The sequence below is a fragment of the Arachis ipaensis genome, chromosome B4 (genome assembly GCF_059453495.1).
Source record: "Arachis ipaensis isolate K30076 ecotype BB chromosome B4, ASM5945349v1, whole genome shotgun sequence".
Lineage (NCBI taxonomy): Eukaryota > Viridiplantae > Streptophyta > Magnoliopsida > Fabales > Fabaceae > Arachis > Arachis ipaensis.
The window spans coordinates 43,954,948-44,027,036 of NC_142439.1; the positions used below are offsets into that span (position 1 = coordinate 43,954,948).

Consider the following 72,089-nt stretch of genomic DNA (forward strand, 5'->3'; position numbering starts at 1 on the left):
CACTGCATTCTTCAGTGAGGAGAACTCTTTCAGTTTCTCTCCAATTCTTCTTATGACTCAAGATCTCTTTCATGAACTTGGCATAAGAGGGAATTTGTTCAAGTGCCTCTGCAAATGGAATCTTTATTTCAAGAGTCCTGAGATAGTCTGCAAAGCGGGCAAATTGCTTATCCTGCTCCTCTTGGCAGAGTTTTTGAGGATAAGGCATCTTGGCTTTGTATTCCTCAACCTTGGTTATTGCAGGTTTATTTCCTAGAGAGGTGGTTGGAAAAGCCCTTTTAGTGGGGTTGTTATTAGCACTTGTGTGTGTCTGATCCCTCATTGGCATTTGAATGCTAGGGTTAGAAGCTTGATTGGCGTTGGACGCCAAATTCTTACCTGTTTCTGGCGTTTGAACGCCAGAACTAAGCTTCCATTGGGCGTTTGACGCCAGCTCCTTGCCTGTTTCTGGCATTTGAACACCAGAGTTGTTCCTCTCTGGGCTCTTACTATCCTTAGAGGGATTTTGGATAATATTTTGCTCATCCTCTGTCAGTTGTTCTTTTCTTGGCTTTCTGCTACTCTGAAGTGAGGTATTTAATGTTTTCCCACTTCTTAATTGAATTGCCTGGCACTCTTCTATTATCTGCTTTGATAACTGCTGTTTTGTCTGATTCAATTGTACTTCCATATTTTCATTAGCATTTTTAGTGTCTTATAGCATCTCCTTGAATTCTGCTAGCTGTTTTGTTAGAAAACAAAATTGTTGATTGAGTTCAGCAACTTGTTCTAGAGGACCAAGTTCAGTAGACATTGCTTTGGCTTCTTCTTTTATGGAGGACCCACTACTTATGTACAGATGCTAATTTCTTGCAACTATATCAATAAGCTCTTGCGCCTCTTCAATAATTTTTCTCATGTGTATAGATCCACCAGCTGAGTGGTCTAGAGATATCTGAGCTCTTTCTGTAAGCTCATAGTAGAAGATGTCTAATTGCACCCACTCTGAAAATATTTCAGAGGGACATTTCGTTAGCATCCCTCTGTACCTCTCCTAGGCATTATAAAGGATTCATCATCCTCTTGTTTAAAGCCTTGGATGTACAGCCTTAGCTGTGTCATCCTTTTTGGAGGGAAATATTGATTCAGGAATTTGTCTGATAACTGTTTCCATGTTCTTATGCTTGCTGTGGGTTGGTTGTTTAACCACCTTTTAGCTTGATCTTTTACAGCAAACGAAAATAGTAACAACCTGTATACATCCTGATCTACCTCCTTGTCACGTACTGTGTCAGCAATTTGCAAGAATTGTGCCAAAAACTCAGTGGGTTCTTCCTGTGGAAGACCGGAATACTGGCAGTTTTACTGCACCATGACAATGAGCTGAGGATTTAGCTCAAAACTGCCTGCTTTAATGGGAGGTATACAGATACTACTCCCATATACAGCAGTAGTGGGATTAGCATACGATCCCAGAGTCCTTATGGACTAGTCATTTCCACTTAGATCCATGATGGATAAAATGAGTTGATATGAATTGCAAAGAAAATATATTTTTGTTTTTTTTGTTTTTTTGTTTTTGTTTTTTTTGAAGTAGAACAAACCAAATTATTAAGATAAATAAAAATAATAAGATAAAATGAAATAAAATAATTAGAAATTAAAATGTAAATTTCGAAAACCAAGAGAAAAATAAATTTGAAAATAATTGCTTAATTGAGAAGATTTGAAAAACTTTGGATATGATTTTTAAAAAAGATTTTGAATTTTAAAAAGATTTTATTTTTAAAATAAAAATCTGAATTTTTAAAAGTAATTTTCAAAAATTCAATTTAAAATAAAGAGAAAACATATTTTTGATTTTAATGAGGAAAGAGAAAAACAATAAAATGACACAAGACTTAAAATTTTTTTAGATCTAATGCTCCTTGTTTTTCGAAAGTTTTGGAGGGAAAATACCAAGAAACACCAAACTTAAAAATTTTAAGATCAAAACACAAAGAAGCCTCAAGAACACTTTGAAGACTCACAAGAACATAAAAAGAACACCAAAGTTAAAACTTTTAGAAAACTAAAAATAAGTTTTTGAAAATAAAAAATAACAAGAGAACACCAAACTTAAAAGTTTGACATGAGATTTAATCAAAGAAAAATTATTTTTGAAAAAGTTTTAAAAGGAAGATTCCCAATTACCAAGAACATAAACACAACACTCTAGCCAATTGAGTTATAAGTTTAAAGTGTTTTTAAAAAAAAATATTTAATGTAAAAATTTTTTTTAAACTTTGGATACTAATAATTCGAAAATGCACAAGAAAAACAAGAAAAATTACAATACAAGAAAAACTAAAGATCAAACAAGGAAAATAAACAAGAACAACTTGAAGATTAAGAAAGAACAATGAAAACAAATTCGAAAATTTAAAAGAAAATAAAAACATGCAATTGACACCAAACTTAAAATATGAAACTAAACTCAAATAGAAAAACTCAATTATTAGTTTAGAAAAATTTTTGAAAAGTTTAAAAAGAGAAAATAAGGATTTAAAAAAATTTCAACCAAAAACAATAATAGAAGACGCAATTTTAGTGACTCTAAACTAAAAAGATAAATTTTTCCTAATCTATGCAACAAAAAATAAACCGTCAGTTGTCCAAACTCGAACAATCCCTGGCAACGGCGCCAAAAACTTGGTGCACAAAATTACAATCACACTTTTGTAACTCCGCACAACTAACCAGCAAGTGCACTGTGTCGTCCAAGTAATACCTTACGTGAGTAAGGGTCGATCCCACGGAGATTGTCGGCTTGAAGCAAGCTATGGTTATCTTGTAACTCTTAGTCAGGATATTAATAATTTTCAGATTTAATTGTAAAAAGTAAAAGAACATGAAATAAATACTTGTTATGCAGTAATGGAGAATAGGTTGAGGTTTTGGAGATGCTATGTCCTCTGAATCTCTGATTTCCTACTATCTTCTTCTTCACACACGCTAGGCTCCTTCCATGGCAAGCTGTATGTTGGTGGATCACCGTTGTCAATGGCTACCATCCGTCCTCTCAGTGAAAATGGTCCAAATGCGCTGTCACCGCACGATTAATCATCTGTTGGTTCTCACTCATGCTGGAATAGGATCCATTGATCCTTTTGCGTCTGTCACTATGCCCAGCACTCGTGAGTTTGAAGCTCGTCACAGTCATCCCTTCCCAGATCCTACTCAGAATACCACAGACAAGGTTTAGACTTTCTGGATCTCAGGAATGGCCACCAATATTTCTAGCTTATACCACAAAGACTCTGATCTGAATCAGGAGGCTAAGAGATAAGCACTCAATCTAAGGTAGAGCGGAGGTGGTTGTCAGGCACGCGTTCATAGGTTGAGAATGGTGATGAGTGTCACAGATCATCATATTCATTAAGTTGAAGTACGAGTGAATATCTTAGAATGGAAGCAAGCGTGATTGAATGGAAAACAATAGTAATTGCATTAATTCATCAAAACACAGTAGAGCTCCTCACCCCCAACCATGGGGTTTAGAGACTCATTCCGTAGAAGATACAATATAAAATGTGTAGAATGTCAAGAGGTACAAAATAAATCTCTAAAAGTTGTTTAAATACTAACTAGTAACCTAGGTTTACAGAAAATGAGTAAACAATGATAGATAGTGCAGAAATCTACTTCCGGGGCCCAATTGGTGTGTGCTGGGGCTGAGACTTGAGCTTTACACGTGCCTAGGCTGTTTCTAGAGTTAAACGCCGGGTTGTAACCTGTTTTGGGCGTTTAACTCCAACTTGTAACCTGTTTCTGGCGTTTAACGGCAGAATAGGGCAGAGCACTGGTGTTGAATGCCAGTTTGCGTCATCTAAACTCGGGAAAAGTATGGACTATTATATATTGCTGGAAAGCCCTGGATGTCTACTTTCCAACTCAATTGAGAGCGCGCCATTTGGACTCCTGTAGCTCCAGAAAATCCACTTTGAGTGCAGGGAGGTCAGAATCCAACAGCATCTGTAGTCCTTATTCAGCCTTTGAATCAGATTTTTGCTCAGGTCCCTCAATTTCAGCTAGAAAATACCTGAAATCATAGAAAAATACACAAACTCATAGTAAAGTCCAGAAATATGATTTTTATTTAAAAAGTAATAAAAATATACTAAAAACTAGTCAAATCATACGAAAAATTATATAAAAATAATGCCAAAAAGCGTATAAATTATCCGTTCATCATGAGACTAGGGATCAGAGGGCCACAATCCCGGTTGAGGGTGATGTTATCCCCACCAGAAATATCTCAAGCCACCGGCGGACATTGGGAACTTGGATATGGCAATTCCCGCAGGCATCTCCACTGCTTCATCCGCACCACCTAAATCATCCCACCAATGCCTTGAGGATCTTCACAAGAAGATGGATCGTTATGAACGGGAAAACCAATGCCGGTACGCTTATGTGAAAAAACTCCTAAGTGTTGTCACCCCACCTATGGAGGAGCCGGATATCTCTACATCTACCGCAACCTCAAGTGAAAACAGCGATGATGAGGGACATGATGGACATTTCGGAGCCGGTCTCCCATTGCGCATCACTCATAGCACGGAGGTCCGTGCTAAGTTTTAAGTGTGGAGAAGTCGGTCGACCGATCTCCATAGGTAACACCCGAATAAATTTTGAATCTCTTTTGTTAATTAGGATAGATTGCATGATTAGGTTTTTCACTTTTTGACACCCTTTGCATGATAGTTATCTCTGAATAAGTCCACATGGTTAGAGTAATGACTTCTTTCCTAAGAAACTAGAATTTTAGGGCAACCTTACCAATTATTGAAAATTTTTTATGCTAAGCTTGTTTGAAGAATGTAATTTGGAACATAGATTTTGAGCCAAGAACACAAGCATGTGAGTTTTGAGCCTAATTGCGTGGCTACATCTTCTAGCCACTTACCTTCCTTCTTGTGTGCGTTGTTCTCTCTCTATGATTGTGATCCTTAATTTGTTTGACTCTATATGTCCATTATTATATGTATGAATGTATGTACATGATTGAGGCTATCAATTCACTCAGCCACTTACCCAAATGACCTTACCTTATAACAACCTTTGCAACCAACTTTAAGCCTACGCTTAACCCACTTATTCTTAATTTTAGCACATTACAAACCAAAAGCGAAAAACCATGAATGTCCTTATTTGAATTCTTGAATAGCTAAGGGTAGAGTGTGTGTCATTCAAGTGTGGGGAAACAGGGGGGGCATTAGTTGAGGTAAGAGCATGTTGTTGTTTTTGTTAAAAATATTGGGAAGTGGATACATACTCATGTGTTGACCAAATGTGTAGACCATATACGTTGATGAGAAAAAGAAAAAAAAATGAAAAAAAAAAGAAAACAAAAGAAGAGACAAAAAAAAGCGAAGAAAAAGGAATAATGAAGAAAAAAAAGAAACAAACAAAGCAAGAAAAGAAAAGAAAAAAAAAGGGGGACAAAATTCCACAAAGTAAGACTTAAAGACAAATCAATGCATATGTATAATGATCAAAAGTAAATGCATGAGTATGTGAAAGAGTGAGGAATGGGTAGTTAGGTTAGTACATAATTGTATAGGATGTTATATAGGCTAGGTGGGGAGCTTAAGTTAATCAAAGGATTCAATTTTTAGCCCACTTAGCCAAATATATAACCCTACCTTAACCTTAACCCCATTACAACCTAAGAAAAGACCTCATGATATATGTATGAATGCATAGAAAAATTGTTGATTGTTAGAGGAAGAACAAATTTTGGAAGAGCATGAAGTAAAGGAGAATTGAGTGATCAACCCTATACACCGAGCAAATAGAGTGCAAACACTTCCGGTGAGGGGTTCGAAGCTCAATCCCTTGTTCCCAGCTCTCGCGAGCGTTCTTCATGCAAGTTGTGCACATTTCACTTTAATGATTAGAATTTCTAGAGTTCATGCATTGCCTATCATCTTGCCCTATGTGCTATATATATATATGTTCTAGGAGGATTGAATTGCTTTTGACCAAGTAGATAGTGGCATCCACCCTAGTTGCATTCATGTAAGTAGATTGCATCCCATGAATCTCATTCTCTTGTGATCCTTTGATCTTTTGCTTTCCTTTATCATGAGGACATGCTATAGTTTAAGTGTGGGAGGTTGATAAACCCCATTTTTTAGGGTTTATCTTGTATAGATTTTTAGGGTTTTATCAATGATCTCTCATACTTATTCATATAAAAATGCATGATTTTGTGTTCCCTTCCCAATTTTGCCTCATTGATGAAAACATACTTCTTTCGCATTGAATTAGATATCTTTTAATCCTCCTCAGTTATCATTCGATGCCGTGATCCGTGTATTAAATGATTTCAGATCTTATAGGGCTGGGATGGCTTGGAGGAGAGGATGGAAGCATGCATAAAATGGGGGGAGCATGGAGGAATTAGAGTTTTGGATCTTGGGCATGCACGCGCACCTACACCGTACGCATACGCGTGGATGTGCATCATCAGAGCCGGCGCGATGGAGCCGAAGCGAGAAGCTGGCGCGCTTATATGGTTGGGCTAGAAATCCTTGGACATGAGCGCGTATTGCGCACCTGCGCGTGGATCGCAAAAAGCCCCAGGGACGCGTACGCGTGCTGTGCGCGTACGCGCCGATGGCCGCACGTGATTTTTTAAGGAGAAAACGTGACCAGGGATTTTAGGCTGTTGTAGACCCTGTTTTGGGGTAGAATTCTGGCGGGAAGAGCATAAGAAGATCAAGGATTAGGGGGATTGGGATATTAGACATTTTTTCTAGATATTTCCATTAGTGAGATACATTTTTAGAGAGAGAAAGTCTACCTTCTCTCTAGCTTTTCTAGGGTTTTTGCCTCTCAAATTTCCAATTCCCTTGTACCAATTGGTGAGATCTATTGCTAATTCACTCTACATTACTTCCAATTATAGATCTAGATTCTACTCTTCTCAATTTAGTTCTTGTTGTGCAAGTTACTTGTGGATCTAGCTTTTTGGATGTTGTTACTTCTATTTCCATTGATACATTGAGGTAATTTGAGTTCTTAGCCTTCAATTATTGTTTGTTGTTAATTTCTTGTATTGGACACCTTTGATTTCAAGTTTTTTTCTTAGTTTTACAATGATTCTCATCAATGCTCTCCAAGTGTTTGAGAAAATGCCAACTTTAACCATGGAGTAGGTTTTTCTTACTTGGCTTGGAAGTTGAGATGTTGGATGCACTTGAGTTATTAATGTCTCTTGTTGATTGCCAATTGGAAATTGCTAGTTGATTTGCATGTCACTAATGCTAGACTTCCTTAAGGTTAGGCTAGGATTTGTGAATCCAAATTGATTACTTTCGCTTTACTTTCCTTAATACTAGAGGTTAACTAAGTGAAGCAATAACTAATTGTGATTACAATTGATAGAAATAATGATGATAGGTAGTCCAATTCTCACTTCTAGCCAAGGCCTTTATATAGTTTGATTTTCATCATACTACTAGCTTGCTCTTTTCTTATAGGAACCTCCAAACACCAATATACTTTCTAATCAACAATGTGCATTTTAGAGCATTCCTAGGGAGAACAACTTGGGAGTCATACTCTCGGTTATTGATTTTTGATTGTTTGGTGATGAATTGCGTGCCAGTTTAGACTATACTACGATTAGATTCATTGATGAATTCTACACCGACATAAAATCACTTACCAGTACTTTGGCAATGTTATGGATCGGCATATTAGTGCACGAAATTGTGATCACACTTTTCACAACTCCGGTACAACTAACCAGCAAGTGCACTGGGTTGTCCAAGTAATACCTTACGTGAGTAAGGGTCGATCCCACGGAGATTGTTGGCTTGAAGCAAGCTATGGTCATCCTGTAAATCATAGTCAGGCGGATTCAAATGGTTATGAGGTTGTGATAATTAAAAGATAAATAAAACATAAAATAAAATAAGATACTCATGCAATTCATTGGTGGGAATTTCAGATAAGCGTTTGGAGATGCTTTGTTGCTTCTGAACCTCTGCTTTCCTATTGTCTTCATCTAATCATGCGTGCTCCCTTCCATGGCAAGCTATATGATCCTCTCAGTGAAAATGGTCCAAGTACAATTTCTGCACGGCTAATCAACTGTTGGATTTCTCGTCTCAGATGAAAAATACCAGGTACAGCTACTGCATGGCTAATCATCTTTCGATTCTCACTTGTGTCGGAATAGGATCTCTCTATCCTTTTGCACAATGTCACTGTGCCCAACATTCGCGAGTTTAAAGCTCGTCATAGTCATCCCGTCCCAGATCCTACTCGGAATACCATAGACAAGGTTTAGACTTTCCGGATCTCAAGAATGCTGCCAATTGATTCTAGCCTCTACCACGAAGGTTCTAATCTCACGGACTCGGTCCGTGGATTAGAGACCCAAGAGAATATGCTCCGACTGTCGTCCAATGACTACGTTGAACATCATGTAGACCGCTTGTGGTTGTCAGGCACGCAGATCTTTGCTAAGCGTGTAACGAAGATAGTGGGTGATTGTCACGGATAACCCCTTGCATCAATTGTGAATTGAAAGAGAAACAATAGTACTTGCATTAATTCATGAAGAACAGCAGAGCTCCGCACCTTAATCTATGAGGTGTAGAAACTCCACCGTAGAAAATACATAAGAGAAAAAGGTCTAGGCATGGCCGAATGGCCAGCCTCCTAAATGTAACATAAAAGTCCAAAGATCCCTGAATACAATAGTAAAAAGTGCTATTTATACTAAACTAGTTACTAAGGATTACAGAGAATAAGTAACTAAGTGCAGATAGTGTAGAAATCCACTTTCGGGGCCCACTTGGTGTGTGCTTGGGATGAGCATTGAGCTTTACACGTGTATAGGCCTTTTCTAGAGTTAAACGCCAGCTTGGATGCCAGTTTGGGCGTTTAACTCCAGTTTTGGTGCCAGTTCTGGCGTTTTACACCAGAAAAGGGTCTCTGGCTGGCGTTTAAATGCCAGTTTGGGCCATCAAATCTCGGGCAAAGTATAGACTATTATACATTGCTGGAAAGCCCAAGATGTCTACTTTCCAACGCAATAGAGTTCGTGCCAATTGGGTTTCTGTAGCTTTATAAAATCCACTTCGAGTGCAGGAGGGTCAGAATCCAACAACATCTATAGTCCTTTCTCAGCCTCTGAATCAGACTTTTGCTCAGATCCCTCAATTTCAGCCAGAAAATACCTGAAATTATAGAAAAACACACAAACTCATAGTAAAGTACAGAAATATGATTTTTGCATAAAAACTAATAAAAATATAATAAAAGTAACTAAAACATATTAAAAACTATGTAAAAATAATGCCAAAAAGCGTATAAATTATCCGCTCATCACAACACCAAACTTAAATTGTTGCTTGTCACCAAGCAACAAAAAACAAAATAGGATAAAAAGAAGAGAAAATACAATAAATTTCAAAATATCAATGAAGCTTAGTTCCAATTAGATGAGCGGGACTAGTAGCTTTTTGCTTATGAACAGTTTTGACATCTCACTTTATCTTTTGAAGTTCAGAATGATTGGCATCCATAGGAACTTAGAATTCAAATAGTGTTATTGATTCTCCTAGTTTAGTATGTTGATTCTTGAACACAGCTACTTTATGAGTCTTGGCCGTGACCCTAAGCATTTTGTTTTCCAGTATTCCCACCGGATACATAAATGCCACGGACACATAACTGGGTGAAACTTTTCAGATTGTGACTCAGCTTTGCTAGAGTCCCCAGTTAGAGGTGCCCAAAGTTCTTAAGCACATTCTTTTTGCTTTGGATCATGACTTTAACCACTCAGTCTCAAGCTTTTCACTTGGACCTTCATGACACAAGCACATGGTTAGGGACAGCTTGATTTAGCCACTTAGTTCAGGATTTTATTCCTTTGGGCCCTCCTATCCATTAATGCTCAAAGCCTTGGGTCCTTTTTACCCTTGCCTTTTGGTTTAAAGAGCTATTGGCTTTTTCTGCTTGCTTTTTCTTTTTCTTTCTCTTTTTTTTTTCGTAAGCTTTTGCTTTTCACTGCTTTTTCTTGCTTCAAGAATCAATTTTATGATTTTTCAGATTATCAATAACATTTCTCTTTTTTCATTATTCTTTCAGGAGCCAACAATTTTAACATTCATAAACTTCACTATAAAAAAATATGCACTGTTCAAGCATTCATTCAGAAAACAAAAAGTATTACCACCACATCAAAATAATTAAACTATTTTCAAGATAGAATTCAAAATTCATGTACTTCTTTTTTGTTTTCAGAAATAATTTTTCATTTAAGAAAGGTGAAGGATTCATGGAACAATCATAGCTTTAAGACATAGACACTAAACACTAATGATCATGTAATAAAGACAAAAATATAGATAAAACATAAAGCATAAAAACCAAAAACAGAAAAGAAAATAAACAAGGAGATTAAAGAACGGATCCACCTTAGTGATGGTGGCTTCTTTTTCCTCTTGAAGAACCAATGGAGTTCTTGAGCTCTTCTATGTATCTTCCTTGCTTTTGTTGCTCCATGTTGGAACTCAATTCTCCTAAACAGGTGTTGAGTTGCTCACAATAGTTGTGTGGAGGGAAATGCATCCCTTGAGGCATCTCAGAGATTTCTTGATAAGGGACTTCCTCATGCTCTTGTTGAGGTCCATGAGTGGGCTCTCTTGTTTCCTCCATCCTCTTTCTAGTGATGGGCTTTTGAGATGAATCTCTTCATCTCCCATGACTCAGAGTTGGAAGCAACTGCCTTCTCTTTCCTCTTCCTAGAGGTTTCTCCGGTCTTAGGTACCATTAGTGGTTATGGAAAGCAAAAAGCTGAGCTTTTCCACACCAAACTTAAAAGCTTTGCTCGTCCTTAGTGTAGCAAAATCGTGATCGTTCATTCCTTGGTAACGGCGTCAAAAACTTAATACGCACGTTCATAATTTTAGTCCTTTGTCACAACTTCGCACAACTAACCAGCAAGTGCACTGGGTCGTCCAAGTAATAAACCTTACGTGAGTAAGGGTCGATCCCACGGATATTGTTGGCTTGAAGCAAGCTATGGTCACCTTGTAAATCTCAGTCAGGCGGATTCAAATGGTTATAGAGTTTTAATAATTAAAAGATAAATAAATTATAAATAGGATAGAGATACTTATGTAATTCATTGGTGAGAATTTCAGATAAGCGTATGGAGATGCTTAGTTCCTTCTGAATCTCTGCTTTCCTACTGCTTTCATCGAATCCTTTATACTCCTTTCTATGGCAACCTTTAAGTAGGGCATCACCGTTGTCAATGGCTACATCCCGTCCTCTCAGTGAAAAAACATAAGTGATAATAGTCTAAGCATGGCTGAATGGCCAGCCTCCAAGGTCTAGGGACTAAACGTCCAAAGATCGGATCCCTAACATGATAGTAAAAAGTTCTATTTATACTAAACTAGTTGCTAGGGTTACAGAAATGAGTAAATGATGCAGAAATCCACTTCTGGGCCCACTTGGTGTGTGCTTGGGTTGAGCCTTGAAGCTTTCACATGTAGAGGTCTTTCTTGGAGTTAAACACCAGTTTGTAACCTGTTTCTGGCGTTTAACTCTGCTTGGCAACCTGTTTCTGGCGTTTAACTCCAGAATAGAGCAGAAGGCTGGCGTTAAACGCTAGTTTGCATCGTCTAAACTCGGGCAAAGTATGGACTATTATATATTTCTTGAAAGCCCTGGATGTCTACTTTCCAACTCAATTAAGAGCATGCCATTTGGACTTCTGTAGCTCCAGAAAATCCACTTTGAGTGCAGGGAGGTCAGAATCCAACAGCATCTGCAGTCCTTCTTCAGCCTCTGAATCTGATTTTTGCTCAAGTCCCTCAATTTCAGCCAGAAAATACCTGAAATCACAGAAAAATACACAAACTCATAGTAAAGTCCAGAAATGTGATTTTTATTTAAAAACTAATAAATATATACTAAAAACTAACTAAATCATACTAAAAACAATGTAAAAATAATGCCAAAAAGCGTATAAATTTTCCGCTCATCAGTCCTCGAGCAAAATAAGATAGAAGGGAGTAGAAGAAGAATGATGCAATTAATTTTGAAAACTTATTACTGTATACAAGAAAAATTAAACAGAGTTGAAGAGAATTTGAAAAGATATGTAAGTTTTGAAAACGTTTTGGAAGGAATTGAATAGAATTGGAAAAGAATTAAAAAGAATTGGAAAGACTATTAATTTTTGAAAAAAGAAATTGAAAGATGAATGTTTAAAATATGTTTAATGCAAAAAATTATGAATTAAAACATGAAAAATTGAAAAGAATCGAATTGGAAACAAAATTACTTCCCTAGTGTCATCTTGGTGTTAAACGCCCAGAATGCTATCCATTCTGGCGTTTAATGCCCACTTGACTGCCTCTTTGGGCGTTTAACGCCCAGCCAGATACCCTGGCTGGCGTTAAACACCAGGAGTCCTTCTTTACTGGGCGTTTTTCTGAACGTCCAGAATGCTGCCATTTTTGGCGTTTAATGCCCAGAATGCTGCCTGCATGGGCGTTAAACGCCCATTCTGCTATCCTTACTAGTGTTTAAACGCCAGTAAGCCTGTCCTCCAGGGTGTGCTATTTTTTATTCTACTTTAATTCTGCAACTGTTTTTGTGACTCCACATGATCATCAACCTAAAGAAGACATAAAATAAAAATGGAAAATGAAATGAAAAAGTAATTAACATAGATAACTAAGATTGGGTTGCCTCCCAATAAGTGCTTCTTTAATGTCAATAGCTTGACAGTGAGCTCTTAGAGAGCTTCACAGAGACTCAGAGCTTAATGGTGGCCTCCCAACACCAAACTTAGAAGTTGAATGTGGGGGCTCTGCTTGACTCTGTATGGAGAGAATTGGATGAAGCTTTTCATGCTTCTTTTCCATGTTTACAGAAGAAGTTCCTTGAGCCTTAAACACAAGGTAGTCCTCATTCAATTGAAGGACTAACTCTCCTCTGTCCACATCAATCACAGCCCTTATTGTGGCTAGGAAGGGTCTTCCAAGGATGATGGATTCATCCTCATCCTTCCCAGTGTCTAGGATTATGAAGTCAACAGGGATGTAAAAGCTTTCAACCTTCACTAAGACATCCTCTACAAGTCCATAAGCCTGTTTCATTGATTTGTCTACCATCTCTAGTGAGATTCTTGCAGCTTGTACCTCAAAGATCCCTAGTTTCTCCATTACAGACAGTGGCATGAGGTTTATACCTGACCCCAGGTCACACAGAGCCTTCTCAAAGGTCATGGTGCCTATGGTACAAGGTATTAAGAACCTTCTGGGATCCGGTTTCTTCTGAGGTAATTTCTGCTGAGCCAAGGCATTCAGTTCATTGATGAGCAATGGAGGTTCATCCTCCCAAGTCTCATTACCAAATAACTTGGCATTTAGCTTTATGATTGCTCCTAGATACCGAGCAACTTGCCCTTCAACAATATCTTCATCCTCTTCAGAGGAAGAATACTCATCAGAGCTCATGAATGGCAACAGTAAGTTCAGTGGAATCTCTATGGTCTCTGTATGAGCCTTATATTCCTTTGGTTCCTCATTAGGGAACTCCTTAGTGGTCAGTGGACGTCCATTGAGGTCTTCCTCACTAGAAATTTATAAACCACTATTTTAAGATTTATCTTGTGCTCAATTGAGTGTTTTTATCATTTCTTCACCCACTTATTCATATAATTTGCATGGTTTTACAATTCCTTCCTTATTCTATGATATATGTGAAAACATGTTTCCTATGCCTTAAAAATATTAATTTTAATTATCATTTATTACCATTCGATGCCGTGATCTGTGTGTTAAGTGATTTCAGGCTTTATAGGGTAGGAATGGCTTAGAGGACAGAAAGGAAACACGTAAAAATGGAAGGAACGCACAAAATGAAGTTTTGAAGAAAAGGGCAGTGGCGCGCACGCATGGACGACGCGCACGCATGCCTGGTACAGAGCGTAAACGACACGTATGCGTGACTGACGCGTACGCATGGCAAGGAAAATCTCCAATGACGCGCACACGTGACCCACGCGCACGCGTGACGGACGCCACGTGTAGAAAATTGCAGAAGTAGCCCCCAGCGATTTCTAGACCCTTTTTTGGCCCAAATCCAAGCCTAGAAACACAGAATAGAGGCTGGAGAATGAGGGAATGAATTTATTTATTCATCATTCATTCATCATTCATTCATCATTCATTCATCATTCATTCGATATACACAATTTTTTAGGTTTTAGATGTAGTTTTAGAAAGAGAGAGGCTCTCTCCTCTCTCTTAGGTTTTAGAGTTAGGATTTCTCTTAGAGTATGTTTATTTTCTTCATTCTAGGTTCAATGTTCCTTTACTTTATGTGTCTCCTACTTTTATTTATTCTAATGCTGTTACTTGTTAATTACTTATGTTGCCAAATTGGCTTTTGAACTCTTCTTGTTAGATTTGAATTTATGTTTAAATGCAATTTGAGGTATTTCAGATTTATGATTGCTTTCTTCTATTTATGATATAAATAATTTAGATTTTTCCCCCTTTGCTTTGGTTGAGTAATTGGTGACACTTGAGTTATCAAACTTAGCTATTGATTGAAAATTGGAATTTGCTTATTGATTTGGATCCCTCTAAAGCTAGTCTTTCCACAGGAGTTGACTAGGACTTGAGGAATAAAATTGATTAGTCTACTTGACTTTCCTTTATTTAGTAAGGGTTAACTAAGTGGGAGCAATAAACAATTCTCATCACACTTGATAAGGATAACTAGGATGGAATTTCCAGTTCTTATACCTTGCAATGGTTTTCATGATAATTAATTTACTTTATTATTAATTTATTTTTCTTGTTATTTAAATTACTTATTCCTTATTCCAAAAACCCAAAAATATACCTTTTTCCATAACCAATAATAATTCACACCTCCCTGTAATTCCTTGGGAGACGACCCAAGGTTTAAATACTTCGGTTATAAATTTTATTGGGTTTGCTTAAGTGACAACCAAAACTTTTGTACGAAAGGATTCTCTGTTGGTTTAGAAACTATACTTACAACGTGATTATTTTCATAAAAATTCTTTACTGACAGAAATCAGTTCCGTCAGAAATTACTGCCTCTTCCTCCTCTATAGGTTCGGCCACTTTGGATATATGGATGGCCTTGCACTCTCTCTTTGGATTCTCTTCTGTATTGCTTGGGAGAGTACTAGGAGGAGTTTCAGTAACTCTTTTACTCAGCTGACCCACTTGTGCCACCAAATTTCTGATGGAGGAACTTGTTTCAGTTATGAAAATGAGAGTGGTCTTAGATAGATCAGAGACTATGGTGGCTAAGTCCGAGAGGCTCAACTTAGAATTCTCTGTCTGTTGCTGAAAAGATGATGGAAAAGGCATACTATTGCCAAACCTATTTCTCCCACCATTATTATTATTAAAGCCTTGTTGAGGCTTCTATTGATCCTTCCATGAGAAATTTGGATGATTTCTCCATGAAGTATTATAGGTGTTTGAAGAACGAAAGATTAATGGTTTAGAATTCAGAATAAATTCCCGTTGCAAGTATAGTTTCTAAACCGAGCAATCGACCTTTCTTACAAAAGTTTTGGTTGTCACAAGTAACAAACCCCTTTTTTAAGTTGATAACCGAAGTATTTAAATCTCGGGTTGTCTTCTCAAAGAACTGCAGGGAGGTGTTCTTATTATTGGTTATGAGTTTTGTAAATTGGGGGGAAGTAAGGAACAAGTAATTTAAATGACAAATAAAATAAATAAATAACTGTAAAATAAATTCTTGGCAAGGTATGAAAATTTGGAAGTCCTATCCTAGTTACTCCTATGAGAATGGAAGTTAATCCCACTTAGTTAACCCTCATGAAAGCAAGGGAAAGTCAAGTGAACTAATTAGTTAGATTCCCAAGTCCTAGCCAACTCCTAAGGAAAGACTAGAGTTAGTGGAATACCAGTCAATTTAGCCGACATAACAACCAATCACGGATAGTTGATAACTCAAGAGCTTCCAGTTAATCAATTAAAGCCAAGAATATAAAAAAGCTAAATAAGAATCATAAATCTGAAATACCTCAAATTATTAATTAAGAAAATCCTAACATGAAGGGTTCATAAGCCAATTGGGCAACATAAGTCAAATACAAATAAAAGCATTAGAGTATATAAAAGTATAAGGGAAACATAAATTAAAGGAACATTGAACCTGAGAGAAAGTTGAAATAATAAGTTGAAATAATAAGAAATCCTAATTCTTTTAAGAGGAATCCTAATCCTAAATCCTAAGAGAGAGGAGAGAACCTCTCCCTCTAAAAACTACATCTAAAACTAGAAATTATGAATTATGAGCTGATGATTATGAATGGTTGCATTCTCCCATTTTATAGCCTCTAATATGTGTTTTCCGGGCCGAAAACTGGGTCAAAAACAGCCCAGAAATTGCCTCCAGCGTATTTTGGTACGTACAGGTCGCGGGAAAGTGACGCGGAAGCGTCTTCCACGCGTTTGCATGGATTGCGTTTCAGCCAGGTCACACGTCCGAGTGATCCACGCGTTCGCGTCGCCTGGCTTTGGGGCAGCTATGGCAAATTATATATCAAATCAAAGCCCCGGACGTTAACTTTCCAACGCAACTAGAACCGCATCATTTGGATCTATGTAGCTCAAGTTATGATCGTTTGAGTGCCAAAAGGTCAGGCTGGACAACTTTAGCAGTTCCTTCAATTTCTTGTATTCCTTCCACTTTTGCATGCTTCCTTTCCGTCCTCCAAGCCATTCCTGCCCTGTAATCTCTGAAAACACTTAACACACATATCAAGGCATGGAATGGTAATAAGAAAGGATTAAAATTAGCAAAATTAAGATCAAAGAAATATGTTTTCAATCATAGCACAAAATCAGGAAGGAGAATGTAAACTCATGCAAATAGTATGAATATGTGGGTAAAGAGTTGATAAAATCCACTCACATTAGCACAAGATAAACCATAAAATAGTGTTTTATCAACCTCCCCACACTTAAACATTAGCATGTCCTCATGCTAAGCTCAAGAGAAGCTATAAAGGAATGAAGGAGAATGGTAGAAAGTATGTAATGCAACCTATGAATGCAACTAAATGTAGAATGTTTCTACCTACTTGGTTAAAAGTAAATAAGCTCTTCAAGACAAACAAAAATCAGATTTTACTAATTCAAATTATACAATAAAAGACAAGTAAACTTGTAAAAAGATAGCTCATAAAAGCAGGGAACATAGAATCAAGCATTGAACCCTCACTGATAATGTATATACATTATAGTCTCTCAAGTGTATAGGGTAATCACTCTACTCTTCTCTAATCATGCTTTCTAAACTTTGTTCTTCACCTAACCAATCAACATTTTTTAATGTACCAATGCAAACATCATGAGGTCTTTTTCAAGGTTGTAATGGGGCTAAGGTAAGGGTAAAGGTATATATATGGCTAAGTGAGCTATAAATTGAATCTTTGACTAACCAAGCTCTCACCTAACATACATACACTCCATATAACTCTAGAATCATGCCTAGCTACCCAAAATTTCCACTTTTGCATCACATACTCATGTATCAACTTTTCTTTAATTTTATCACATATGCATTGATTTTTCATTAACTTAACATTGGGGTAATTTTGTCCCCTTATTTATTTACTTATTTATTGAATATTTTTTTTCTTTTTTTTCTCTTTTTATTATTATTTTTTTCTAAATAGAAAAATAAACATAACTTATCAATGCACATGGATTTTTAATTTTTCTAGTCTCACATGAGTAGGTACCCGAATTCCCAATATTTTATCAAATTAAAAACATAACACATTCCCTTATTAACCCATGTTCCCACAGTTTTCCCACACTTAATTGTTACATAATCTCTATTTTAAGCTAACCAAAGATTCAATTGGGATATTTAATTGTTTTTCTGCTTAAGGCTAGTGATGTGGTTATAGAACAGAATAAATGGGGACAAAAAGGCTCAAGGTGGCTAACAAGGGTGATGTAAAAGGTAGGCTTATTTGGGATAAGTGAGCTAATAACAAATAATGGCCTTAATCATATGCAAGCATGTAAATACACTAAATATTGGACATATAAACTGAAATAAAGTAAAGATTGCAATCATAGAGAAGAAAATACACAAGAATAAAATATTTATGGTTAAATAATGTAACCATGTAAATAAGTTCAAAATCTCACGGGTTGTGTGTTCTTTGGCTCAAAAACCATGTTCCAAATACAACTTCAAACAAATCTAACACAAAAGTTCTTAATTTAGATTAGTGAAATACTATAAAAATTTCTTGAAAAAGAAAATATTACTTCAATCAAGTGGTAACTAAATGCATAAAATCAAACAAACATGCAATTAAATATGCAAATGCAGCAATTAACAAAGAAAATAAAATATTGGTGTTGAGAAGAAAATAACTAACCCAAGGAGATTGGTATCGACCTCCCCACACTTAAAGATTGCACCGTCCTCAGTGCATGCTAAGATGTGCAAGTGGACGGGTTGCTTCAACTGACGCTTTTCTCATCAAGGAATGTGCGTAGGAACTTGTTTGTCTCTCCCATGTAAACGTCTTCCGGTTCTCTTCCTGGTGGCCATCCTGAAAGAAAAAGGGAAGAAAAGTAACCCAAAACAAAGATAAAAAACAAATAAAACATGGGTTGGTTAATGCCAAATAATGAGGGTCTCAATTACATAGTAGCTACAACATGCAAGTGAGAAAATAATAGAAGCACATGGCATACCAGTGGTGCAAAATTTTGCAACAATGAAGGAGAGTGTGGATAAAGAGAGGTAATGTAAATTCATGTCAATGCAAAAGTAATACAGGTATAAAAGATTTGCATTGATTTAAATAATATTACCTAACCAGAACAAAACAAGTCACTAAGCACCTAAAATAATTCAAGAGAAGATGCAACAGTTAAATAAGAAAATCAATACCAAAGGAAAAATAATGAATTTAGAAAAGAAAAGAAAAATAGGCACTAAGTTAAAGTGCAATGAATGAAATATGCAAATAAATTAAGTGAAACAGAATGGAAGTGAAGAGGGATGAGAAGTTAAAGAAATAAACTAAGAAAGAAAGAAGAAAAGATAGAAGAAATTAGGATTAGAAAAGAAAAGAGAAGATAATTGGCGTTGATTTGGATGAGTTGTGCGGCACAGGCAACGCGGACGCGTGAGTGACGCGGTCGCGTGGTGCGCGATAAGGTCAGGTGATACGGATGCGTGGGTCACGCGATCGCGTGGCCTGATTTGTGCTATTGGCGCGAGTGCAGCCTCGCGTTCGCGCAACTCTCTGTTGTAAATGCATATTGCTAAAAATCTGGGTGACGCGATCGCGTGGTTGACGCGATCGCGTGAATGGCCTTTCTTTTTAAAAAAGACGCGAACACGTGGGGCACGCATTCACGTGGTAGGGCTTGTGCTGCTAGCATGGTTCCAGCCCCACTCCATCATAACTTTCTGCCATATACCTCTTTACGTCGATTTCACAGGGCCACGCGTTCGCGTGGCTGACGCGGACGCGTGGGAGGCATTTTTCCCACATGACGTGGACGCGTTAGCGACGCGGTCGCGTTGATCAATTTGTGCCAAAGGCACGCCTCCAGTCACGCTTTCGCGTGACTCTCTGTTCAAATTTCTTTTCTTTCCAATGCACTGGTGATGCGGACGCGCCAGCGACGCTGCCGCGTCGCATGCGTGTTTTTTTTTATGCATGAAAAATGCAGAATGCAAAATGCAATGCTGATATGGATGTTATGAATAATTCCAGGTTCAATAAAATAGAATAAAACTAAAAACAAACAAAATGAAATAAAATTAAAATTGAGAAAGAAACGATCATACCATGGTGGGTTGTCTCCCACCTAGCACTTTTAGTTATTGTCCTTAAGTTGGACATTTGGTGAGCTCCTTGTCATGGCGGCTTGTGTTTGAACTCATCCAGGAATCTCCACCAATGTTTGGAATTCCAATGGCCTCCGGGATCCCAAACTAGGCGCAGAAAGCCTTTAAGTAAGTTAAAGCAAGCGACAAGGCCCCAAGAGTGTTGATTGCCAGAATGAATTCCGGGGTCCCAAATCTTGCTTTTGCACCCGTCTTCTTGTTGATCATTATGATTCCATCCGGGTAGTAAGCAATCTGAATTCTCACTAAAGTGGCCAAACAACTTCCTAGACCCATTCAGTTAAGCTTTACACCAACCCTTGTATTTAAACTTTGAGCACACAATCATGTTGAACCTTGCTTGACAACTCCTACCACTAACCATCTCTCGCTTGCTCTTATAGCCACAAAGAGCTCTAAGTTGACCATCCATCTCCAGTAGCCCATATTCAAGTGAAATTAGAAAGCTAAGGGATATGAATTTTACCCACTTGAATGTTGTGAAGGATGATGGCAACTTAGGGGGAGGTATTTCTAATGAATTTGCAAGCTCCACTCCCTTGTGCTCTTCTCTGACAACTTCAACCTCTTTGCAAGTTTTTTCAATATCAACCTCTTCCTCTTGGTAGATTTCTTTCAATTCAGTCTCTTCTTCATTATTTACCAAGGGCACAGGAGGTTATGCTTCTTCTTCTTGGATCTCCATCTCAAGTCCAATGGGAGAGGATTCAACTGTAGATAAGAATTCATTAATGATTGAATCCATCTCTTGATCATCCCCTTCAAAGTCTTCAACCATGATATGCTTTGGAGGTTGTACACCCTCCTCAACATCAATTTCAAACTCCTTAGAAGGGGGCTCTATGACTTGAGTTTCCCATGGAGGTTCTGCATCTCCTAAGTCTTCAACCAATTCTTCTACTTCGATAATTACAGCTTCCTTCACTTGTTCTAGTACAAAGTCATGCGCCGTACTGTCCACTGGAGTTTCTAGTATCTCCTTCATGCTGCGTTCTTCATTAGATTGCCCACATGAAGCCATGGGGGTTCCTTGAGTGTCCAAACATCGGGAAGGTAGTCTATTTATTGCTTGATTCAATTGGTGAAGTGTGGCATAAAATTTTTCAAATGTTTCCTTGGGTTGCTCCCTTGTTTCTCGGGGTGATGGAGATGGACATGGTGCATAGGGAGGTGGTGGTTCTTGGGAGTAATTGGGTTGGAATTGGGGTGGGTAAGGGTTAGGGTCATATGGAGGTGAATTGTGGTAGTTGCCTTGTGAGTGTGGTTATTCAAAGCTGTGTTGAGGAGGTGGTTCATAGGCATATGATGGGGCTTGTTGGTAATTACAAGGGAGTCCACCATATCTATCATCTTGGTATGCACCTCGGAATGGTTTCTGACTATAGTAATTTGGTGGGTGATGGTTGTCACGAAAGGGTCCACCAGTACTATTGTTTCGGCATGCATTCTGGAATGGTCATTGTCCATGGTACTTTGGGGGGGAGTTGTTGACTAAAGGGTTGATCAGATCCTCGTAACTCCGTCCATCTCTGATTGTTTCGACCTTGATGCATGTTCCTGTTATAGTTTCCATTCATTGCAACAGCATTGGAACCAAACTCAAAGCGACGGGGTGAGAACTCATAGTAACTAATAAAAATTAAAAATAAATATAAATAAACAAGCAAAGGAAAATAAAATAAAATAAAATAAATAAGAGAAAAGATTTGAAATTTGAAAATTGAATTTGAAATAAGATAAGATAAGATTTTTGAAAACGATATGATTTTTTTAATGCAAATTTCGAGAATTCAATTAAAATAAAGAGAAAATATATTTTTGAATTAAATGAGGAAAGAGAAAAACAATAAAATGACACTAAACTTAAAATTTTTAGATCAAAACAAAGAAAACAACTAAGAACAACTTGAAGGTCAAGATGAACACGAAGAACAAATTTTTGAAAAAAATTTTTTTTAATAACTAAATAAAAAACAATAACCTCTTAATTTATGAAAAAGCAAAAATAAAAACAAAAATAAAAATAAACAAGTAAAAAGCAAATATTTACAATAACCAATAATAAGGCACACATTTGCAATTCCCTGACAACGGCGCCATTTTGAAGAATGAAAGATTGACGGTTTAGAATTCAGAATAAATTCCCGTTGCAAGTATAGTTTCTAAACCAAGCAATCGACCTTTCTTACAAAAGTTTTGGTTGTCACAAGTAACAAACCCCTTTTTTACGTTCATAACCGAAGTATTTAAATCTCGGGTTGTCTTCTCAAGGAACTGCAGGGAGGTGTTCTTATTATTGGTTATGAGTTTTGTAAATTGGGGGTTTTGAAAGTAAGGAACAAGTAATTTAAATGACAAACAAAATAAATAAATAAGTGTAAAATAAACTCTTAGCAAGGTATGAAAATTCGGAAGTCCTATCCTAGTTACTCCTATGAGAATGGAAGTTAATCCCACTTAGTTAACCCTCATGCAAGCAAGGGAAACTCAAGTGAACTAATTAGTTAGATTCCCAAGTCCTAGCTAGCTCCTAAGAAAAGACTAGAGTTAGTGGAATACCAGTCAATTTAGCCGACATAACAACCAATCACGGATAGTTGATAACTCAAGAGCTTCCAGTTAATCAATTAAACCCAAGAATATAAAAAAGCTAAATAAGAATCATAAATCTGAAATACCTCAAATTATTAATTAAGAAAATCCTAACATGAAGGATTCATAAGCCAATTGGGCAACATAAATCAAATACAAATAAAAGCATTAGAGTATATAAAACTAAAAGGGAAACATAAATTAAAGGAACATTGGAGCTGAGAGAAAGTTGAAATAATAAGTTGAAATAATAAGAAATCCTAATTCCTTTAAGAGAAATCCTAATCCTAAATCCTAAGAGAGAGGAGAGAACCTCTCCCTCTAAAAACTACATCTAAAACTAAAAATTATAAATTATGAGCTGATGATTATGAATGGATGCATTCCCCACTTTATAGCCTCTAATCTGTGTTTTTCATTCCGAAAGCTGGGTCAAAAACAGCCCAAAAATCGCCCCCAACGTATTTTGGTACGTACAGGTCGCGGGAAAGTGACGCGGAAGCGTCGTCCACGCGTTTGCGTGGATTGCATTTCTGCCAGGTCACGCGTCCGCGTGATCCACGCGTTCGTGTCGTCTGGCTTCAAGACAGGTATAGCAAATTATATATCAAATCAAAGCTCCGGACGTTAGCTTTCCAATGCAACTGGAACCGCGTCATTTGGATATCTGTAGCTCAAGTTATGATCGTTTGAGTGCCACGAGGTCAGGCTGGACAGCTTTAGCAGTTCCTTCAATTTCTTGTATTCCTTCCACTTTTGCATGCTTCCTTTCCATCCTCCAAGCCATTCCTGCCCTGTAATCTCTGAAAACACTTAACACACATATCAAGACATCGAATGGTAATAAGAGAGGATTAAAATTAGCTTATTTAAGATCAAAGAAACATGTTTTCAATCATAGCACAAAATCAGGAAGGAGAATGTAAACTCATGCAAATAGTATGAATATGTGGGTAAAGAGTTGATAAAATCCACTCACATTAGCACAAGATAAACCATAAAATAGTGGTTTATCAGTGTTTCTATAGGATTCTCCCATGTAATTCACCTCTTCCATTGCAGGATTCTCAAGGTCATAAGCTTCTCCTTCAGAGGAAGCTTCTTTAGTACTGCCGGATGCAGCTTGCATTCCAGTCAGATTATGAGAAATCATATTGACTTTCTGAGTCAATATTTTGTTCTGAGCCAATATGGCATTTAGAGTATCAATCTCAAGAACTCCTTTCTTCTGAGTCATCCCATTATTCACAGGATTTCTTTCAGAAGTATACATGAACTGGTTATTTACAACTATTTTAATGAGTTCCTGGGCTTCTGCAGGTATTTTCTTCAGATGAAGAGATCCACCAGCAGAGAGGTCCAATGACATCTTGAACAATTCAGACAGACAATCATAGAATATACATAAGATGCTCCATTCTGAAAGAATGTCAGAAGGACACCTTCTGATCAATTGCTTGTATCTTTCCCAAGCTTCGTAGAGGGATTTACTTTCCTTATGTCTGAAGGTTTAGACTTCCACTCTAAGCTTGATCATCTTTTGAGGTGGAAAGAATTTGGCCAAGAAAGTATTGACTAACTTTTCCCAAGAGTTTAAGCTTTCTTTAGGTTGTGAGTCCAACCATATCCTAGCTTTGTCTTTTACAGCAAAGGGAAAAAGCAGAAGTCTGTAGACCTCGGTATTAACCCCATTGGTCTTAACAGTGTCACAGATTTGCAAGAATTCAGCTAAGAACTGATGAAGATCTTTCAATGGAAGTCCATGAAACTTGCAATTCTGCTGCATTAGAGAAACTAATTGAGGCTTAAGCTCAAAGTTGTTTGCTCCAGTTGCAGGAATTGAGATGCTTCTTCCATAGAAGTTGGAAGTTGGTGCAGTAAAGTCACCAAGCATCTTCCTTGCATCTCCACCATTGTTGTTGGGTTCGGCTGCCATGTCTGCTTCTTTTTCAAATTTTTCTGTAAAGTCCTCTCCGGAGTGTTGTGCTTTAGCTTCTCTTAGATTCCTCTTCAGAGTCCTTTCAGGTTCAGAATCAGCTTCAACTAGAATGTCCTTATCCTTATTCCTGCTCATATGAAAAAGAAGAGAACAAAGAGAGAATGGGAATCCTCTATGTCACAGTATAGAGATTCTTTTATGTGAGTATAAGAATAGAAGAATAGAAGAATGAGAAGAGAGAGAAGATGAGTAATTCGAACAGAGAGAAGAGAGAGGGGTTCAAATTATGAGTAGAAGAGAAGTGTTAGTAATTAAATAAAATAAATAGAAAGAGATAAGAGAGAGAAGAAATTTGAATACTAAGAGAGAAGAAAAATGTTAGTAAAAATAAATAAAATGAATAGAAAGAGATGAGAGAGAGAGGGAATTTGAATATTAATTAAAAGAAAAGAAAAATATTTTTGTTTTTATTTTAATTTTTGGTTAGTTTCGAAAATTATAAAAAAATAAAGGAAAATTGAAATTCAAAACAATTAGTTAATTAAAAAGGTTTTTGAAAAAGTGGTTAGTTATTTTTGAAAATTAGAAGTGGAAAAGTAGTTAGATGGTTTTGAAAAAGATAAGAAATAGTAAACCTTTTAAAATTAAAACAAACAAGTCAAGTAGTTGGTTGAAAAAGATTTGAAAATAAATTTTGAAAAGATAAGAAGTTAGAAAAAGATTTTGAAATTAAAATTTTAAAAAGATATGATTGAAATTTATTTTGAAAAAGAATTGAAAAAGAAATTAAAAAGATTTGATTTTTAAAATTAAAGTTGATGACTCGACTAACAAGAAACTAAAAGATATGATTCTAGAATTTAGAGATTGAACCTTTCTTAACAAGAAAGTAACAAACTTGAAATTTTTGAATCAAAACATTAATTGTTAGTAAAGTTTTCGAAAATATGAAATAAAAATAAGAAAAGGATTTTGAAAAATTAGTTTTAAAATTTTCAAAAACATTAAAAGAAAAATGAAAAAGATTTTGAAAAATTTTAAGAATGAAATTCGAAAATCATAAAAAAATGAAAAAGAATTGATTTTGAAAAATATTTGAAAAGATAAAGTTTTTAAATTGAAATTTTTACTTGACTAACAAGAAACAAATAAATTTTAAAAATTTTTGACCAAGTCAACTCAAAATTTCGAAAATTATGAGAAGAATAAGGAAAATATATATATATATATATATATATATATATATATATATACTTTTGAATTTTTAATGAGGAGAGAGAAAAACAACAAAATGAAACAAAATATAAAAATTTAAGATCAAAACAATTAATGCATGCAAGAACACTTTGACTGTCAAGATGAACACCAAGAACACTTTGAAGATCATGATGAACATCAAGAACATATTGATGCATGGAAACTTGTCTCTCAACAATTTTCTCTCGGCAAGTATACCGAATTGTCGTCAAGTAAAAACTCACAATAGAGTGAGGTCGAATCCCACAGGGATTGATTGGTCAAGCAACTTTAATCAGAGGAATGTTCTAGTTGAGCTAAGCAGAAATTGAGTTGAGAGTTGCAGAAACATAAATGGCGGGAAAGTAAATAACATAAAATGTAAATGCTGGAAATAAAGAGCAAAATGTAAATGGCGGAAAGTAAACTACAAAATCTTAAATGAGGAATTGGGGAAATGAACATAAAAGTAAATGGCAGAAAGTAAAGAGAATGGGTAAGATCAGAAGCGGGGATTCATTGGGCTCAGGAGATGTTGTATTCTCCAGATCAAGTTCATTCTCATCTCTTCTTCAATCAATGCATTCATTGATCTCTTCGGCAATCTTAAGTGATTGGATTATCAATCTTAAGTAAATGGCAGAAAGTAAAGAGAATGGGTAAGATCAGAAGCGGGGATTCATTGGGCTCAGGAGATGTTGTATTCTCCAGATCAAGTTCATTCTCATCTCTTCCTCAATCAATGCATTCATTGATCTCTTTGGCAATCTTAAGTGATTGGATTCCAATTCCTTGGCAACCCAATCTCTCAAATCTTGATCAATAGCCAATTCCTTGGTCTAATTGCTCATGAGAAGAGATGAAGTATGGTCACTGATTATACCACATGCATTCCCAAATCAAAGTATTGGTAGGATTATATGTCACCATATCCATCCAAACCCCAATTTGGTCCAACATGAGAAAGCATTTCTAGCATGATCTCTTCATTCCTCTTCCAAGGTCCGAAGAGATCCAAGTATGAATAGCTTCTTTTCCAAGATAACTACCGAATAAGATGAAGATTGAAAGTTTTCTATTAAAATCAAGAGAAAAGAAAGAAGAAGAATAATGAAAACTATTATTGATCCGTCAAATTACAACAGAGCTCCCTAACCCAATGAAAGGGGTTTAGTTGTTCATAGCTCTGGGAATGGAAAGCGTAAGTGTAAAGTACATTATGAAAAACTAAAACTAGAAGTTGCAAAGAAAGTAAAATATACAGAGTGTAGTTCTCCAAAATGCCAAAAAGCTCTCCTACTAGTTCAAAACTACTCCTATATATACTACTCTTCTAATCTTCTAGTTGGCTCTTCAATTCTTGGATATGGGCCTTTGGATCTTTAGTTGAAGCAGTTGCAGTCTTCAGTGGGCTCAGCTTTGCTTGCAGAGAAAGTGTGAGTTAGGCATGGACGTTAGTTAGGACGTTAGTGGTGTTAACGTTAAGTGAAAATGTGGGTTCGAGAACGTTAGTGACGATCACCTTTTTCACTAACGTTCCTAACCCAAGATGGTCCACGTTAACTTCAACGTTAGTGGCACTAACGTGACCACTAACGTTTCCACTTGGTCCTTCGAAAATGTTATTGGCATTCACCTTTTCCAATAACATTGCTTGTTGCCCTTCCACCCTACGTTAGAGTCCATGTTAGTGTAGCTAACGTGACCCCTAACGTGGGCATGCCTCAGCTTCGAGAGCGTTAGTGACACTTACTTTTGTCACTAACGCTCCAAACGCCCCTTCTCACGTTAGTGCCTCACGTTAATTGTATTAACGTGGCCACTAATGTGGTGGTGATTGCCATCTCCAACGTTAGTGACAAAGGTGAGTGTCACTAACGTTGGCTCATCATTCCTTTCCTCCACGTTAGCTTCCATGTTAATGTAATTAACGTGGCAACTAACGTGGCTAATAGTGGCTTGGTCCAACGTTAGTGACAAAGGTGAGTGTCACTAACGTTGGCACTTCTTTGTTCCTTCCACGTTAGAGTTCACGTTAATCTAATTAACGTGACTCTTAACGTGGCTAAGTGTGCCCCTTTTTCCAACGTTAGTGGTATTCACTTTTACCACTAACGTTGGAACTTTACTTCTCATCCACGTTAGCTTCCACGTTAATGTAGTTAACGTGGCAACTAATGTGGGTTATGATGGCTCATGAAGGCGTTACTGGCGATCACTTTTCTCATAAACGTTCCAAGCTAGCTCCCATTCCACGTTAATGGTCACGTTAGTTAGACTAACGTGGCTATTAACGTGGCATCTTCCTTGCTTCCTTTGTCCTGAAATCAAGCAAGTAAAGTGCATCAAAGCTAGGTTCTAACTCATAAGATCATGCATCATCCATTTTACCATTCAATTCATGCATAATTCTCATAAAATCATATAAAATTCATAATGTTTGCTTGAATCAAGATGTAAGTGATTATCTACCCAAAACTTGCTTATTAACTAAGAAAATGCATGAAACTACCCTAAAACAGTAAAGAAAAGGTCAGTGAAACTGGCCAAAATGCCCTGGCATCACAACACCAAACTTAAAGCTTGCTTGTCCTTAAGCAAGTACTGAAACATGAGAATGATGAATGAAATGACAAGAGAAATGAGTCATTATTGTGGAAGTCATATCCTTGGTTTTATGGGTTTCATGTATAGCAACTTAGGTTCATTCCTTTACTGGCTTTTAGACCTTTATCATGCCCTGGAATACTTACTTGATTGCACCCTATGAGACTTTTATTCATTGATCCCTTTGTCTTTTCAAGGTTTAATTGTGTTCTTAGACTAGGTGCTTTGTGAGAGGGCGACTCTTTAAGATAAGCTTTCAGTCAGCACTCCCGAACCAGTTGGTCCAAGGTGCTGGGTGTTAAGACACCCCTAAGGACCTACTCCCTCAAGTCTCTTTTCCCCATACATACACACCACAGGCACATGGTTTGTTATTTTCTTTCTTGAGACCTTGGTGTCCAGCACATCTTTGGGTTACTAACTGTTCTATAGCAAAGGTTACTCTTGATAGTGGACTTTCAGCTGATAATCCCGGGTTAGTTAACCCAAGTTACCAAGTGATAAGGCACCCCTGAGAGCTTATTCATCCAAGTATATCCTTTACACAGGAGCACCACAGACACATGCCCCAGGATTTAACCCTTGGTGCCTAGCCTTATTTCTTACTCTTTCTCTTTATTTCTCAACTTTTATTTTTCTTTCCCTTTTTCTTATTAGGATCTTGTTATTTAGCTAGTCTCATGGGGTGTGTTTCAAGCATATGATTCAGGACAGATAGTTGCCTTCCTACCTTGTTGGTGAACCAACTTAGCTAAGTAATTACTACACCACAAGCTTAAGAACTTACTTCACAAATTGAACATCACTCTGGTCTTTCATAACATCTCTTTTTATTTGACTTAAAGGACAAGCATACAAGTAAGCAAAGGTGGAAATGCAGTAGTGACATTAGACTAGCAAGCATAGACCCAAGCAATGCAAACTTAAAGGCAGAATTAAAAATCCTAAACTACCATGGAAACATGTTCTATTTCATACATGATTTTCCTTAATTAAAACTTAAAAAAGATGGAACAAAGAGGGAACTCCACAACCTTTTACTTTTGGGGTTGCCCATGCTCTCCCTCTTCTTTGTGTCCTTCTTGAGTGCTTGAACCCCCACTTCCCTTGCTTTTTCCAATCAACTTTTTTCAGGAGCCAGCATCTTCCATCTTCTTTTTCAATGTTTCCTTTTGCTGTTTTACCTTCCTTTCCTCTTGTTCTGTTAAATATTTTTGGACTGTATCATACCTAGGGATTGCAGAGTGCAAATTATGCATATGCCCAGTCATATAGTTCAACTTGGCTTGAGTGCTTATGTTGAATTCTTCCCTATGTAGTTGCCGTCCTTCATTAAGCACGCTGAACTCATTGAATGTTTTTGTTTGAGCTAGCTGACATTGGTTGAGTTCTTGAAGGCGTTTATCTTAACGCTCTTGCCTTTCAGTCACTTGATTGATGGCTTGAGTGAGCTGGGAGTATTGCTCCTGTTGCTGCTCCATTTGTTGCTTCTGCCACTCCCTCTGTTGACCCATCCAATTAGAGAGCAGTTCTTCTTGACGATCCATCCTTTGGGCTTGAATGTGCAGTTGTTGTTCTTGTCCATCCATATAACTCCTTGCTAACTCCTCAATGGCTCCGTGAATGTGATTCAAGTTTATGTTGGTTGGATCATAGTACTCTTCTTGTTGGTATTCTTCTTGATGGGATTCTTCTCGGTGAGGTCCTTCTTGTGATGTTCTTTTCTCTATTTGAGGCCTTCTTTGTTGTTGGGCGGGTGCCACATAAGTTATACGCTGTAGCGTAACTAACCTCCCAGGGTTTACCCAATTTGAATTGCTGTCCTCGAAGACTACCTTGGCTTTCGTACACAGTCTAAGGATGGTGCTGGGGTACCAAAGTCTAGCACCCGGATCATTCTTCTCGGCTAACTCTTGAATCCCCTTAGCTATAATTTCGTGCACATTGATTCCTCCACCCTTTATTAAGCAATGTACCATAGTAGCTCGAGTAGTGTTGACCTTAGAATTATTCGCGGCTGGAAGGATAGATATCCTCACGAGTTCAAACCATCCCTTGGCTTCCAGGATAAGGTCTCCTCTCCTGATGAACCGGGGTCTCCTATCCGAATACCTTTCCCAGTCAGATCCGATAACACACATATCGTTCACAATTTCTTCAAGTTCATCATTGTCGGGGCCATTACTTATTCTTACATGATAACTGGGCTCATTAAAATGTGGCGATTTCAGCTGAAGAGCCCTTGTTATAGCATTGGGGATGAAGTCCACCTCTGTTCCTCTCACATAACTTTTGAAGGTGGGGGCCTTGGTTTTGTCTTCTCTGACCACATTTGCATAGAACTCTTTGATGAGGTTTGCATTTATCTTTGCTTCTAGGTTCGTAAGCCTTTGCCAACCCCTTTGTTCAATCTTCTCTCGAATCTGTGGGCACTCATCCTCGTTGAACTGGAATGTTAACTCAAGCAATATCTTTTTGTGCTTTATCCGTTCAAATTCGAGTTCATGGAATGCAGTTTTGAATCTCCCTTCATTGAAAGGGATGCTCTCCACCGGTTCCTTCCTCTTTTGCCTCTTGGAGCTCGATGATGCCATGAGTAGGAGTTGATATGTGAAGGTGAGGAGTGTGTCTTTGATAGGGTAAGGGGAGTTTGGTTCCGAGAGTGGGAAGTGTAAAGAATGGGTTTGGAATGTGAAGGGGGTACGGAATAAGAACCACTTATATAGGGAGGTGGTGAGTGAATGAAAGGTGTGGATTGATGGAGTGGGTGTATGATGAATGGATGGGGTTTAGCATAGGATGAGCACAAGGATCATTAACTTTATGATGGGGTTGGTTCGATTTCCAAGCGTGTCATTCTTCCAATGTTGCATGGCAACATTTTCCAATGCATTCCCCTTGAAGACACGTGTATAGTCCTCTCCCTTTGTGGTGGCCGAACCCTCCTCCTTCAATTGTCCCATCAATTCTCCTACAAAATAAAAGGGATGTAATTAATGAAATTGTGGAAAGTGGCGGCAAAATTTAAAAAAATTGGGATAACTACTTTTTTAAAGTTTTTGTTTCTAACTAACTAAGTGCTATTCATGAATGCAAACCAACTGACTATTTAATTGTTCATGTATGCAACATTGGTGACACCAAACTTAGTTTGTGTCCATGTGGTGTACAAAATTTTGTTTAAGGCTCTAAGAGTAACATGATATCAATTGCATTTATGCTCTCTTAGTATGCCTTGAACATCAAACTTGTTCTTCACTATGTGCTGCATAAAAGGATTCATTCAAGTATATGTCAAAGTTAATTTGGAATTCATGAACCTTGCATTATTAACTATTTTAAAAGCATATAAAACATGGGTTGCCTCCCATGAAGCGCTTCTTTAGCGTCACTAGCTTGACATTCTGACTTTGTTAGGGTGGTTGGTAATGCTTCAAATCTTCCCCCCTCGCAGTAAATCTATCTCCATTGGCTTCATCAAGAATCTCCACATGTTCTAAGGAGAGAATTCTATTGATGGTGAAAACTTTAGGTAGCTGAGATGGGATGGTGGGGAGATGGGGTGGGATAATTGGGAAATAAGCTGAGATCACTTTATCCCCTGGAGAGAAGTCCTTTGTAGGGATCTTCTTGTTCCTCCATCTCCTTGGTACCTTCTTCTTTTTTCCTTTTGATGTTGCCCTGCTCTTTGTGGCCTCTTTTTCCAAGGAAATTTTGTTGCTGATCTCATATGACTCTGGTGGTTTAGGTTCCTCCTGGTTTTCCTTTAGTTGTGACAACTGCTGCCTGTCTTGTTCATCAACCAAAGGGATTCCCAGGTGTACAGCTTGTGCTTCAATGCTTGTTTCTTCCACCAGTGCTTTGTCGTGCTCTCCCCTTGGTTCTTTGTTTTCCTGATCTGCTTCTTGTGAGGGTTTGAAGACATTGAATGCGAGTTGTTCGTCATGTATCCTCAGTATTAACTCTCCTCGCTCCACATCTATGAGCGCTCTGGCTGTAGCTAGGAATTGTCTTTCCAATATGATTGGGTGAAGGTGACTCTCTTCCATTTCCAATATGACAAAGTCTGTGGGAAGGAAGTAGTTCCCAACCTTCACCAACACGTTTTCAACCACTCCTACTGCTTGTTTTTGAGTTTTGTCAGCCAGCCTGATGACTACGTTTGTGGGCATTAGCTCATTGATCTGCAGCTTCTTCATAAGGGATAAAGGCATTAAGTTGATGCTTGCTCCCAGGTCACAGAGTCCTTTATCAAACATTATTTCTCCTATGGCACAAGGGATGTGAAAACTCCCTGGATCCTTCCTTTTTGTAGGCAACTCTGGTTGAATGAGAGCACTGCACTCCTTATTCATCACTATTGTTTGCCCTCCTTTGAGTGAGCTTTTCTTGGTCAGCAGCGCCTTCATATACTTAATGTATGAGGGCATTTGTTGGAGAGCTTTGATGAATGGTATGTTTACATGGAGAGATGCAAACATATCAAGGAACTTTGAGTATATTCTCTTTTCTACACCACCCTTGAGTCTTTGGCGAAAAGGTGCATAGAGTTTCAGCATCTCCTTCTGTGTAATTTTGGTTTCTTGGTGACCCTCTTCCTGCTTCTCTGCTGAAGTATCTCCATAGTGTTTGAAGGGTTTGTTCAGCTCTTCCTCAGTCTCTCTATCACTTATAGTGACCATCTTGCATTCTTCCCATCTTACTTTCTTTGCTTCACCTCTTGGGTTTTTCTCTGTGTCACTTGGGAAGCTGTCAGTAGGTTTGGGAATCTTCTTAGAGAGGTATCCCACTTGAAATTCTAGCCTCTTAATGGTGTCTCCTTGATTTTTGATATTGGCCTGCACCTCCTCCTTGAACACCTTGTTATCTTGGAGTTCCTTACATATGCCTTCAAGTAGAGTCTCAATCCTTGAGAGTCTATCTTTGGATGATTGTGAGTTGAGATTGGAGGGCTGGAAAGGGCCATTTTGGTTTTGGTATGGATGTTGAGATGTGTTGTTAGGTGGGTGCTAATATGATCTCTGTGTGGAATATTGGTGAGCCGCATTGTTGTTGGGGTTGTGACGTCTCTGATCTTGGCCTTGATCTTGTTGATTTCCCCACCCAAAGTTTGGGTGGTTTCTCCAACCAGGATTATAAGTTTTGGAGTATGGATCATGGGTCTGCCTAGGTGAATTTCCAATGTAGTTGGCTTGTTCCTGATCACCCTCTGCTTCTGCATTCACTCCTTCTTGGGTTGCTGACGAGGTGGTGATTGCTGCTACTTGGTTCCTCTCCATCTTCTTGGTAAGATCAGCCAGCTGCTTGGTGATCATCTTGTTTTGGGCAAGCAGTGCATCCACGTTGTTTAGCTCCATCACTCCTCTAGTGTTGCCTCTTTCAGAAGCATAGAAGTAGTCATTTTCAGCTACAGTCTCAATGACATCTATGGCTTCTTCAATGGTCTTCTTCTTGTTCAGAGATCCCCCAGATGAGTGGTCTACTGCCTTCTTTGATTCATAAGAAAGACCTTCATAGGAAATGTGTAACTGCACCCATTCATTGAACATATCTGGCGAGCACCTTCTTGTCAAGTCCTTAAACCTCTCCCATGCTTCATATAGAGTTTCACCATCTTGTTGCCTGAAGGTTTGTATCTCAGCTCTCAACCTGTTGATTCTTTGAGGAGGATAGAATCTCGCCAAGAATTTGTTTACCACATCTTTCCAGGTTGTTAAACTCTCCTTCGGGAAGGATTCCAACCATTTAGATGCTTTATCCTTGAGTGAGAAGGGAAACAAAAGTAGTCTATAGGTGTCAGGATGAACACCATTAGACTTCACAGTATCACATATCCTCAGAAATGTGGTGAGATGTTGATTGGGGTCTTCTTGGACACTTCCTCCAAATGAACAGTTGTTCTGAACAAGGGTGATGAGTTGTGGCTTTAGTTCAAAGTTATTGGCATGTATGGTTGGCTTTTGGATGCTACTTCCACAGTTTCCTGGGTTTGGGTTTATGTAAGATCCCAGAACTCTTTTTTCTTGCTTAGCATGATGCGCTAGACCTTCTCTGCCATGGTTGTGAGCCTTTTCTTCATGATGGTTCTCCATATTCTCATCCATGTCTGGTTCAAAGTACTCTTCCTCTTCCTCAGCACCAACAACTCTCTTTCCTCTTGCTTCCATCCTTAATCTAAGGAAGGTCCTCTCAGGTTCAGAATCAAAATAAGTTGAAGCCCCGCTTCTTCTACCTGTCATACAACCAACAAGGCCAAAGCAAAAGGGAGGTAGAGAGTATTCTTATTAAAAATGCTGTTAGTGTGAGTGATTCAATATATCAAACAGTTAGTGGGTTAGTGAACTAAATTGTAACAAATAAGAGAACACCACATACGGGTAGGGGTAACAGGAAGAAAATAACTGAAACTGAAAGTGAATCAATCAAACAGAAATTAAATAAAAAAAAAAGAAAAATGCTCAATCTATTTATCCACCAATTTAATCATTGTTGATACAAAATCAATCCCCGGCAATGGCGCCATAAACTTGATGCACGGAAACTTGTCTCTCAACAATTTTCCCCCTGGCAAGTATACCGAATTGTCATCAAGTAAAAACTCACAATAGAGTGAGGTCGAATCCCACAGGGATTGATTGGTCAAGCAACTTTAATCAGAGGAATGTTCTAGTTGAGCTAAGCAGAAATTGAGTTGAGAGTTGTAGAAACATAAATGGCGGGAAAGTAAATAATATAAAATGTAAATGCTGGAAATAAAGAGCAAAATGTAAATGGCGGAAAGTAAACTGCAGAATCTTAAATGAGGAATTGGGGAAATGAACATAAAAGTAAATGGCAGAAAGTAAAGAGAATGGGTAAGATCAGAAGCGGGGATTCATTGGGCTCAGGAGATGTTGTATTCTCCGGATCAAGTTCATTCTCATCTCTTCCTCAATCAATGCATTCATTGATCTCCTTAGCAATCTTAAGTGATTGGATTCCAATTCCTTGGCAACCCAATCTCTCAAATCTTGATCAATAGCCAATTCCTTGGTCTAATTGCTCATGAGAATAGATGAAATATGGTCACTGATTATACCACATGCATTCCCAAATCAAAGTATTGGTAGGATTATATGTCACCATATCCATCCAAACCCCAATTTGGTCCAACATGAGAAAGCATTTCTAGCATGATCTCTTCATTCCTCTTCCAAGGTCCGAAGAGATCCAAGTATGAATAGCTTCTTTTCCAAGATAACTACCCAATAAGATGAAGATTGAAAGCTTTCTAGTAAAATCAAGAGAAAAGAAAGAAGAAGAATAATGAAAACTATTATTGATCCATCAAATTACAACAGAGCTCCCTAACCCAATGAAAGGGGTTTAGTTGTTCATAGCTCTGGGAATGGAAAGCGTAAGTGTAAAGTACATTATGAAAAACTAAAACTAGAAGTTGCAGAGAAAGTAAAATATACAGAGTGTAGTTCTCCAAAATGCCAAAAAGCTCCCCTACTAGTTCAAAACTACTCCTATATATACTACTCTTCTGATCTTCTAGTTGGCTCTTCAAGTCTTGGATATGGGCCTTTGGATCTTTAGTTGAAGCAGTTGCAGTCTTCAGTGGGCTCAGCTTTGCTTGCAGAGAAAGTGTGAGTTAGGCGTGGACGTTAGTTAGGACGTTAGTGGTATTAACGTTAAGTGAAAATGTGGGTTCGAGAACGTTAGTGACGATCACCTTTTTCACTAACGTTCCTAACCCAAGATGGTCCACGTTAACTTCAACGTTAGTGGCACTAACGTGACCACTAACATTGCCTCTTGGTCCTTCACAAACGTTATTGGCATTCACCTTTTCCAATAACGTTTGCTTGTTGCCCTTCCTCCCTACGTTAGAGTCCATGTTAGTATAGCTAACGTGACCCCTAACGTGGGCATGCCTCAGCTTCGAGAGCATTAGTGACACTTATCTTTGTCACTAACGCTCCAAACGCCCCTTCTCACGTTAGTGCCTCACGTTAATTGTATTAACGTGGCCACTAACGTGGTGGTGATTGCCATATCCAACGTTAGTGACAAAGGTGAGTGTCACTAACGTTGGCTCATCATTCCTTTCCTCCACGTTAGCTTCCATGTTAATGTAATTAACGTGGCAACTAACGTGGCTAATAGTGGCTTGGTCCAACGTTAGTGACAAAGGTGAGTGTCACTAACGTTGGCACTTCTTTGTTCCTTCCACGTTAGAGTTCATGTTAATGTAATTAACGTGACTCTTAACGTGGCTAAGTGTGCCCCTTTTTCCAACGTTAGTGGTATTCAGTTTTACCACTAACGTTGGAGCTTTACTTCTCATCTACGTTAGCTTCCACGTTAATGTAGTTAACGTGGCAACTAACGTGGGTTATGATGGCTCACGAAGGCGTTACTGGCGATCACTTTCTCATTAACGTTGCAAGCTAGCTCCCATTCAATGTTAATGGTCACGTTAGTTAGACTAATGTGGCTATTAACGTGGCATCTTTCTTGCTTCCTTCGTCCTAAAATCAAGCAAGTAAAGTGCATCAAAGCTAGGTTCTAACTCATGAGATCATGCATCATCCATTTTACCATTCAATTCATGCATAATTCTCATAAAATCATATAAAATTCATAATGTTTGCTTGAATCAAGATGTAAGTGATTATCTACCCAAAACTTGCTTATTAACTAAGAAAATGCATGAAACTACCCAAAAATAGTAAAAAAAAGGTCAGTGAAATTGGCCAAAATGCCCTGGCATCACATATTTTTGAAAATTTTGAAGAAAAGAAAGACATGCAAGACACCAAACTTAAGAACTTTTGTACTAGGGACACTAACAATTTGAAAATGCATATGAAAAATAAGAAAAGACACGAAACAAGAAAATGTAAAGATCAAACAGAGAAAATGTTCCGAGGGTTACCTGAAACTGTAGGTCAATCTCGGACGAGATCTTCTGTACTGGTCGGAGATGACGTGTCCGGCTGGTGGGTGGCGGCCGGAGCTGTCGTGTCCGATTTGTTGGACTGGCTGCACTGCTGATCCTTCATCACCGGAGGGTGGGGGGTACCTGCAAGAGACTCCGATGCTTAAGTTAGCATGGGTATTAAACAGGTTTTTATGTAGAATCAGAGTATAAGTTTTACCTGGGTGCTCCAGTGTATTTATAGTAGTGTGGGCTGACCTTTCTGATAAGATAAGTTAGTTATCTTATCTTATCTTGAGTGAAGTCAGCTTATCTTTAAGGGAACCGCCTTTATCTCTATAGGCTTGGATTGCCTCCTTTGGATGTGGGTCGTGTTCCTCTATTTCGGCCCTTTACTGGGCTTTCCTGTTGATTTGGCCGACTCCTTTGAGAAGAGGTCAGATAGCCTGACCTAAATAGGTCGGTCGCTTTATCATCGAACATCTTGGGTCGGACAGCTCGACCCAGGGTATGAACAGTGCCCCTGCTTGAGCTTGGTCTTCTTTTGTTTTGGGGGCGAGTCCTTGACTTCGGTCTTTCCCTAATGAAGCCGAACTCAAGCATTTCGTCGATTCCTTTGTAGCGACTTTTGAATGTAGAACGTTTTCCTCTAAAAGCGCGCGCTTTTATATCAGCGCTTTGGGAACGTGTGAGGGTTTAATACTTTCATTAATTAGTATTAATTACCCCGTTTTCCTTTGGCTCTTTATTTTGATTTTCGAAAACCCAGAAACGGTTTCTCTTTTTCGCTCTTTTCGTAATTTCTTCCTTTGTTCTCTCGCTCTCTGTCTTTCGTCCACATTTATGCTTTTCTTGCGTTGCGGCGTCGCTAGGCGATTTTTCTGGGCAGCTTTCATTTTCACGTCTCCTTTTTTCCCTTGAAGCTTTTTCCCTTTCCAGGTTAGTTCCATTCGTATTTTCTTTTTCTTTTCGTTGTTTTGGCTTTGTGATGAGGTTTTGATTTTGCTTTTAAAGAAAGTTTGGATCTTTCTGTTTTTGTCGCGCCTAATTGTTGTTGAAATGTGTGTTCTAGGAGTTTCTTCATCTTCTGCATGATCCTTTTTGCCTTTCTTGTTGCTTGATGCTTTTTAGGGCTTTTTGCATGTTCTGTTGTTTCTATCTGATACCAATACCCAGAAAATCTGCATCTTTTCCTCGCTATGTTTGAAGATTGCTTTTTTGTCTGATTCTGAAAAAGGTTGCGCCTTTGATGGTTTCCGTTTGGCGTGTTTGATGTTGTCGAAGCTTTTTTGCTGATAGACTGTAAAAAGATAGTGGCTTTGATTACTTTTTAAACTTTTATACTTGCTGTTTGAAAATCTTCTTTTCTTGTTTGGGGGGAGCCGAGACGTAAGCTGTAGATTTTTCCAGAAACCTTGCTTTGTTACTGCCTCCAAAGGATGCCCCAGGACTTTGGTTTGAGTCTTGGGGTTTTCCTTTTCTGTTTGTTCTTCTGTATCATATTGGTCGAGTTGTTTTGCCCTTTGCCCGAGATGCTTTTTAGTAATCCAATCTTCTTTTCTTATTGTAGGATTAGTTGGCCTCATGTCTTCTCGCAATAACATTGTAGAGATGTCTTCCAGAGTTCTCGAGGCCAACCTTACTCTCTTCAGCTTGGATAATGTTGTCAGGGATGGTAAGATTGTCCCTGATGACGAGGATGATGATGATGCCGATCCCCTCCCTGTGTCTTCTGCCAATGTGTCAGCTCCTGCTGTTCTTCCTGCCGAGGTCGGCCCTCCCGCTTCTGATCCTGACTGCCAGATCTTAAACCGGGATGATGGTACTGTGGATGCTGTTCCTCTCCAGGCTCGCCCTCCTTCTCCTCAGACTGATGCTGCTGAAAAGTCTTCTAATCTTTAGCTGATTTATTTTGGATATTTGTGTAGTTGGCCCGGCTTGTGGGCTTTAAAACTCTTTATTTCGTGGTTGGTTTATTTTGCAGACACTCTTTCTGGTTTCTTGTTTAGCAACCCATTATTTTGAAAAACACAACGAGTATCTTCTAAGCTTTTGGGTCTGACCCTGAAGCTTTGTTATTTTATGTCATGCTTGCTTTCGCCTGTCTTAGCTTTTATATGTTTCGAGAATGTTGAAGCCTTGTTGCTCATCCTCTTTGAACTGCTTTGTACTTGGAGGTCGTAGATGCGTGGATCCAATTAGCAATCTATGACCGACTTCTTTGTCCTTTTCCAAGTAGTTGACCGACGTCGTCATGTCGATCTTTTCTCGATTATTTTTAGTAATCCTCTTTTTTGGACCTTGGTCAGGTCTCTTTCAGAGATTACTTTTATAACTTGTTTGTTGTAGGAAACCGACTTCGTTATGTCGATCTCTTCTAAGTTATTTTTGCAATCCTCTTTCTTGGATCTTTGTCGGATCTCTTTCAGGGATTACTTTTATAACATGTTTGTTGTAGGGGACCGACTTTATTATGTCGATCTCTTCTAAGTTATTCTTGTAATCCTCTTTCTTGGATCTTTGTCAGATCTCTTTCAGGGATTACTTTTATAACTTGTTTGTTGTAGGGGACCGACTTCATTATGTCGATCTCTTTTAAGTTATTTTTGTAATCCTCTTTCTTGGATCTTTGTCAGATCTCTTTCAGGGATTACTTTTATAACTTGTTTGTAGGAGGTCGACTTCTTTGCGTCGTCCTCTTTCTAAGTTATTTTTGTAGTCCTCTTTTTTGGACCTTTGTCAGGTCTCTTTCAGGGACTACTTTTATAACTTTTCATTTTGGGCTGACTTTGTCATGTTGGGCCCTTCTAAGTTAAAGTAATCCTCTTTAATAGGGTTGGCCAGACCTCTTTCCAGGGTTTACTTATAACTTGGGTTAACTTGGTCCGACTTCTTAACGTCGGCTAGTCTTTAAGTTATTATTTAGCAATCCATAAGACCTCGTCAGGTTCTTTTTCGGATCACTTTCGATAACTTCTTACATTATTCAGTGTTCATCTTTGCCGATTTGTAGAAGGTGGTTGCTATCTTTAGATCGTCTTTTAGGTGAATCGCGTTTTCACCTTTATCGGACGATTGTCTTTATCGTGATCGTGCAGTGAAATTATTTTTCACTTTATGCCGATCTGTTGCTTTATAATCGGACGATGAATGCTTCAGATTAATGCGTCTTGGAAAGTTGTAGAATATCTAAAATATATATTTTATTCAAAGGAAAGTGCAAACATATATGTGTGGGAATTTTTCATCCCTTTTAAGTCGGATAGTGTCTGAGTCTCAACTTGGTGCCTCATTAAAAAACCCTTTTAGGAAAAAGAGTGCATCCAATAGTGAGATCTTTTACTCTTTCTAGCTGTAGTACCTTCTTAGGTTGTAGGCGTGCCATGATCTGGGAAGCTCTCGTCCATCGAGTTCGGACAGTCTGTAGTAGCCCTTCCCAAGTACTTCTACAACTCGGTAGGGTCCTTTCCAGTTTGCTGCCAACTTTCCTTCTCCTGGTCGAGTTGTTCCAATATCATTTCGAATTAGGATGAGATCATTCTCTGCGAAACTTCTCGGCACTACCCTTTGATTATATCTAGAAGCCATTCGACGTTTTAGTGCTTCTTCCCTGATCCGAGCTCTTTCTTGGATTTCAGGTAGTAGGTCGAGCTCTTCCCTCTGAAGTTGGGAGTTTGCTCCCTCATTGTAATGAACCACTCTGGGTGATCATTCCTCAATCTCTACTGGAATCATCGCCTCTATTCCGTATGCTAACTTGTGGTGGAGTGTGGTGTCGTTCGATATGCCCATAGAACTTGTGGAAGCTCTTCTGCCCAAGCTCCCTTTGCGTCTTGTAATCTCCGTTTTAACCCGGCCAATATGACTTTGTTGGCAGCTTCAGCCTGTCCATTGGCTTGCGGATGTTCCACGGAGGTGTACTGGTGCTTTATGTTCAAGTCGGCTACTAATTTTCTGAAGCCTGCATCTGTGAATTGAGTGCCATTGTCTGTGGTGATGGAGTTTGGAACCCCAAACCTTGTGACAATGTTTCTATATAGGAATTTCTGGCTTCTTTGAGCAGTAGCGTTGGCTAGGGGCTCTGCCTCGATCCACTTTGTGAAATAGTCTACCCCTACTATGAGGAATTTAACTTGTCCTGATCCCTGGGGGAAGGGTCCGAGAAGATCAAGTCCCCATTTTGCAAACGGCCAAGGCTAAGTTACGCTGATGAGCTCTTCTGGCGAGGCGATGTGAAAGTTGGCATGTTTCTGACATGGTGGACATGTCTTTACAAATTCTGTAGCTTCTTTCTGTAGAGTTGGCCAATAAAATCCCGCCTGGAGTACTTTTTTGGCGAGAGCTCGTGCTCCGAGATGATTGCCGCAAATGCCGCCGTGTACTTCTTCTAGCACTTCCTTTGTGTTGTTGGTCGGTACACATTTTAGTAATGGTATTGAGATCCCTCTTTTGTACAGGATGTTGTTTATGAAAGTGTAGTACTGTGCTTCCCTTTTTAACCTCTTTGCCTCCTTTTCTTTTGTGGGGAGTGTTTCTGCTTTGAGGTAGTTAATTATGGGGGTCATCCATCCTTGGTCCTGACTTGTTATGGCTAGGACTTTTTCCTCTTCCAAGATTGACGGGTTCTGTAGCATTTCCTGGATGAGGCTTCTATTATTGTCCCCTGGTTTGGTGCTGGCTAGTTTCCCTCCAAATTGTATTTTTCTTTTCTCTTTTGTATTTTCTTTATTCTAGTACTAGGAGTAGTATAAATAACCCCTGAAAGTCCTGAGAAGGGGTTGTTGGGTTGTTGAGTAGTAGCTCTATTGAAGTATAGTTAGATTTACTTTTCACATCATCTTCTTCCATCTATTGTACTTTTCTCTAAGCTATGAGTAGCTAAATTCCCTCTCATTGAGAGAAGGAGCTCTGTTGTACTTGATGGATTAATGATAGTGAAATTCTTCTTCTCTTCATCTTCTCTTTGATTTGCTAGAAGGAATTTCGTTTTAATGTTAGTGTTCAATTATCTTGGGAAAGAGGTTGAATGCAAAATGGGTTTCATGGGAACCTTGGAAAAGGAAACATGAAACCATGCTAGAAATCCCTTCTCACACTTGAGTATGATCTGGGTTTTGGTGTTTGGATGTGGTGACATATAATCCTCCCTCTACTTGGACCTATGATGATGTGTGGTATAATCAGGGACCAAGCATATCTCTCTTCATGAGCAATTAGACCAAGGAATTGGCTATTGATCAAGATCTGAGAGATTGAATCACCAAGGGATTGGGGTTCAATCAATCATGATTGCCAAGAGGTCAATGAGTTGCATGATTGAAGATGAGATGAGCTGGATTTAATCCAAAGAGAATAACATCTCCTGATCCCAATGAATTCCCCCTATTCTTATCTTCCACATTCTGTATAGCTTTCTTTACATTCTGTTATTCCCCATTCCCATTTATAATTAAGTCATTTATGTTTCTGCACTTTACATTATTATCATTTCCTTTCCTGCACTTTATTGCTTATCTTTACTTTTGAGTCATTTATATTTCTGCTCATTTACAATTCTGCAATCACGATATATTTTGATCTGCTTGACTAACTCACCCATTGATTAAAATTGCTCAAATATGCCAATCTCTGTGGATACGATCCCACTCCTGGTGGGTTATTACTTGACGATATTTTTGGTGCGCTTGCCAAAAGAACGGATTCATTAATTTTATATGGGGGGCGTACGCATGAGCAGTTGGAAACTTGGGGTAACGCGTACACATGGGTGACATGTATGCGTGACTGAGTGCTCTGTTTTTAAAAATTTTCCAATTTCTAGCACCGAACCAAGCATTCCAAACATCCAAACAGCTACCAAAACACCATAAAACCTTATTTAACATACTAGACTACTAAATAAACTAAACAAAGAAAACTAAACATGAAATTAAACTAATTTTACCAATATTTACAAAAGAAAAATAAGGATAAATGTTACTATGGTGGGGTGTCTCCCACCTAGCGCTTTTGTTTATTGTCCTTAAGTTGGACTTATGGGGAGCTCTCATCAAGGCGGCTTGTGCTTGAATTCATCTTGGAACTTCCACCAATGCTTGAAACTCCAATAAGCTCCATTGGTGCACGAAATTGTGATCATCAACAATGGCGCTAAAGACTTGGAGCTCTCAAACATGAATCACACTTTGTCACAATTCCGCACAACAAACCAGCAAGTGCACTGGGTCGTCCAAGTAATACCTTACGTGAGTAAGGGTCGATCCCACGGAGACTGTCGGCTTGAAGCAAGCTATGGTCATCTTGTAAATCTCAGTCAGGCAGATTTAAATGGTTATGGAGGATTGATAATTAAAGATAAATAAAACATAAAATAAAGATAGAGATAGAGATACTTATGTAATTCACTGGTAGGAATTTCAGATAAGCGTATGAAGATGCTTTGTTCCTCCTGAACCTCTGCTTTCCTATTGCCCTCTTCCAATCATGCATACTCCTTTCCATGGCAAGCTTTATGTTGGGTATCACCGTTGTCAATGGCTACTTCCCGTCCTCTCAGTGAAAATATTCTACGCACGCTGTCACCGCACGGCTAATCATCTGTCGGTTCTCGATCATGTTGGAATAGGATCCATTGATCCTTTTGCGTCTGTGACACGCCCAACACTCGCGAGTTTGAAGCTCGTCACAGTCATCCCTTCCCAGATCCTACTTAGAATACCACAGACAAGGTTTAGACGTTCCGGATCTCAGGAAAGGCTGCCAATAATTCTAGCCTATACCACGAAGGTTCTAATCTTTGATTAGAAACCCAAGAGATACACATTCAATCTTGTTTGCATGTAGAACGGAAGTGGTTGTCAGGCACGCGTTCATAGGTTTGAATGGTGATAAGTGTCACATAATCATCACATTCATCATGTTCTTGGGTGCGAACGAATATCTTGGAGAAGAAATAGACTTGAGTTGAATTGAAAAATAATAGTACTTTGCATTAATTCATGAAGAACAGCAGAGCTCCACACCTTAATCTATGGTGTGTAGAAACTCCACCGTTGAAAATACATAAGAATAAGGTCTAGGCATGGCCATGAGGCCAGCCCCCAAACGTGAAAAGGTCTATCAAAGTCTTTTTGTAAAAGTATCTTTGTAAAAGTCTTTGTAAAAGTCTTTAAAATACAATAGCAAAAGGTCCTATTTATAGAAAACTAGTAGCCTAGGGTTACAGAAATAGGTAATTAATGCAGAAATCTTTTTCCGGGCCCACTTGGTGTGTGCTTGGGCTGAGCATTGAAGCTTTCATGTGTAGAGACTTTTCTTGGAGTTAAACGCCAACTTTTGTGCCAGTTTGGGCGTTTAACTCCAGCTTTTGTGCCAGTTCTGGCATTTGACGCCAGAATTCTTAAGCTGACTTGGAACGCCGGTTTGGGCCATCAAATCTTGAGCAAAGTATGGACTATTATGTATTTCTGGAAAGCCCAGGATGTCTACTTTCCAACACAATTGATAGCATGCCAATTGGGCTTCTGTAGCTCCAGAAAATCCACTTCGAGTGCTGGGAGGTCAGAATCCAACAGCATCTGCAGTCCTTTTTCAGCCTTTGAATCAGATTTTTGCTCAAGTCCCTCAATTTCAGCCAGAAAATACCTGAAATCATAGAAAAATACACAAACTCATAGTAAAGTCCAGAAATGTGATTTTTATTTAAAAAATAATAAAAATATAATAAAAACTAACTAAAATATACTAAAAACAATGCCAAAAAGCGTATAAGTTATCCGCTCATCACAACACCAAACTTAACTCGTTGCTTGTCCCCAAGCAACTGAAAATCAAATAGGATAAAAAGAAGAGAATATACAATGAATTCCAAAAACATCTATGAAGATCAGTATTAATTAGATGAGCGGGGCTTTTAGTTTTTTGCTTCTGAACAGTTTTGGCATCTCACTTTTTCCTTTGAAGTTCAGAATGATTGGCTTCTATAAGAACTCAGAATCCAGATAGTGTTATTGATTCTCCTAGTTAAGTATGTTGATTCTCTAACACAGCTAGTTTATGAGTCTTGGCCGTGACCCAAAGCATTTTATTTTCCAGTATTACCACCGGATACATAAATGCCACAGACACATAACTGGGTGAACCTTTTCAGATTGTGACTAAGCTTTGCTAGAGTCCCCCAATTAGAGGTGTCCAGAGCTCTTAAGCACACTCTTTTTGCTTTTGGACCACGACTTTAATCGCTCAGTCTCAAGTTTTCACTTGACACCTTCACGCCACAAGCACATGGTTAGGGACAGCTTGTTTTAGCCGCTTAGGCCAGGAATTTATTCCTGTGGGCCCTCCTATCCACTGATGCTCAAAGCCTTGGATCCTTTTTATTTTACCCTTGCCTTTTGGTTTAAAGGGCTATTGGCTTTTTCTGCTTGCTTTTTCTTTTTCTTTCTTTCTCTTTTTTTTTTTCTTTTTTTTTTCGCATTTTTTTCATTCATTTTTTTCGCATATATATTTTTGTCTGCAAGCTTTTCACTGCTTTTGCTTGCTTCAAGAATCAATTTTATGAATTTTCAGATTATCAAATAACATTTCTCCTTTTCCATCATTCTTTCAAGAGCCAACAATTTTAACATTCATGAATCAACAAATTCAAAAAATATGCACTGTTCAAGCATTCATTCAGAAAAACAATAGTATTGCCACCACATCAAAATAATTAAACTGTTTTAAAATTTGAAATTCATGACTTCTTTTTTTTTTCAATTAAAAACATTTTTTATTTAAGAAAGGTGATGGATTCATTTTCATAACTTCAAGGCATAGACACTAAGACACTAATGATCATGTAATAAAGACACAAACATAGATAAACATAAAGCATAATTTTCGAAAAATAGAGAAATAAAGAACAAGGAAATTAAAAAACAGGTCCACCTTAGTGATGGCGGCTAGTTCTTCCTCTTGAAGATCTTATGGAGTGCTTGAGCTCCTCAATGTCTCTTCCTTGCCTTTGTTGCTCCTCTCGCATGACTCTTTGGTCTTCTCTAATTTCATGGAGGAGGATGGAATGCTCTTGGTGCTCCACCCTTAGTTGTCCCATGTTGGAACTTAATTCTCCTAGGGAGGTGTTGATTTGCTCCCAATAGTTTTGTGGAGGAAAATGAATCCCTTGAGGCATCTCAGGGATTTCATGGTGAGGAATTTCCTCATGTCCATGAGTGGGATCTATTGTTTTCTCCATCCTTTTCTTAGTGATGGGCTTATCCTCATCAATGAGGATGTCTTCCTCTATGTCAATTCCAGCTGAATTGCAGAGGTGACAAATGAGATGAGGGAAGGCTAACCTTGCCAAAGTAGAGGACTTGTCCGCCACCTTGTAGAGTTCTTAGGATATAACTTCATGAACTTCTACTTCCTCCCTAATCATGATGCTATGGATCATGATAGCCCGGTCAATAGTAATTTCAGACCGGTTGCTAGTGGGAATGATTGAGCATTGGATGAACTCCAACCATCCCCTAGCCACGGGCTTGAGGTCATGCCTTCTTAGTTGAACCGGCTTCCCTCTTGAATCTCTCTTCCATTGAGCGCCCTCTTCACAGATGTCTATGAGGACTTGGTCCAACCTTTGATCAAAGTTGACCCTTCTAGTGTAGGGGTGTGCATCTCCTTGCATCCTGGGCAAGTTGAATGCCAACCTTACATTCTCCGGACTAAAATCTAAGCATTTCCCCCAAACCATTGTAAGCCAATTCTTTGGGTCCGGGTTCACACTTTGATCATGGTTCTTGGTGATCCATGCATTGGCATAGAACTCTTGAACCATTAAGATTCTGACTTGTTGAATAGGGTTGGTGAGAACTTCCCAACCTCTTCTTCGAATCTCATGTCGGATCTCCGGATATTCACCCTTTTTGAGTTTGAAAGGGACCTCGGGGATCACCTTCTTCTTGGCCACAACTTCATAGAAGTGGTCTTGGTGCACCCTTGAGATGAATCTCTCCATCTCCCATGACTCGGAGGTGGAAGCTTTTGCCTTCCCTTTCCTCTTTCTAGAGGTTTCTCCGGCCTTAGGTGCCATAAATGGTTATGGAAAAACAAAAAGCAACGCTTTTACCATACCAAACTTAGAAAGTTTGCTCGTCCTCGAGCAAAAGAAGAAAGAAGAGAGTAGAAGAAGAAGAAATAGAGGAGATGGAGGGGGCTTAGTGTTTTGGCCAAAGGGGAGAAGTAGTGTGTATGTTGTGTGAAAATGAAGGAGTGAAGATGGGTTTATATAGGAGTGGAGAGGGGGGTACGGTTCGGCCATTATGGGTGGGTTTGGGTGTTAAAGTGGTTTGAATTTGAATGGTGAGGTAGGTGGGGTTTTATGAAGGATGGATGTGAGTGGTGAAGAGAATGGTGGGATTTGATAGGTGAGGGGTTTTTGGGGAAGACGTATTGAGGTGATTGGTGAATGGGTGAAGAAGAGAGAGAGAGGTGGGGTAGGTGGGATCCTGTGGTGTCAACAAATCCTGAGGTCTCAAGGATATCTCATCCCTGCACCAAGTGGCGTACAAAAATGCCCCTTTCTGCCAATCCTGGTGTTAAACGCCAGGCTGCTGCCCATTTCTGGCATTTAACGCCAACTTCTTGCCCATTCCTGGCGTTAAACGCCAGTCTGGTGCCTATTTCTGGCGTTAAACGCCCAGAATGGTGCCAGACTGGGCGTTTAACGCCCATTCTGCTACCCTTACTGGCGTTTAAACGCCAGTAAGTTTTTCCTCTAGGTGTTCTATTTTTATTCTGTTTTTCAGTATGTTTTTACTTTTTCAATTGTTTTTGTGACTTAACATGATCATCAATCTACAGAAAACATAAAATAACAAAAGAAAATAAAAATTTAACATAGATAATTAAAGATTGGGTTGCCTCCCAACAAGCGCTTCTTTAATGTCTATAGCTTGACAGTGGGCTCTCATGGAGCCTCACAGATGTTTAGAGCAATGTTGGAACCTCCCAACACCAAACTTAGAGTTTGAATGTGGGGGTTCAACACCAAACTTAAAGTTTGGTTGTGGCCTCCTAACACCAAACTTAGAGTTTGACTGTGGGGGCTCTGTCTGACTCTGTATTGAGAGAAGCTCTTCATGCTTCCTCTCCATGGTTACAGAGGGATATCCTTGAGCTTTAAACACAAGTGAGTCTTCATTCACTTGAATGATCAATTCTCCTCTGTAAACATCAATTACAGCTTTTGCTGTGGCTAGGAAGGGTCTGCCAAGGATGATGGATTCATCCACACACTTCCCAACCTCTAGGATTATGAAATCAGCAGGGATGTAGTGGTCTTTAACCTTTACCAAGACATCCTCTACAAGTTTATAAGCCTAATTTTTTGAATTGTCTGCCATCTCCATTGAGATTCTTGCAGCTTGTACCTCAATGATCCCTAGCTTCTCCATTATAGAGAGAGGCATGAGGTTTATACTTGACCCTAGGTCACACAGAGCCTTCTCAAAGGTCATGGTGCCTATGGTACAAGGTATTGAGAACTTCTCAGGATATTGTCTCTTCAGAGGTAATTTCTGTCTAGTCAAGTCATTCAGTTCTTTAGTGAGCAATGGAGGTTCATTCTTCCAAGTCTCATTACCAAATAATTTGGCGTTTAGCTTCATGATTGCTCCAAGGTACTTAGCAACATGCTCTTCAGTAACATCTTCATCCTCTTTAGAGGAAAAATACTCATCAAAGCTCATGAATGGCAGGAGTAAATTCAATGGAATCTCTATGGTCTCTGTGTGAGCCTCAGATTCCCATAGTTTCTCATCAGGGAATTCCATGGAGGCCAGTGGACGTCCATTGAGGTCTTCCTCAGTGGAGATCACTGCCTCTTCCTCCTCTCCAGGTTCGGCCATGTGAGACGTGTTTATGGCCTTGCACTCTCTCTTTGGATTCTCTTCTGTATTGCTTGGGAGAGTACTAGGAGGGAGTTCAGTAACTTTCTTACTCAGCTGACCCACTTGTGCGTCCAAATTTCTAATGGAGGACCTTGTTTCAGTCATGAAACTTTGAGTGGTTTTAATTAGATCAGAGACTATGGTTGCTAAGTCAGAGTAGCTCTGCTTAGAATCCCCTATCTGTTGCTGAGAAGATGATGGAAAAGGCTTGCTATTGCTAAACCTGTTTCTTCCACCATTATTGTTATTGAAGCCATGTTGAGGCCTCTGTTGGTCCTTCCATGAGAGATTTGGATGATTTCTCCATGAAGGATTATAGGTGTTTCCATAGGAATCTCCCATGTAATTCACCTCTTCCATTGCTGGGTTCTCAGGATCATAAGCTTCTTCTTCAGGGGAAGCTTCCTTAGTACTGCCTGGTGCAGCTTGCATTCCAGACAGACTTTGAGAAATCATATTGAATTGCTGAGTACATATTTTATTATGAGCCAGTATGGCATTCAGAGTATCAATCTCAAAAACTCCTTTCTTCTGATTTGTCCCATTATTCACAAGGTTCCTTTCAGAAGTACATGAATTGGTTATTTGCAACCATCTCAATGAGTTCCTGAGCTTCTACAGGCATCTTCTTCAGATGAAGAGATCCTCCAGCAGAGCTGTCCAATGACATCTTGGACAGTTCAGACAGACCATCATAGAAGATACCTATGATGCTCCATTCTAAAAGCATATCCAAAGGACACCTTCTGATCAATTGCTTGTATCTTTTCCAAGCTTCATAGAGGGATTCTCCTTCCTTCTGTCTGAAGGTTTGGACTTCCACTCTAAGCTTGCTCAATTTTTGAGGTGGAAAGAACTTTGCCAAGAGGGCATTGACTAGCTTTTCCCAAGAGTTCAGACTTTCTTTGGGTTGTGAATCCAACCATGTCCTAGCTCTGTCTCTTACAGCCAAAGGAAAGAGCATAAGTCTGTAGACTTCAGGGTCAACCCCATTGGTCTTGACAGTGTCACAGATTTGCAAGAATTCAGCTAAGAACTGATGAGGATCTTCCAATGGAAGTCCATGAAACTTGCAATTTTGTTGCATTAGAGAAACTAATTGAGGCTTAAGCTCAAAGTTGTTTGCTCCAATGGCAGGGATTGAGATGCTTCTCCCATAGAAGTCGGGAGTAGGTGCAGTAAAGTCACCAAGCACCTTCCTTGCATTGTTGGCATTGTTGTTATTTTTGGCTGCCATGGCTTCTTCCTCCTTGAAGAGCTCTGTTAGGCCCTCTAGAGAGAGTTGTGCTTTAGCTTCTCTTAGCTTTCTCTTCAAGGTCCTTTCAGGTTTAGGATCAGCTTTAACAAGGATGCCTTTGTCTTTGCTCCTGCTCATATGAAAGAGAAGGGAACAAAAAAGTATGGAATCCTCTATGTTACAATATAGAGATTCCTTGAAGTGTCAGATGAAAAGAAGAATAGAAGGAGAAGGTAGAAAGAGAAGAATTCGAACTTATCACGAGGGATAGAGTTCGAATTATTGATAGTGGAGGAGTGTTAGTCCTTAAATAGAAGGATGTGAGAAAAGGAGAAGAATTTTCGAAATTAAAGTAAAAGATTTTGAAATAATTAAAAGAAATTTTGAAAATTTGATTGATGATTTTCGAAAATTAAAATTGGGAAAGAAATTAAGTGATTTTTGAAAAATGATTTTGAAATTAGAAATCAAAAAGATATGATTGAAAATTAATTTTTGAAAAAGATGTGATTGAAAAGATATGATTGAGAAGATATGATTGAAAATCAATTTTTAAAAAGAAGGTTTTAAAATTAAAGTTGATTACTTGACTAACAAGAAATTAGAAGATATGATTCTAGAATTTAAAATTTGATCCTTCCTTAATAGGCAAGTAACAACTTGAAAATTTTGAATTAAATTACTAATTGTAGCAAGGATTTTCAAAAATATTAAAAAAAATAAAAAATAGAAAGAAATTGATTTTGAAGAGATATGATTGAAAAGATATGATTTGAAAAAGATTTGATTTTGAAAAATTATGAAGATTTGAAAAAAATTTGGATTAAAAACAAAATCTTCCCTCTAGTGTCATCCTGGCGTTAAACGCCCAGAATGGCATCCATTCTGGCATTTAACGCCCAAAATGCTACCTTTTTGGGCGTTAAACACCCAGCCAGGTACCCTGGCTGGCGTTTAAACGCCAGTTTTCCTTCTTCACTGGGCGTTTTGAACGCTCAGCTTTTTCTGTTTAATTCCTCAACTGAATGTTCTGAATCTTCAATTCTCTGTATTATTGACTTGAAAAGACACAATTTTGAAAATATTTTTGGATTTTTAATGATGAAAAACAATAAAAAATGCAACTAAGATCAAATAAACAATGCATGCAAGACACTAAACTTAGAAGTTTGTATACTAAGGACTATAATAATTTGAAAGTGCATGTAAGAAACAACAAAACACACAAAACAAGAGAATTTAAAGATCAGAGCTAAGAAATCATCAAGAACAACTTGAAGATCAATGAAGAACATATTACATATATTCAAAAAAATGCAAGAAGAAGAAAGACATGCAATTGACACCAAACTTAAAAATTAGACACTAGACTCAAACAAAAGACATAAAAATATTTTTGATTTTATGATTTTATAAATTTTTTTTTATTTTTCGAAAATTATATGGAAAAGAGAATAAAGAGATTCAAAACTTTTAATAAGAATTCCAGGAATCATGCAATGTTAGTCTAAAGCTTCAGTCTAAAAAGATTAGACATGGCTAGCCAAGCTTCAGCAGGACATTACATTCACAAATTGTGAATCAAACTTTTCACAACTCGTACCACTGACCAGCAAGTGCACTGGATCGTCCAAGTAATACCTCACGTGAGTAAGGGTCGAATCCCACGGAGATTGTTGGTTTGAAGCAATCTATGGTTATCTTGTAAATCTTAGTCAGGAAGTCAATTATGTTTATCAGTTGAATTGCAAATAAACAAGAGAGCATGGATTAAAGGTTACTTGTTGTGCAGTAATGGAGAATATGTTGGAGTTTTGGAGATGCTTTGTCTTCTGAATCTCTGCTTTCCTCTGTCTTCTTGTTCACGCACGCACGTCCTCCTATGGCAAGCTGTGTGTTGGTGGATCACCGTTGTCAATGGCTACCTTCCATCCTTCCAGTGAAAAATACGCTCACGCGCTCTGTCACAGCACGGCTAATCACCGGTTGGTTCTCGATCCGGTTGGAATAGGATTTACTATCCTTTTGCGTCTGTCACTAACGCCCAGCCTTCAGGAGTTTGAAGCTCGTCACAGTCATTCAATCCTTGAATCCTACTCGGAATACCACAGACAAGGTTTAGACTTTCCGGATTCTCATGAATGCCGCCATCAATTCTAGCTTATACCACAATGGAGTTTAGAGACTCATGCCGTCAAAGAGTACAAAGTTCAGATCTAAAATGTCATGAGATACAAAATAAGTCTCTAAAAGTTGTTTAAATACTAAACTAGTAGCCTAGGTTTACAAAAAATGAGTAGACTATGATGGGTGATGCAGAGATCCACTTCTGGGGCCCACTTGGTATGTGCTGGGGCTGAGATTTAAGCAAGTCACGTGTAGAGGCCATTTGTGGAGTTGAACGCCAGTTTTTGTGCCAGTTTGGGCGTTCAACTCCAGCTTTTGATCCTTTTCTGGCGCTGGACGCCAGAATTGGGCAGAGAACTGGCGTTGAACGCCAGTTTACGTCGTCTATTCTTGTGCAAAGTATGAACTATTATATATTGCTGGAAAGCCCTGGATGTGTACTTTCCAACGCAATTAGAAGCATGCCATTTCGAGTTCTGTAGCTCCAGAAAATCCACTTTGAGTGCAGGGAGTTCAGAATCCAACAGCATCAGCAGTCCTTTTTCAGCCTGAATCAGATTTTTGCTTAGCTCCTTCAATTTCAGCCAGAAAAATACCTGAAATTACAGAAAAACACACAACTCATAGTAAAGTCCAGAAATATGATTTTTTCCTAAAAACTAATGAAAATAGACTAAAAACTAACTAGAACATACTCAAAACTATATGAAATTAACCCCAAAAAGCGTATAAAATATCCGCTCATCACAACACCAAACTTAAACTGTTGCTTGTCCTCAAGCAACCAGACAAATAAAATAGAAGACTAATAGGTTGAGAAGCAATAATATCTCAGAGTTTTCTTGAGTGAAGCTCAGATTCTAATTAGATGAGCGGGACTAATAGCTTTTTGCTTCTGAACAATTTTGGCATCTCACTTTATCCATTGAAGGTCAGAGTGATTGGCATCTATAGGAACTCAGAATTCAGATAGTGTTATTGATTCTCTTAGTTCAGTGTGATGATTCTTGAACACAGCTTCTTTATGAGTCTTGGCCGTGGCCCTAAGCACTTTGTTTTCCAGTATTACCACCGGATACATAAATGCCACAGAAACATAACTGGATGAACCTTTTCAGATTGTGACTCAGCTTTGCTAAAGTCCCCAATTAGAGGTGTCCAGAGTTCTTAAGCACACTCTTCTTTTTGCCTTGGACCTTGACTTTAACCGCTCAGTCTCAAGTTTTCACTTGACACCTTCACGCCACAAGCACATGGTTAGGGACAGCTTGGTTTAGCCGCTTAGACCAGGATTTTAGTCCTTTAGGCCCTCCTATCCACTGATGCTCAAAGCCTTGGGATCCTTTTCATTTGCCCTTGCCTTTTGGTTTTAAGGGTTATTGGCTTTTTCTGCTTGCTTTTTCTCTCTCTTTTTTTTTTCTGCAAGCTTTGTTCTTTGCTGCTTTTTCTTGCTTCAAGAATCATTTTTATGATTTTTCAGATTATCAATAACATGTCTCCTGTTCATCATTCTTTCAAGAGCCAACATATTTAACAGTCTTAAACAACAAATTCAAAAGACATATGCACTGTTCAAGCATTCATTCAGAAGACAAAAAAAACATTGCCACCACATTTAACTAATTAGAATTTCTCTTATTAAAACTCGAAATTTTATTGCCTCTTATTCAAAAGATCTACTACTTCATTCATGTTTGCTGATGATGAGAAAAATAAACTATAGCTTAATTGGAGATAATAATCAAAATAGATACTAATTACTACTATATAACTCCTAAGGTAAACTTCTATAAGGACACTGTCACAGAGTTAAGGTAGAAATTGGAAATTACAACCTTTATTCCGGGGGAACGGGGGTTCCTCTGATCCTAGGGGTGCTTGGTCCTGCAAGAGAAGACTTTTGGCGCTTCAATTCCCTTAAGTCACGCCCTTGCTCCTCTTGTTCTTTAAACATATAGGTCAGCATTTGACTGTGTTCCTTCCGTTCTTTTATTATTTGCTCCATAGCTTCCCGTATCTTGGTAACAGACGTCTCAAGATACTCCCAGTATTCAGATTGAGGGATCTCTGGGAGGAATTCCTGTGCTCTCTTCTTGATGGGATCCTCCTGTGCTTGTTGTTTTTCCATTGATGCTTTGGTGATTGGCTTCTCAATTGGGATATACTCAGTTATTCCCATCCTTACTCCAGCGTCCTTGCAGAGCAGAGAAATCACGTTTGGATAAGCCAACCTGGCCTCTTTAGAATTTTTGTTAGCAATTTTGTAGAGTTCAGCTGGAATCAGCTGATGAACCTCCACTTCCTTTCCCATCATGATGCAATGGATCATCACTGCTCTTTTAACTGTGACTTCAGAACGGTTGCTAGTAGGCAACAAAGAACGCCCAATGAAGTCTAGCCATCCTCTGGCGACTGGTTTGAGATCCTCTCTCTTGAGTTGATTTGGGACACCCTTTGTGTTGGTGGTCCACCTAGCTCCAGGGATACATATGTCCTCTAGAATCTTATCCAGGTCAATGTCTGCTCTCATCATCCTTCTGTTGAAGGAGTCTGGATCGTCCTTTAGCTGAGGTAGCTTTAAGATCTCTCTGATCTTGTCAGGGGTGGTATGAATAATCTTTCCTCTGACCATGGTCCGAAATTCATAGAAGGCAGTTCCAGATAGTTTTTGCTTGTCAGTCTGCCACATATTAGCATAGAACTCCTGGACCATGTTCCTTCCTACTTTCGTTTCAGGATTAGCTAGGACTTCCCAGTTCCTGATTCGAATTTGCTCCTGGATCTCCAGATATTCATCTTCTTTCAGATCGAATCTAACTTCCGGGATCACTGATCTCAGACCCATTATTTTAAGATAATGGTCTGAATGTTCTTTAGATAAGAACTTCCCTTGATTCCAAAGTGGTTTTGGAACGCTCTCTTTCTTGCCTCTTGGAGTGGGTTGTTTTCCTTTAGGAGCCATGATCTTAGTGATCTCGGATAAACACACCAAACTTAGAGGTTTGCTTGTCCTCAAGCAAAAGAAAAGAAAAGAGAGGGATAGAAGGAGAGCTAGGTGCAATTGTTGATGGAGGAGGAGGGAGGCCGAACCTAAATTTAAAGGGATGGGGGGGTGGGTTTTCGAAATATTGGAAAAGATAAGATAAAAAGATTGAGTTGAAAAAGATAAGATAGAAGATATAGTTTAATTTTGAAGAGATATGATGGATTTTTGAAAAAGATAAATCTGAATTTTGAAAAAGATAATATGGAGATTTGAAAAAGATATGGATTAGTTGAAAAGATTTTAAAGTGAAAAAGATAGATTTGTTTTCAGAAAAGATTTGAAAAGAGTTGGATTGAATTTGGAAAGAGGGATTTTTAGAAATTAAGGATTTTAGAAATCAGGGTTCTTAACATGTTCATGTAAAAATCATGCATTGAAACATAAAATTTGAAATTAGAATGGAAATACGTGTGGAAAAAAATGAATTTGGCTCCTCCCTGCCTTCCTGGCGTTTGAACGCCCAAACACTGCCTGTTTTGGGCGTTCAGCGCCCAAATGCTTCTCTCCTGGGTGTTCAACGCCCAGCTGCTGCCATTACTGGCATTCAACACCCAGTGGGTGTCCCTTTCTGGCGTTGAACGCCCATATTGCTACCATTACTGGCGTTTTCTTGCCAGTGAGCTCTTTTTCTCTGTTTTGTGTGCCGAGGTCTTCTGTAAATGATTATTTACCTTGTTGTCAATGAACTCTATATAAACAAATAAAAATAAAAATAGAAATAGGGCAAAATGCTTAGAGAATTGTTGCCCCATGGGTGGGTTGCCTCCCAGCAAGCGCTTCTTTATTGTCTTTAGCTGGACCTTGCTGAGCTTTTAATCTAGCTTCAGCCTTGAGCATTCTTGCTCAATGTTTCCTTCAAGATAATGCTTGATTCTCTGTCCATTGACAATGAACTTCTTATCAGAATCAATATCTTGAAGCTCCACATAACCATATAGTGATACACTTGTAATCACGTATGGTCCCCTCCACCGGGATTTCAGTTTCCCAGGGAATAGCCTGAGTCTAGAGTTAAAAGAGCACCAGGACCTTCTGTCCTGGTTCAAAGATTCTAGATGACAGCTTTCTGTCATGCCATTTTTTTTATTTTTCTTTATAAAGCTTGGCATTTTCGAAAGCTGTGAATCTGAATTCCTCTAGCTCATTTAGCTGGAGCAATCATTTTTCTCCTGCTAATTTGGCATCAAAGTTTAGGAATCTGGTTGCCCAGTAGGCCTTATGTTCCAGTTCCACGGGCAGGTGACATGCCTTACTATACACGAGTTGGTATGGAGATGTCCCTATGGGGGTCTTGAATGCTGTCCTGTAAGCCCACAGAGCATCATCCAAGCTCCGTGCCCAATCCTTTCTACGGGTATTTACTGTCCGTTCCAGGATTCTCTTTAATTCTCTGTTAGAAACTTCAGCTTGCCCATTGGTTTGTGGATGATATGGAGTGGCCACCTTGTGGCAAATTCCATACCGAACCATGGCAGAGTAAAGCTGTTTATTGCAGAAGTGAGTGCCCCCATCACTGATTAGTACTCTAGGGACACCAAACCTGCTAAAGATATGTTTCTGGAGGAACTTCAGCACCGTTTTAGTATCATTGGTGGGTGTGGCAATAGCCTCAACCCATTTTGATACATAGTCAACTACCACCAGAATATAAGTGTTTGAGTATGATGGTGGGAAAGGTCCCATGAAGTCAATTCCCCATACGTCAAACAACTCAATTTCCAAGATTTCTTGTTGAGGCATGGCGTAACCATGAGGCAGATTACCAGCTCTTTGGCAACTGTCACAATTACGTACAAACTCTCGGGAATCTTTATAAAGTGTGGGCCAATAGAAGCCACATTGGAGGACCTTGGTGGCTGTTCGCTCACCTCCGAAATGGCCTCCATATTGAGATCCGTGGCAATGCCACAGGATCTCTGTGCTTCTTCTCTAGGCACACACCTACGGATAATTCCGTCTGCACATCTCTTAAAGAGATAAGGTTCATCCCACAAGTAGTACTTTGCATCAGTAATTAATTTCTTCTTTTGTATCCTGTTGTACTCCTTGGGTATGAACCTTGCAGCTTTATAGTTTGCAATATCGGCAAACCATGGTGCTTCCTGAATGGCAAATAAATGCTCATCAGGAAACGTCTCAGAGATCTCAAGAAAGGGGAGGGACGTCCCTTCCACTGGCTCTATCCGGGACAGATGATCAGCCACTTGGATCTCTGTCCCTTTTCTGTCTCTTATTTCTATTTCAAACTCTTGCAGAAGCAATACCCATCTGATGAGCCTGGGTTTTGAATCCTGCTTTGTGAGTAGATATTTAAGAGCAGCATGGTCAGTATACATAATCACTTTTGATCCTACTAAGTATGATCTGAACTTGTCAATGGCGTAAACCACTGCAAGTAGTTCTTTTTTTGTGGTTGTGTAATTTTTCTGGGCATCATTTAGAACGCGACTGGTATAATAAATGACATGCAGAAGCTTGTCGTGCCTCTGTCCCAATACTGCACCAATGGCATGATCACTGGCATCACACATTAGCTCAAATGGTAATGTCCAGTCTGGTGTAGAAATGACTGGTGCTGTGACCAGCTTAGCTTTCAGCATTTCAAACGCCTGCAGGCACTCTGTGTCAAACACAAATGGCGTGTCAGCAGCTAGCAAATTGCTTAGAGGTTTTGCGATTTTTGAAAAATCCTTTATAAACCTCCTATAGAATCCTGCATGCCCCAGAAAGCTTCTGATTGCCTTAACATTGGCAGGTGGTGGTAATTTTTCAATTACCTCTATTTTTGCTTGATCCACCTCTATTCCCTTGTTTGAGATTTTATGCCCAAGAACAATTCCTTCAGTCACCATGAAGTGACACTTTTCCCAGTTTAAAACTAGGTTGGTCTCTTGGCATCTTTTCAGAACAAGTTTCAGGTGATCAAGACAGGAGCTGAATGAGTCTCCATATACTGAGAAGTCATCCATGAAGACTTTCAGAAATTTTTCCACCATATCAGAGAAAATAGAGAGCATGCATCTCTGGAAGGTTGCAGGCGCATTACATAGCCCAAATGGCATCCTTCTATAAGCAAACACTCCGGATGGACATGTGAATGATGTTTTCTCTTGATCCTGGGGATCTACTGCAATCTGGTTATAGCCTGAGTAGCCATCCAAAAAGCAGTAATAATCATGACCTGCTAGTCTTTCTAGCATCTGGTCTATGAATGGTAAAGGAAAATGATCCTTTCTGGTGGCTGTATTGAGCCTTCTATAGTCAATACACATGCGCCACCCTGTAACTGTTCTTGTAGGAACCAGTTCATTTTTTTCATTATGAATCACTGTCATGCCTCCCTTTTTTGGGACGACTTGAACAGAGCTCACCCAGGGGCTATCAGAAATAGGATAAATAATCCCAGCCTCTAGTAATTTGGTGACCTCTTTCTGCACCACTTCTTTTATGGCTGGATTTAGCCGCCTCTGTGGTTGAACCACTGGTTTGGCATTATCTTCCAATAAGATTTTGTGCATGGATCTAGCTGGGCTTATGCCCTTAAGGTCACCTATGGACCACCCAAGAGCTGTCTTGTGTGTCCTTAGCACTTGAATAAGTGCCTCCTCTTCCTGTGAATTTAAAGCAGAGCTTATGATCACTGGAAAAGTGTCACCTTCTCCCAGAAACGCATATTTCAAGGATGGTGGTAATGGCTTGAGCTCGGGTTTAGGAGGTTTTTCCTCTTCCAGAAGAAATTTCAGAGGCTCTTTCATGTCCTCTGAATCCTCTAAATCAGGCTGAACATCTTTAAAGATGTTTTCCAACTCTGATTCAAGACTCTCAGCCATGTTGATCTCTTCTACCAAAGAATCAATAGGATCAACTTTCATGCAGTCTTTTGATGTGTCTGGATGCTGCATGGCTTTGACAGCGTTCAACTTGAATTCATCATCATTGACTCTCAGGGTTATTTCCCCCTGTTGGACGTCAATGAGGTATCTTCCAGTTGCTAGGAAGGGTCTTCCTAGAATGAGAGTAGCACTCTTGTGCTCCTCCATTTCCAGCACAACAAAGTCAGTGGAAAAGGCGAATGGCCCAACTCTGACAATCATGTCTTCAATCACGCCTGATGGGTATTTAGTGAAACCATCAGCAAGTTGGAGACATATCCGGGTTGGTTTAACTTCTTCAGTTAAGCCAAGCTTCCTGATAGTGGATGCAGGTATTAAGTTGATGCTTGCCCCAAGATCGCATAAAGCTGTCTTGGTGCAATTACCTTCTAATATGCATGGTATCAGAAAGCTCCCAGGGTCTTTAAGCTTTTTAGGAAAGCTCTTCAGAATGACTGCACTGCATTCTTCAGTGAGGAGAACTCTTTCTGTTTCTCTCCAATCCTTCTTATGACTCAAGATCTCTTTCATGAACTTGGCATAAGAGGGTATTTGCTCAAGTGCTTCTGCAAATGGAATCTTTATTTCAAGAGTCCTGAGATAATCTGCAAAGCAAGCAAATTGCTTATCCTGCTCCTCTTTCCGGAGTTTTTGAGGATAAGGTATCTTGGCTTTATATTCTTCAACCTTAGTTACTGCAGGTTTATTGCCTACAGAAGTGGTTGAAAAAGCCTTTTTAGAGGGTTGTTATCAGCATTTGTGTGTGTCTGATCCCTCACTGGCAATTGAGTGCCAGAGTTAGAAGCTGGAGTGACGTGAGAAGCCAACTCCTTGTCTGTTCCTGGCGTTTGAACGCCAGAATTGTGCCCATTTTGGGCGTTCAGCGCCAGATCCTTGCCCATTTTTGGCGTTGAACGCCAGTCCTGCTTTGTTTCTGACGTTGAACGCCAGTTTTGGCCATGGTCTGGGCGTTCAGCGCCAGCCTTCTACCAATTTTCTGGCGTTTTAGCGCCAGAATTATTTTTCCTTGGGCTCTTACTGTCCTCAGGTGAATTTTGGGTGGTTTGCTCATTTCTTAGCTTTTTGCTGCCTTGAGGTGGGGTATTTAATGTTCTCCTACTTCTTAGTTGAACTGCTTGGCATTCTTCTGCTATTTGCCTTAACAGCTGCTGCTTTGTTTGCTTAAACTGTTCGTCCATATGTATATTAGCCATCCTTGTCTCTTGTAACCTGTCTTTAAATTCGGCTAGCTGCTTTGTTAGAAAGTCCAATTGCTGATTGAATTCAGCAGCTTGTTTTACAGGACTGAGTTCAGCATTTACTGTTTTAACCTCTTCATTCAGGGAAGGGTTGCTGCTTAGGTACAGATGCTGATTCCTGGCAACTGTATCAATGAGCTCTTGAGCTTCTTCAATTATCTTTCTCATGTGGATAGATCCACCAGCTGAGTAATCTAGAGACATCTGGGCTCCTTCTGCAAGCCCATAGTAGAAGATGTCTAACTGAACCCACTCTGAAAATATTTCAGAGGGGCATTTTCGTAGCATCTCTCTGTATCTCTCCCAGGCATCATAAAGAGATTCATTATCTCCTTGTTTAAAGCCTTGGATGTCCAGCCTTAGCTGTGTCATCCTTTTTGGAGGGAAATATTGATTCAGAAATTTTTCTGTCAGCTGTTTCCATGTCCTTATGCTGGCCTTAGGTTGGTTATTCAACCACCTCTTAGCTTGATCTTTTACAGCAAATGGAAACAGTAATAGTCTGTAGACATCCTGATCTATTTCTTTATCATGTACTATGTCAGCAATTTGTAAAAACTGTGCCAGAAACTCTGTAGGTTCTTCCTGTGGAAGACCGAAATACTGGCAACTTTGCTGCACCATGATAATGAGCTGAGGATTCAACTCAAAGCTACTGACTCCAATGGAGGGTATACAGATACTACTCCCATATGAAGCAGTAGAGGGGTTAGAATATGACCCCAGAGTCCTCCTGGACTGTTCATTTCCACTTAGGTCCATGATGGAGAAAGGGGAGATGATGTAAGATAGAAAAAATATTTTTATTTATTTATTTATTAATTTATTTCGAAAATAAAATAAATCAAAATAAAATAAATAAAAATGAGTAAAAGATTTTCGAAAAAGTGAGGAGAGAGAAAGTGGTTAGGAGATTTTGAAAAAGATATGATGATTTTTGAAAAAGGTTCTAACTTTTGAAATAAAAATCTGAATTTTTAAAGGAGAGAGAAAAACAATAAGACAGCACAGGATTTAAAATTTTTAGATCTGAGGTTTCTTATTTTCGAAAATTTTAAGGGGGGGGGGAAACACCAAGGAACACCAAACTTAAAATTTTTAGAAAACCAAAATAAATTTTTGAAAAACACAGAAAAATCAACAAGAAAACACCAAACTTAAAGTTTGACACAGGATTTAATAGAAAAATTATTTATTTTTTTTTGAAAAAGATTTTAAAAAGAAAATAAGGATTCTAAGATTCTAACACAACAATAAAAAGAGACTCTAAACAAAAAAAAAAGAAATTTTTCCTAATCTAAGCAACAAAATAAACCATTAGTTGTCCAAACTCGAACAGTCCCCGGCAACGGTGCCAAAAACTTGGTGCACAAATTGTGAATCACACTTTTCACAACTCGTACCACTGACCAGCAAGTGCACTGGATCGTCCAAGTAATACCTCATGTGAGTAAGGGTCGAATCCCACGGAGATTGTTGGTTTGAAGCAATCTATGGTTATCTTGTAAATCTTAGTCAGGAAGTCAATTATGTTTATCAGTTGAATTGCAAATAAACAAGAGAGCATGGATTAAAGGTTACTTGTTGTGTAGTAATGGAGAATATGTTGGAGTTTTAGAGATGCTTTGTCTTCTGAATCTCTGCTTTCCTCTGTCTTCTTGTTCACGCACGCACGTCCTCCTATGGCAAGCTATGTGTTGGTGGATCACCGTTGTCAATGGCTACCTTCCATCCTTCCAGTGAAAAATATGCTCACGCGCTCTGTCACAGCACGGCTAATCACCGGTTGGTTCTCGATCCGGTTGGAATAGGATTTACTATCCTTTTGCGTCTGTCACTAACGCCCAGCCTTCAGGAGTTTGAAGCTCGTCACAGTCATTCAATCCTTGAATCCTACTCGGAATACCACAGACAAGGTTTAGACTTTCCGGATTCTCATGAATGCCGCCATCAATTCTAGCTTATACCACGAAGATTCTGATTAAGAGATCTAAGAGATACTCATTCAATCTGATATAGAACGGAGGTGGTTGTCAGGCACACGTTCATGGGTTGAGGATGGTGATGAGTGTCATGAATCATCACCTTCATCACAGTTAAGCGCGAATGAACATCTTAGATAGGAACAAGTGTGTTTGAATAGAAAACAGAAATACTTGCATTAATCCATCGAGACACAGCAGAGCTCCTCACCCCCAACAATGGAGTTTAGAGACTCATGCCGTCAAAGAGTACAAAGTTCAGATCTAAAATGTCATGAGATACAAAATAAGTCTCTAAAAGTTGTTAAAATACTAAACTAGTAGCCTAGGTTTACAAAAAATGAGTAGACTATGATGGGTGATGCAGAGATCCACTTCTGGGGCCCACTTGGTGTGTGCTGGGGCTGAGATTTAAGCAAGTCACGTGCAGAGGCCATTTGTGGAGTTGAACGCCAGTTTTTGTGCCAGTTTGGGCGTTCAACTCCAGCTTTTGATCCTTTTCTGGCGCTGGACGCTAGAATTGGGCAGAGAACTGGCGTTGAACGCCAGTTTACGTCATCTATTCTTGTGCAAAGTATGGACTATTATATATTGCTGGAAAGCCCTGGATGTCTGCTTTCCAACGCAATTGGAAGCATGCCATTTTGAGTTCCGTAGCTCCAGAAAATCCTCTTTGAGTGTAGGGAGGTCAGAATCCAACAACATCAGCAGTCCTTTTTCAGCCTGAATCAGATTTTTGCTCAGCTCCTTCAATTTCAGCCAGAAAAATACCTGAAATTACAGAAAAACACACAACTCATAGTAAAGTCTAGAAATATGAATTTTTCCTAAAAACTAATGAAAATAGACTAAAAACTAACTAGAACATACTCAAAACTATATGAAATTAACCCCAAAAAGCATATAAAATATCCGCTCATCAATAATTAAAGATAAATAAAACATAAAATAAAGATAGAGATAGAGATACTTATGTAATTCATTGGTAGGAATTCCAGATAAGCATACGAAGATGCTTTGTTCCTCCTGAACCTCTGTTTTCCTATTGCCTTCTTCCAATCATTCATACTCCTTTCCATGGCAAGCTTTATGTTGGGCATCACCGTTGTCAATGGCTACTTCCCGTCCTCTCAGTGAAAATGTTCTACGCACGTTGTCACCGCATGGCTAATCATCTGTCGTTTCTCGATCATGTTGGAATAGGATCCATTGATCCTTTTGCATCTATCACATGCCCAACACTCGCGAGTTTGAAGCTCGTCACAGTCATCCCTTCCCAGATCCTACTCAGAATACCACAGACAAGGTTTAGACATTTCGGATCTCAGGAATGGCCGCCAATAATTCTAGCCTATACCACGAAGGTTCTAATCTTAGATTAGAAACCCAAGAGATACACATTCAAGCTTGTTTGCATGTAGAACGGAAGTGGTTGTCAGGCACGCGTTCATAGGTGAGAATGGTGATGAGTGTCACATAATCATCACATTCATCATGTTCTTGGGTGTGAATGAATATCTTAGAGAAGAAATAGACTTGAGTTGAATAGAAAAATAATAGTACTTTGCATTAATTCATGAAGAACAGCAGAGCTCCACACCTTAATCTATGGTGTGTAGAAACTCCACCGTTGAAAATACATAAGAATAAGGTCTAGGCATGGCTGTGAGGCCAGCCCCCAAACGTGAAAAGGTCTATCAAAGTCTTTTTGTAAAAGTATCTTTGAAAAAGTCTTTGTAAAAGTCTTTAAAATACAATAGCAAAAGGTCCTATTTATAGAAAACTAGTAGCCTAGGGTTACAGAAATAGGTAATTAATGCAGAAATCTTTTTCCGGGTCCACTTGGTGTGTGCTTGGGCTGAGCATTGAAGCTTTCATGTATAGAGACTTTTCTTGGAGTTAAACGCCAGCTTTTGTGCCAGTTTAGGCGTTTAACTCCAGCTTTTGTGCTAGTTCTGGCGTTTTGACGCCAGAATTCTTAAGCTGAATTGGAATGCCGGTTTGGGCCATCAAATCTTAGGAAAAGTATGGACTATTATATATTTCTATAAAGCCCAGGATGTCTACTTTCCAACACAATTGAGAACGTGCAAATTGGGCTTCTGTAGCTCCAGAAAATCTACTTTGAGTGCAGGGAGGTCAGAATCCAACAGCATCTGCAGTCCTTTTTCAGCCTCTGAATCAGATTTTTGCTCAGGTCCCTCAATTTTAGCCAGAAAATACCTGAAATCACAGAAAAACACACAAACTCATAGTAAAGTCCAGAAATATGATTTTTATTTAAAAACTAATAAAAACATAATAAAAACTAACTAAAAATAATGCCAAAAAGCATATAAGTTATCCGCTCATCATCCATCATTCCATGTCATTTGCATCAAGCTTTGATGGATTTTTTCACAAACGATGAGCTCCCAAAACTGATCTTCTTTGTGTGATCCGGGATCCCACACTTTTTTTTCACACCCATCTTCAAGTTGATCATGGTAATTCCCTCCGGGTGGTTTCGCCTTGGAATTCTCATGAAGGCACCAAACTACCCTCCTAGACCCATCCAATTGAGCACTAGTCCAACCTTTGTGTTCATGCCCTAGGTCAAGCTCCATGACCTGGGCTGATTGATGATAAGTCCATCGACTTCTTCAGATCAGGATTATCCGACCTCTTCTCAAAGAGTTCGGCCAAAACAATAGGAGAGCCCAAAAAGGGCCCAAACAGAGGAACACGACCCAAGTCCAAAGGCAACCCAAGCCTAGAAGGATAAGGGCGGTTCCCTTAGAGAAAAGATAACTCCCCTCAAAGATAAGATAAGATAGCTATCTTATCCATAACAAAGGTCACTCAACACTACTACAAATACACTGGAGCACCCAGGTATAACTCATACTCTGATTCTACAAAAACACCTGTTTAATACCCTTGCTAACTTAAGCATCGGAGTCTCTTTCAGGTATCACCACCCTCTGGTGACGAAGGATCAGACCCACCACTAAGTCCAACAAGTCAGACACAATAGCTCCGACCAGTACAGAAGATCTCGTCTGAGATCGACCTACAGTTTTAGGTAACCCCCGGAACATTGGCACCATTACCGGGGAACCTGGAAGTCATCCCATCATCATGGCAGACAAACTTGACAAAAACCACAATTCTGATTTAGAGAACAAAATGCCACATAAGAACGCGGACATCACACCAAACGATACTTCTCAGCCAAACAAAGACAAGAATTTTCCAAGCACAGAAATTATAGAGGCGCTTCAAGCTCAACAAGATTGTCTCAAACAGCTCAAAAAAGAGGCCGGGCATCAAAGGGAAGTCGAGAGGGACCTACGAAGGAAAACTAGGTGACGCCGAGAATTAGAGGACAAGCTCCTAAAGCTTGAAACTGATCTTAAAACCAAGACTACCCGATCCAGTCATGAAGATAGCCCGCACAAGGATCAAGACCCATTCACCAAAGAGATCATGAAAGCCAAAGTCCCAAAAGACTTCAAAGCTCCCGACATGACCCCGTACGATGGCACATCAGATCCAAGCCATTATCTCAGCAATTTTAGAAGCAGAATGTATCTCACCGATGCCTCGGATGTTATTCGATGGAAAGCCTTGCCAACAACACTAACAAAGACAACAATCAAGTGGTTCGACACTTTGCCCCCCAGATCCATCACATGTTTTGATGACCTGGCCAAGAAATTTCTTGCCCGATTTTCCATCCAGAAGGACAAAGCCAAACACGCCCCAAGCCTCTTAGGAATTAAGCAGGTAGATCTGGAGAGTCTTTGTAGCTACATGGAGAGGTTCAACAAAGCATTCCTGGACATACAAATCTTATCAACGGAAGCAGCCATTATGGGTCTCATCAATGGCATACGATAAGGACCTTTTAGTCACTCCATATCAAAGAAACATCCAACATCTCTGAATGAAGTGCAGGAACGAGCTGAGAAGTACATCAACATGGAGGAAAACTCTCGGCTAGGAGAGACCTCAAAATCCAGATTCTCCTACTCCTCCCGGGATAAGGATAAAGAGTCCAAGAAAAAAGAAGATCAATACGGCGAGAAGCCTAAAAAATATAACAACTATACCCCTCTCCGGGTATCTCTTGTGGATGTTTACCGAGAAGTATACCATACTGAAAAGATACCACCACCCTGTCCACTCAAAAGCAAGAAAGGAGGAGAAAATCAAACAGAATACTGTGAATATCACCGAATCTATGGACATCCTACCAATGAGTGCTTTGAATTGAAAAATGTTATTTAGAAATTGGTAAGAGAAGGACGACTAGATCGGTATTTAGCCAACAAATCAGATGAGCCTCGAAAAAGAAGGAGGGACAAAGAGGTCGGACGAAGAGAACGACCACCTCATACCCCAGAGAAACACGTTCACATGATAAATGGAGGATTCACAGGAGGGGAGGGGGATCTCAAAATCATCTCACAAAAGGCACCTCAAAGAAATATATCATGTCGAGTAAGGAGAAGGATCATCTGACCTCCCTACAATTACTTTCACCCAAGAAAATGCGACAGTCATCATCTCGGGACATGACGATCCTATGGTCATCACTATCATATTGGCCAATGCAAATTTCCACCGCACACTGGTGGACTAAGGAAGCTCGGTGGATATCTTGTTTAAACCTGCCTTCGATAAACTCGGCCTGCAGGAGAAAGAACTTAGAGCATATCCGAACAGCTTGTTTGGACTAGGAGACACTCCAATCCAACCACTTGGATACATCTCACTACACTCAACCTTCGGAAAAGGAACCCGATCAAGGACACTCAACATAGACTACATTGTAGTCGACGTAAGCTCATCCTACAATGCCCTGATAGGTCGGGTAACATTGAATCAGCTCGCAGCAGTAGTTTCAACTCCGCATCTATGCATGAAATTCCCAACTCCAGAAGGGATTGTTACGATAAAAGGAGATCAGAAGATAGCGCGACGCTGTTACAATGAAAGTCTAAACCTCAGAGGCAAAAAGGAAAAAATCCACACCATCGAACTCAGGGGAGTTCGTGGTCGGAAAGAACTTCGCCCACACCCTGAGGGCGAAATCGAAGAAATCCAGATCGGAGACATCTTGGACAAAACAAAAAATATTGGGGCAACCCTAAAGAAAGAGGTAAAGAAGCCCTTGATACAATTCCTAAGGGATAATGTCGACCTATTCGGATGGAGGGCTGGAGACATGCCGGGCATAGACCCCAAGCTAATGTGCCATAAACTGGCAGTATAACCAGGATCTCGGCCAGTACAACAGAAGCATAGGAAGCTCGAACCAGAAAGATCCCAAGCTGTGGAAGAACAGGTACAAGCTCTACTGGAGGTAGGATTCATGAGAGAAGTTAAGTACCCCCTACGGCTAGCCAATGTTGTCTTGGTGAAAGAGTCAAATGGGAAATAGCGGATGTGCACTGATTACACCGACCTTAATAAAGCTTGCCCAAAAGATCCTTATCCACTCCCAAATATCGACACTCTAGTGGATGCCTCCTCTGGATACAAGTACCTTTCATTCATGGATGCTTATTCAGGATACAATCAAAATCCCAATGTATCCACCCGATCAGGAAAAAACCTCATTCCTAACTCCAAAGCAAACTATTGTTATGTCGTCATGCCATTCGGACTCAAAAATGCAGGAGCTACTTACCAAAGATTAATGAACAAAGTCTTCGCAGACCATATCGGGAAACTCATGGAGGTATATGTAGATGACATGTTGGTAAAAACACAGAGTGAAGAATCGCTACTATCCGACCTCACCAAAGTGTTCGACACCATAAGAAAGCACGATATGCGACTCAATACAGCAAAATGCACCTTTGCAGTAGAAGCTGGCAAGTTCTTGGGCTTCATGCTAACACAAAGAGTAATTGAGGCAAACCCGGATAAATGTCGGACAATACTCGACATGAAAAGTTTGACCTGCATCAAAGAGGTACAACAACTCAACGGAAGACTGGCAGCCTTGTCCAGATTTCTAGCTCGATTGGTCATAAGATCTCTCCCCTTCTACGCCACTTTAAAGAAAGGAAAGAGGTTTGAATGGACAACAGAGTGCGAGCAGGCTTTCCAGGATTTCAAACGGTTTCTGGGACAACCACCTATTCTAACTCGACCACGGGAAGGAGAACCACTTGTATTATACCTCGCAGTAGGAAATCAGGCAATAACCTCAACTCTAGTCAGAGAAGACGGGAATGGGCAACAACCCATCTACTTCGTCAGCAAAGCTCTACAAGGGGCAGAACTGAACTATCAAAAGATAGAGAAGTTCGCCTACACCCTCATACTAACTTCCCGATGACTTTGCCCCCACTTTCAAGCTCACACCATCAAGGTTCGGACTAATCAGCCTATGAAATGCATTCTCCAGAAGACTAACTTAGCGGGAAGAATTCTACAATGGGCAGTCGAGCTATCTGAATTCGATCTTCAATACGAAACTTGAATGGTCATCAAGTTCCAATATTTGGCCGACTTCATTGCTGAGTACACTGACACTTTGGGAACTCCCACAGAATGGAATCTCTACGTAGACAGCTCTTCAAACAAAACCAAAAGTGGCACAGGCGTGATAATAGAAAGCGATCAGGGAACTCAAATCGAACTTTCCCTCAAATTCGAGTTCCCTACTTCAAACAACCAGGCCGAATATGAGCCACTACTAGTTGGCTTGAAGCTGGCTAAGAAGGTTGGAGCTCAAAAGCTTATTATCTTCAGCGACTCACAAGTAGTCACCTCACAAATAGTGGGGAGCTACCAAGCCAAGGATCCCACCATGAAAAAGTACTTGGACAAAACCAGGGAACAGCTCGGACAACTCGGGGAATATGAGGTCTGCCATATACCTCGGGAATAGAATGCTCGAGCTGATGCACTCTCAAAACTAGCCAGCACCAAACCAGGGGGCAACAATAAAAGCCTCATCCAGGAAATACTGCAGAACCCATCAATCTCGGAAGAAGAATAGGTCCTAGCCATAACAGGTCTGGATCAAGGATAGATGACTCCCATAATTAACTACCTCAAAACAGAAATACTCCCTACAGATAAGAAGGAGGCGAAGAGGTTAAAACAAGAGGCACAATACTACACCATCATAAACAATACTCTATACAAGAGAGGGATTTCAACACCACTGTTAAAATGTGTGCCGACTTCCAACAGAAAGGAAGTTTTAGAAGAAGTACACAGTGGCATCTATGGCAACCATCTCGGAGCACGAGCTCTCACCAAAAAAGTACTCCGAGCTGGATTCTATTGGCCAACTTTACAAAAGAAAGCAACAGAGTTCGTAAAGACATGTGCACCATGTCAAAAACACGCTAATTTCCACATCGCCTCACCAGAGGAACTCATCAATGTAACCTCACCCTAGCCATTTGCAAAATGGGGACTCGACCTCCTTGGGCCCTTCCCTCAAGGATCAGGACAGGTCAAGTTCCTCATCGTAGGGGTAAACTATTTCACAAAGTGGATTGAGGCAGAGCCCCTAGCTAATGCCACTGCTCAAAGAAGTCAAAAATTCCTATATAGAAATATTGTCACGAGGTTTGGGGTTCTTTACTCCATTACCACAGACAATGGCACTCAATTCATAGACGCAGGCTTTAGAAAATTGGTGGCCGACTTGAAAATAAAGCACCAATTCACTTCCGTAGAATACCCCCAGGCTAATGGACAGGCAGAAGTCGCCAATAAAGTCATCTTAGCTGGGCTAAAACGGAGATTACAGGATGCAAAGGGAACCTGAGCTGAAGAACTCCCACAAGTCCTCTGGGCATATTGGACAACTCCACACTCCACGACGAGGGAATCACCCTTCCGACTAGCTTACAGAATGGAGGCAATGATCCCAGTGGAAGTTGAAGAAGGGTCCCCCAGAACGATCTTTTACAGTGAAGAGGCCAACCCCCAATTTCAAAAGGAAGAGCCCGACTTACTTCCAGTAACACGGGAAAGAGCTCGGATCATGGAGGAGGCGTTAAAACGTCGAATGGCCTCAAGGTACACTCAAAAGGTAGTACAGCGAAGTTTTGCCAACAACGACCTCATCCTAATCCGAAATGATATCGGATCAAGTTGACCTAGAGAGGAAAAACTGGCGGCTAACTGGAAAGGACCCTACCGAGTCATAGAGATATTGGGAAAAGGCTACTACAAGGTGTCCGAACTCGAGGGGCGAGAGCTACCAAGGTCATGGCACGCCTGCAACCTAAGAAGGTATTATAGTTAGGAAGTAATAAAGGATCTTAGGCCAAAGGTGCACTCTTTTTCCTGAAAAGGTTTTTTAATGAGGCACCAAGCCAAGATCTATAAAACGGCCCAACTTAAGAGGGTAAAATCCCACATATATATATTTCTCCTGTATGTCTACTTTCTATTTGAATAAAACTTTTCAGATTTCTTCTACAAAAACTCTCTACAGGTTGGCAAGGTGAAAACAAATTCACCGTCCGACCACGATGAAAATCGAATTCATCGTCCGAATTTCGACAAAGATTGGCAAAAAGTGAAATCAAAATTCACTGCTCGATCAAAGACAAAGCTACAGGTCGGCATGGTGAAGATCAAATTCACCGTCCGATCATGACAAAATCAACAAAGTTATAAAAAGTAATCCATAAGCTGAGGCCTGGCCAGCCCTGACTAAAAAATGGATTAATAGAAATAACTTGAGACGGACCGACATGAAGAAGTCGGACCAATCGACCAAAGTGACAAAAAGTTATAAAATGAAAAAGTGATCCATAGAAAGAGGTCTGACGAGGTATGAGAAAAAATGGATCGCTAAAAATAACTTAGGACGAACTGACATGAAAAAGTCAGACCTGACTAATCAAAGTGACAAAGTTATAAAAAGTAATCCATAGAAAGAGGCCTGATCAGTCCTTATCAAAAGTGGATTACTATAAATAACTTAGAAGGGACCGACATGAAAAAGTCGGCCCAAGCCGATCAAAAGTGATAGAGTTATAAAAAGTAAATCCATAAGAAGAGACCCAGCGAGGTCCAACTAAAGATAGATTACTAAAAATAACTCAAAAGACTCAACGAAAGAAGTCGACCGGCAGAAGGCGTGCGCTAGAAGGGACATAGCTCGACCCAAAGAAAGCTACGACCTTCCCAAAATTGATTCACACGTGTTCTATGAGAATACTAAAAGGAACACTCGAACAAGGCTAGCCTCAAAAGGTCACTTTGACCAAAGCAGGAAATAAACCAACACAAAGGAAATAAAAAAAGAGGTCGGACAGCAAAAAGCTCCAACACTCTTAAGATTCCTGGAAGCCCCAAAAGATTGCAAACAAAACACATCAAGAAGAAAAGCA

General features: G+C 39.3%; 1 non-coding gene across 1 annotated transcript; it reads left to right on the forward strand.

The window, feature by feature from the left end:
* Positions 1-33,889: 33,889 nt before the first annotated feature.
* LOC148567358 (small nucleolar RNA R71) lies at positions 33,890-33,996 on the forward strand. Its single transcript, XR_015881631.1, has one exon. It is a non-coding gene; the product is annotated as a small nucleolar RNA R71 (small nucleolar RNA).
* Positions 33,997-72,089: the final 38,093 nt, after the last annotated feature.